Raw genomic sequence first — 72089 nt, forward strand, 5'->3', positions numbered from 1 at the left:
CATGTTTCCCTTTCTGCTTTTTCAATCCTCCATTATATGTTTAATTCCTTAAATTCTTGAATTCTCTATAAAAATAACTGCTATAACCTCTAAGAGATCCAGAAATACTTTCTGAACTTGTATATATTTATGATGGATTATAAATTATTGTGATAATTAAGAATAAGTGGATTATATCCATAGGATATATGCCACATTCAACTGACAAAAAAGATATATTCTAAAAGTTAATTTATAAATTCACTGTCTGGATCTTGAAATGAATTTTCCTAACAAAAGAATACTACATTAAGTCAGATGATCAATTCATCAATGTTTACAATACAGCTGAACAAACTATACAAATTGTGTTAGGCAACAGAACTAGGGTTGCTTGACAATATATATTCAAAGTTGCAACTGTAATGCTAGTGAAACCAAGCCCCCTAAAAATGAGTTCGCTTGTCAAGTTTATCACTAACCTCTCTATTCAAAACTTTATGCTCTTTCTTGTCATGCCCCTGTTTCCCTCAAGATCAAAGAGTATCGAGCAAAGAGGGGATTGAAACAGATCACCACCCTGTGGGACCTTCCCAGGTACAGAACCCCTCCATGTTGCTTGTTTCTCGTTTGTAGAAAGGGCTTTAGTCCTGTATGCCAAAGGGCAGACTCAAGCAGTTATCAATTAGGAAAGTGAGGGAATGCAGAAACAGAGGAAAAGCAGGCAAAAAACAACAGGGAACACTAAAACATGCAACAATAAAACAAAGTCCCAGTTCCTCCTCCAGGGATACAAAGAACGACCTAACACATATCTTTGAGTTGTTGTCAAGAACCTAAGGCCCCCCACCACCACCCAGGTGCAGGATGCTTCCGACAAGCTGACCAGAAACAGTAGACCCCAGACTGGTGGGAACCAGAATGTTGATGATAAAGATTCTGGAAACAGCACCACAGACCAATCAGAAAAAAGTCCACGAGCTGCAACCCTCACCCAAAATGGTTTCTTTAAAAGCCCCGCCCTGAAGGCCGTCAGGGTGTCTCAGAGGGTAAAGAATCCTCCTGCAATACAGGAGACCTGGGTTCAATCCCTGGGTTGGGAAGTTCTCCTGGAGACGTGAATGGCAACCCACTCCAGTATTCTGGCCTGGAGAAGCCCATGGACAGAGGAACCTGCTGGGCTACAGTCCATGGGGTTGCAAAGACTTGGACATGACTGAGCAACTTCCACACTACCTCTTCCTTGTACAGGGAGAGAGACACCCTTACAAAGTTGTCATATATGATTTCTCTTATATATAAAAATATCTTCACACAAGAGTAACTTTAACTTGGTTTCAGAGCTTTTCTTGTGTTTAAAATTTCTTAAAAATAACGAGTTTAAAATGACTCTTATGACAAAGGGACATGTTTTGGGGTGGCATAGTCTGCTCCCCTAAATAGGAATACTAAGTATTGATAATTTAAAAAAACCAAAAAACTGAAAATATTCTTGCTGAAAGCACAGTAAGAAAAAAACTGGTCAAGTGAGGAGGAGGAAACATGTTTAATATAGTGGAAGTGACAGGCTTAGTTTCAAACACCGAATTAATAAAATTTATGAATTTAATTTCATAATGCCGTATTAGAGTTTTAGTATAATTGATTTCACAATGGCTTGACTTAAGGAATTTAAAATTATCACTTTGTCTTTTAGTAAAAAAAGGCCATCTGGATTAGCAATAGATTGAAAAAAAAGTTGCAATTACTTTTTCTCTAATTCTGACCAATATGTACATGCCGTGTATATCTACAGAAGATATTTTGGGTTCAGACATTTGTTTCCATGATAAAAATATAAACCATGGCTTAGAGGTTCATGAACAAGGAGCTCCCTTTCCTTGTTCTAGGTCTTGCACATAATGCATTTTAAGAAGATTCCTAAATAAAATTAAAGCAAGATGTTCCAAGATTACTGGAGGAGGAGGAATATCCTCAGGCAAGATCTACCTCCCCCCAGGAATATCTCACTAGTGATCCTACCATTGTCAGGATGGCTGGCCTGCTTGTTGCTGCTTCGCCCAGCAATGCTCTGGCACAGGGGTGGGGAGGAGGAGAGTCCAGAGCAGTCCTCTCAGAATGTTCCAATGTCTAGAAGAGAAAAGGCCAGGTCTCCATAAAAGAGACAGGTGGGTTGGCTTGAAACCTGTGTGCGCTTGCCGAGCGCCTGATTTATGTTCCCCTTACCTGGCACTGTCATCTTCTGCTCTGTGTGGACATATCTATACAAACACCCCTGTCCCGAGGGCATCTAACCCCATCAAGTCCAAAGCCTAAGAAGGTGAGCCTCAGAGAGTCAGTGGGTACCAGCCCTTCTCTTTGTGTTCACGCGTCTCCCCTGAGCAATGACCCCCTTTGATTAGAATGATGAACACTAGGCAAACTTCCTGTTACAGGGAAACCCACCCACTCACAGCACCTCAGCTTTACCCTACAGCCCCCACAGGAACTGGTGGGTAGGGAAATGACTGTATTCAGTTAGTTCCTTCATTTCTTTCAATGCATATGTGTTGGATGAATTAAGTGATATGAAGATAAATAACCTGCACTCCAGGAGTTAAAAAACCAACGGAATAAAAAATAGACAATATTCCTTTTGCTACAAAGGAGATTGTGCCAACTTTTATAATTGACACAATGCTATCTGCAGTGAGGGCAGGAGGGGGGTTTTCCACTTTGCATAGCACTGAGGATTGTTCCACAGCTTAGTTTTAGTTTTTGGTAAAGACCCCAAAGCAGGAGACATAAGACACGCGAGTTCGATCCCTGGGTTGGGAAGATCCCCTGGAGGATGGCATGGCACCCCAACCCAGTATTCTTGCCTAGAAAATCCCATGGATAGAGGAGCCTGGTGGTCTACAATCCATGGGGTCGCAAAGAGTCAGACATGACTTGGCACGCGTGCACACACACTCACGCACGAATGTAATGAGTTTTTAAAAATACTAAATTTTTTAGTAAGTAAATCTCATGATGCCAAAAGTTCAGCTTCTCTGTACACTGTTGCCTAATTGAATCTTGGAGACAGAGTTTTGGGTGAAGCAGAAAGTTCAGTTCAGTTCAGTTGCTCAGTCGTGTCCGACTCTTTGCGACCCATGAATCGCAGCACGCCAGGCCTTCCTGTCCATCACCATCTCCCAGAGTTCACTCAGACCTACGTCCACTGAGTCCGTGATGCCATCCAGCCATCTCATCCTCGGTCGTCCCCCTCTCCTCCTGCCCCCAATCCCTCCCAGCATCAGGGTCTTTTCCAGTGAGTCAACTCTTCGCATGAGGTGGCCAAAGTACTGGAGCTACAGCTTTAGCATCATTCCTTCTAAAGAAATCCCAGGGTTGATCTCCTTCATAATGGATTGGTTGGATCTCCTTGCAGTCCAAGGGACTCTCAAGAGTCTTCTCCAACACCACAGTTCAAAAGCATCAATTCTTCGGCTCTCAGCCTTATTCACAGTACAACTCTCACATCCATACATGACCACAGGAAAAACCATAGCCTTGACTAGACGGACCTTTGTTGGCAAAGTAATGTCTCTGCTTTTGAATATACTATCTAGGTTGGTCATAACTTTTCTTCCAAGGAGTAAGCATCTTTTAATTTCATGGCTGCAGTCACCATCTGCAGTGATTTTGGAGCCCCCAAAATAAAGTCTGACACTGTTTCTACTGTTTCCCCATCTATTTCCCATGAAGTGACGGAAGGATCGCTTTATTATTTTTCCAGGCAAAGTGGGACACAGTGGACTAACTGCCCTCAAAACTGTATGTCCCAACTTGGGGAGGATAGTGAGAAGTTTTGCATTAACTGTTCAAAGACTGTGTGATCAGCTCGCAGGCATTTTTCTGATGGGTTGGTTGTGAAATAAGTCAGCATCATCAACCTTCAGGTCTAACGGCTCTGGGATCTAAATGCTCCTGGGCAGTATACCATGTTTCAGTATTTATGGAACAGTTCAAAGATATTGTGTGTGTATTTGTTGATGAGGAAAAGGGACCTTGCCCCAGGGCTGCTCTTGATGGTTTCTCCCTGGTCTTAATAACTGCTTGAATCTGCTCAGTGGAACTCAGGGAAGGTCATGGAGGCTGAATGGAGGCTGTTTCCTATAATCAAAGAACTGGGGGACACGAAAGGCCTTGTGTTCAGGAGACCCACAGGACCCTGTAGACATCTCTCATCACGGAAAACAAACAAACCCAATGGTTACATCTAATTTTAACACAATATAAAGACCTCTGGAATTTTTTTTTTTTTTCCCTTTGGTTATAAACCCTATTTTTAAAATCAGAAAAGACAGCGCTTCCCCGCAGTTCCTGCCTCCCAGGAAGGGGGTATAAAGTTCTGAAGACCCCACTCAAGTGCTCAGTCCCTAATAGGTTCTCCCAACCAAGAACCCAAGTCAACCTAAGGAAGGAGAAAGAGGAAGCACGCAGAGTCAAGCACTTCCACCAGACAACGAAATGCCCAGAGGGCGCGCTGACTTGGGCCAGAAGGCCCACGGCAGCAGAGGTCTGCGAAGCAGGGATGCGCTGGGCGGGGCCTAGAGGGGCGGGCCCAGGGGCGTGGCGCACGGGCGCGAGGGTGGGCGGCCCGAGACCCGGCCGCGCGGTCCTCCGGCGCCAAGAGCTCAGTCAGCCTAGCGCGGAGCAGCGCCGGGCGAGAGCGTCCCCGTGCTGCCCAGCACCCTCCAGCGTCTTCCGGGCCAGGCGCTCGCTGCAGGTAACCAACGCCCCACCAGGTCTCCTGCTCGGCTGCCTGGCTGGAGGGGAGGAAATGGGAAGGATAGGCGGGAAGGACGAAGCCGCCACTTAGCCAGGGCCCGGCTGCAGCGAGTGGGGTCAGCTCCTCCGGGGAAAGAGGACGCGAAGCCGGGGCAGGAGAAAGAGGATGCGCGGTGGGAATCCGCTTCCAGCTTGTGCGTCCGGGACCCGGGGTGGTGTAGAGCGCCCTGCCTCGACCCAACTCTTCCGTCCGGTTCGGGGAGCCTGGGGCTAGGACTTTGGTGCCCAGTATCACCTGGAAGCCGCTTGTTTCTTCTGTCTTACCCCCTGGTTCACGTAGCGAGTAGTAGCTTAGGAATCGTTGGCGGCTGCGGGCCATGGAGAGGCCGGGCGCGAACAGTTACTCACTGTTGTGCTTTGGGGGCAGAGGCTTTAACTTAGCATAATCCTAACCGTGGCCCTGCGGAGAGGTATTTATTACCCCCATTTTACTGATAAAGAAGCCTGCGCCGGGATGTTAAATGACCCACCCTAGGGTCTAACCACTGGAAAAGAGACGCTGCTCTAGGGGCTCCAGAGCCCTCACGCGTTTCCTCACCTTCCTGTTTGCTCTGCATGCTTCACGCCACGTCTAGAACGCGCGCTGCTGCTGCTGGCTCTGTGGTGAAACAGGTGATTGTTCTTGAATGCATTATATTCCCTTCCTAGGTTCTTTTTGGTTTTGTGTTGTTAGCGCCCAATTTCTGATTCAAATGTTTCCAATTTTTGTTGATTAGCTTTTTGGAGTGGAAGAAGCTCTCCCTCACAGCTCTTTTCCGCCCTGCCTTGCAGCTCTGTTCCTGGATGCCGAGCAAAACACAGGCACCCCAGCCTGCTACACACTTCTCATCTTTCTCCGTGGATGATAGGTTGCCCGTGCATCCAGGCTGGGCCTTGCGGGCTGCCCGGTTGGAGGTGAGTCTTGTCACCTGGCATCCTACATACTCGTTGGCTTTGTTATTTCGTTCTAGGGGGAAGAGAGTCTTCATTTTACAAGTAGTAGGACAGGAGGCAAATTGAGGGGATATACAGTGTTCAGAGAAAGCATGGTGCCTGGAGATGAGAATAAGGCCACAGCTTTTTGTGGTCTGCATTTGGTGAGGGCTAGGTGAGCATCCGTCCAGACACTTGTAAGCTTCTCTGGGCATCCTGCCCCCCTTTTAGAGCTGTTCTGAAGGGCAGATTTGTTTTACAGAGGGGAGGAAGAGGGCTAAATGGTTTTTAAAGATCAGTGTAAATTACCTGCTAGGAACCCAGGCAGTTCCAACCCCGCTGCCCCGGATTAAGGAAAATGGCTTTCTGCTGTGGCTTAATCATTAAGCCTTTACGGATTTTTAGCAGGCCTTCAAGATGGTCCTTCAGGGAAACTTTGGAGTTCTCAGACACTGTTCCATGTTTAAAAATAAGGTAACACACGGTGAATTTACTTTTACAGAGTTTATTGGTAGATAAAAGAAGTTGATTTTTTTCCCCCTTCCATCTCATGGTGAGGGTTGGAAGGTTCCAGTCAGCGCCTCTCTGCCTTTCCTTCAGCCTGATGTTGGAAAGGAACTTCTCAGCCTTGGCCCTAAACACGTATTGGATTTCATTCTTCGTTAAATATAGTTCATCCTCGATTAACTGTAGGACAGCTTCCAGTCACTAGTTACTTCTTATTTATTGCTGTTTGGCCATGGTGGGCCTCTGTTGCTGCAGGGACCTCCTCTAGTTGGCACCAGCAGGGGCTTCTCATTGGTTGCAGTGTGTGAGCTTCTCTTTGGGGGCTTCTCTTGCTGAGGAGCATTTGCTTCAGTGGTTGCGGCATGTGGGCTCAGCAGTTGTGGCACAACGGGTTTAGTTGCTCTGAGGCACGTGGGATCTTCTGGACCAGGAGGCCGACCCGTGTCCCCTGCATTGGCAGGCGGATTCTTAACCACTGGACCACCAGAGAAGTCCTCTAGTTCTTTTCCATTTGCAATTTTGTTGCTTAACACTAAGAACTGTTTCTCTTGATAACTATGAACTATCTCCCAGTGAACTACAGTCCAGATTGGCGAAGCAGAGGTGAGTTAGTGACTGAGCACAAGCAGGATCAACTCTGTACAAAATGAAATTTAGGGACTTCCCTGGTGGTCCAGTGGTTATGTCTCTGTGAGTTTCCATTGCAGGGGCCACTGGTTCAATCCCTGATATGGAAACAAAGATCCCCACATGTTGCTTGGTTTGGCCGGTGGCGGGGGGGGGGGGGGAATCACTACAGATCTACAGGAACTAAATAGGTAATTCATGGGGAGAGCTAAATGGACTGTAATTGGTTCCAGGTGACCTGCCAACACCTGGGCAGGTATCAGCCATTCTCTCCCTCTAATCGTACAGGAATTCTAGCCCAGTGTGACCAGAGCTTCCCTACCCAATAATTGAACAAACTTTATTAAAAAAAAAATGTAAAAAGTGATTTTAAATATTGGCTTTTTTCCTTTCTTAAAACACAAGAAATCAAATCAAATTTGGTTTATTCATTGTGTTTTCAAATCTCTTATAAACTGCTACACCTGGTGATCACATTCTCAACTGAATGAACAATTCTGACCTATGATATATATGTTGTACATTTTTCTGAAATGAGATGGCAGGAAACAAATTAATACTATTGAAAGTGATCTCTTCTCAGTCTCAACTTCTGTTTTCTGTGACGTGTAGATTAGGTCACGTGCACGGACAAAAGTAGTCTTTTTATGGGCCAACCAAGGAATTGTGTTACTGTTTATTTATAGTTCTAGTTCAAGCTGTCAGCTGCCTTACTCCCTGTCTTAAAAAGAGAGTTCCCAAATGACTGTTCTTATAAATCTGGTGTTTCTCCTCGGGTCTGTCTGTATTTTTAAACACACTGGCTTTGACACAGGAGACATGGTTTAAGGTTGTCGTATGTCCTTGTTGCCTATATGTGGCAAATACATGTATGCTTAGACCAGAGTTGCTTCACTATGGCACTTCTGACATTTTGGGCCAGATAATTTCCTGTTGGGAATGTCCTGTGCATTGTAAGCTGTGTAGCAGTGTTCCTGGCTCAACCCACTGGATGCCACTGGTCCCCTCTGTCTAGTTATAACAACTAAAAATGTCTCCAGACATTGTTAGATGTCCCCTGGGGAGCATAGTCACCTAGTTGACCAAAAAAAAAAAAAAAAAGAGCGAATATTTAAAATGCTTTAGACATTTATTAACTAAACTGTATATTGAACATAATTAACTTTAAACTTTTAATGACTAGAGAAGCTATCTAACACTTTAAATATTTTTATAATAAAGATGACTGAATCAGTGTTCTTTCTGAATGGCCATGTATAGCTTGCAAGACTTTGCCTCCAAAGAAATTTTAAGTGTTTGATGTGGCTGTCAAATTTCTAAAGTTTAAAATGTGGAAGCTAAAAAGGAATCCTACAGCAGTTTTCATTTTTCTCATTTTAATTGCTTGATGTCTTTCCGTTGTTTTTTAAGGTGATGGAGTATCAGTGGGTGATGGTTGTTGATTTGAAAAATCAACACAGTCTCTCATATAAGAACGTCAAACAAAAGTCTAAGCAAAAATTTAATAATGAGACTTGGTGTAAATTATGTTTAAAGTAGAATTTAGTTTTAAAAGAAATTAAATTTTTTTTTGCCTAACATCAATAACTAGGAAAACTATGTGTGTTTTTGTAGTCTGAGAAATACTAATTTTATGGAAGAGAATTATAAGTAATATATGATTTTGCTTACCAGAAGAAAAAATGTCCTGCAAATATAATCCTCATGTATAATCCTGCAAGTATAACATAGACCTTATGGAGGTTGAAAACATTGCCTTGGTTGTAAAAGATGCATCCTTAGCTAGGGACTGGCTATTCGTTGGGCCCCTTGCAGAAATCAGACTAATTTATAAGGCTCTAGGCTGGCTACAGAGTTTGTGGGGCCCCTTCTTTAAATATTATGAATTTTAAGATGGCAGCAGACAACTGAGCATTAAGCAGAGCATAGGGTCCTGGTAGCTTAAAAGAGGATTACAATCACAAATACAAATTCAGAGAACTGCTCCTGCTACCATTAAGCACCCAGAATTTCTGATTCATTGATTGTACTAATATTTCCAATCAGGAGTCTATGTGTATTGATAATCAGTGCAGTAAATTTACTAAGAACTTCCTCCCATGATGAATTTTTCTTTTGTTAAAGAGGGAGCCAGATTGTTTGGGAGGGTCCTGTGAACTTGAATGACCTATTTACTCATTGAACCACTATTTACTGAGCACCTGTTTGAATCTAGGCATTGTCAGCTCTGGCCTACAACTGTGAATGTGATAGGAGTTCTCCACCTTTACGAACCATTTAGTGTCTCAAGGACAGGGGGACAGACAAGCACATAGGCAATTACAGTCATAAGTAAAGCACAAGTGTCTGGAGACTGTTTAACCTGGAGACCTAACCCAGATTAGGGGAGGGGATTTCTCAGGATAGGTCTTTCTGAAAAGAGGTACTTAAAATGAGGCCTTAAAAATGGGTAGAAGTCAGGTGGATTAGGGTTTAGTGTTCCAGGCTGGAATGGTTGAGACCAAAGAAGGAATGTAGCTATTTTGCACATTAATGAAAAGGTAAAGGGAACTCACTGAAAACTTTTAAATAAGAGATAAGATGATTAGATTTGGATTTTAAAAATGATCATCCTCACTGCTGTGTTTGGAGGGGTAGGCCCTATTGGCATATATGGTGTCTGTGCAAACCAGGAAAAGACTCCCTTCTGGGTGGACCAATTGGAAAAGATGTACTGCTTGTCCCACTAGGTCAGCTCAGAGGCAGTCCCCTGAGCCAGTCACTTAGTGTGGGCACAGCCTGTCCACACACTGGGGAGGGGGAGAATGGGGTGTGGCCCGATAGTGCAAAGGCTTTTGCAGTCACCCAGGGGTAGAGAGGGGAGTAGATGCGGGATGGATGAGAGAGCATGAGAGAGAGAATGAGTTTGTAGTTAGAAATCAGTAAGAAGGTAGTTACTGTTTGGGTATAGTTGTTGGAGAGAAGCTGTCAAAAATGATTTAAAAGTTGAGCATAAATACCTGAGTGGGATAGGATGGTGAAACAATTTTTGGTTGAAGGGGACTAGGGGAGGAGTGGGTTTGGCACAGGTCGGGGAGGGAAAGTAATTCTACTTTCTGTTTGCTTTTGAGGCATTCCAGGTGGAGTCAGGGAGCAGGCAGAGGGAACTCCTGAAAGAGATCTGGGATGGAAATACATATTTCAGGGCCGTTGCAAATAAATAGTCCTTGCATATCCCTGGTGGCTCAGGCAGTAAAGAATTTGCCTGCAGTGCGGGAGACAAGGGTTCGATCCCTTGGTTGAGAAGATCCTCTGGTGGAGGGCATGGCAACCCACTCCAGTATTCTGGCCTGGAGAATCCCGTGGACAGAGGAACCTGCTGGGCTACAGTCCATGGGGTCACAAAGAGTTGGACACGACTGAATGACTAAGCACAGCACACACCATATGAAAAAGATCTCCAGAACACCGCTAGCTCAGTTCCTAAGAGGAAGAGATGCTTTAAAAAGATCACCCAAAGAGGGGTGTAGAATGAGAAGGGGAGGGGGCTGGCCTTGGAGAGTTTGATCATTGTGCTCAGAGGAAGAAGAGAAGCTAGTTAAGAGTTAGTTCAGTCACTCAGTTGTGTCCAACTCTTTGTGACCCCATGGGCTGCAGTATGCTAGGCTTCCCTGTCCATCACCAGTTTCCGGAGCTTGCTCATGTCCATTGAGTGGGTGATGCCATCCAACCATCTCATCCTCTGTCATCCCCTTCTCCTCCTGCCTTCAGTCTTTCCCAGCATCAGGGTCTTTTCCACTGAGTCCGTTCTTTGCATCAGGTGGCCAAAGTATTGGAGTTTCAGCTTCAGCATCAGTCCTTCCAATGAATATTCAGGGCTGATTTCCTTTAGGATGGACTGGTTGGATCTTCTTGCAGTCCAAGGGACTCTCAAGAGTCTTTTCCAATACCACAGTTCAAAAGCATCAATTCTTTGGTGCTCAGTTTTCTTTATAATCCAACTCTCACATCCATACATGACTACTGGAAAAACCATAGCCTTGACTAGACGGACCTTTGTTGGCAAAGTAATGTCTCTTTAATATACTGTCTAGGTTGGTCATAGTTTTTCTTCCAAGGAGCAAGTGTCTTAATTTCATGGCTGCAGTCACCATGTGCAGTGATTTTGGAGCCCCTCAAAATAAAGTCAGTCACTGTTTCCATTGTTTCCCCATCTGTTTGCCATGAGATGATGGGACCAGATGCCATGATCTTCGTTTTCTGAATGTTGAGTTTTAAGCCAGCTTTTTTACTCTCTTCTTTCATCTTCAAGAAGCTCTTTAGTTCCTCTTCACTTTCTGCCATAAGTGTGGTATTATCTGCATATCTGAGGTTATTGATAAAGTTCTCCTGGCAATCTGATTCCAGCTTGTGCTTCATCCAGCCTGGCATTTTTCATGATGTACTCTGCATATAAGTTAAATAAGCAGGGTAACAATATACAGCCTTGACATACTCCTTTTCCTATTTGGAACCAGTCTGTTGTTCCATGTCTGGTTCTAACTGTTGCTTCTTTACCTGCATACAGGTTTTGCAGGAGGCAGGTTAGGTGGTCTGGTATTCCCATCTCTCTCAGAATTTTCCACAGTTTGTTGTGTTCCACACAGTCAAAAGCTTTAGCATAATCAATAAAGCAGAAGTAGATGTTTTTCTGGAATTCTCTTGCTTTTTCTGTGATCCAGTAGATGTTGGCAATTTGATCTCTGTTTCCTCTGCCTTTTCTAAAACCAGCTGGAACATCTGGAAGTTCACGGTTCACCTATTGTTGAAACCTGGCTTGGAGGTTTTTGAGCATTACTTTGCTAGCGTGTGACATGAGTGCAATTTTGTGGTAGTTTGAACATTCTTTGGCATTGCCCTTCTTTGGGACTGGAATGAAAACTGACCTTTTCCAGCAGTCCTGTGGCCACTGCTGAGTTTTCCTAATTTGCTGGCATATTGAGCGCAGCACTTTCGCAGCATTATCTTTCTGGATTTGAAATAGCTCATCTGGAATTCCATCACCTCCACTATCTTTGTTCGTAGTGATGCTTTCTAAGGTCTACTGGACTTCGCATTCCAGGATGTCTGGCTCTAGGTGAGTGATCACACCATCGTGGTATTCTGGGTCATGAAGATCTTTTTTGTATAGTTCTTCTGTGTATTCTTGCCACTTCTTAATATCTTCTGCTTACGTTAGGTCCCTACCATTTCTGTCCTTTATTGAGCCCATCTTTGCATGAAATATTCCCTTGGTATCTTTAATTTTCTTGAAGTGATCTCTAGTCTTTCCCATTCTGTTGTTTTCCTGTTTCTTCCTTTGATCACTGAGGAAGGATTAGTGATATCTCTCCTTGCTGTTCTTTGAAACTCTGCATTCAAATGGGTAGATCTTTCCTTTTCTCCTTTGCCTTTCACTTCTTTTCTCAGCTATTTGTAAGGCCTCCTCAGACAACCATTTTGCCTTTTTGCATTTCTTTTTCTTGGGGATGGCCTTGATCACTGCCTCCTGTACAGTGTTGTGAACCTCTGACCATAGTTTTCAGGCACTCTGTCTATCAGATCTAGTCCCTTGATCTATTTGTCACTTCCACTGTATAATCAAGGGTCACCAGAAAGACCAAGTAATTAGAAGGGTGGGACTTTTCAGCCCCACAGGCTGACCTCTTGGAAGGGAAAGAGGTGCTAGGGATTGAGTTACACAGACACTTGAAGGAGCTGTTGGGAGACCTTCTGGGTTGATGGGCACATCAAGGTGCTAATAGAGGCAGCCTGTCCAGAGAAGAAGCCAGGAAGCTTGGCACCCCTCCCCCATACCTTACCCTCTGTGTCTCTTCCATCTGACTGTTCATAAGTCGTATTCTTTCTAATAAACTGTAGTAGTAAGTAGAATGTTTTCTGGAATCTTAGCTGCGCAAGCAAATTTTCACACCTTGGGATTCATGAGAAGCCCTGAATTCACAGAACCCCCAAATTTATAATTTGTCTGGGCACCTCATTGCAGCTGATGCCTACAGAAGGCATTCTTGTGGGACTAAGCCCTTATATATGGGATCTGGGCTAACTCCAGCTAGTTTATGACAGAATTGAACTGAATATTTGGGTACCCATTTGGTGTCAGAATTGGCTGGTGTCTGGAGGAACAAAAAAATCCCCATGTTTGGTGTCAGAAGTGTTTTAAAAACAGCTCAGCCTTATACACCTGAAATAGCCTCTCACTGTCTTTTCTTGAAATCACCTTTGACCTTATACTTGATGACTGAAGGCATCACTTGAGAGCTTACTTTTGATGAACATCAAGACCCCTGGGTGGGTGCTGGGTAGGCTTCTGGAGGGGAAGGGTATTCCCTATTCCTTTGTCAGTTTGCAGGTTTGTGTCTAGGTCTCAGTGTTGACTGTACAATAGGAACACCTGGCAGCTTTAAAAATTCCTGGCACTCAAGTCAAACTCCTGACTAATTCTATGGAATCTCTCTGGTAAGGGAATTGGTATTCTTTGAAAGCTCCCAGTGGTTCTAATGTGTGTACAGCCAAGGCTGAGAGCCGCTCACTGGGATACCAGACCAGTTAAAGCCATTTGCCCCATTGAGCTCTAGCCCATTGCCTGGAATTTGCCTGTTGTGTATGAACAGTTAGGTCCAGACCCTTATGAATAAAATATGTTAGCGCCCAAAGAAGGAGGCAAATAACAATTCTATGGGATGTTGAAGGAACATATGAAACCTTCTATTAATAATTTTGTAAACATTTAAGAAAGAAGTCAAGCTATGTTTTCTCTAGTCTCTGTAGTGTGGTGCCTTCTAGATTTGGTGTCTTGTATGGGGAGTGTGATTTTTCTCAGGAGAAAGAGGTAAGGAATCCTCACCGGACCCCTAAGCGTACTGGAAAGTGTTGCAATTTGCCAGTGACAATATCATGGAGTTATGAGGTTTTATGAACACAAAGGCTTTAAATCATGGCATCTCCCAAACGGTGAATGGAGACTTACCTGTGAGTGGGTTACAGGTATCCTGAGATTCATTTTCTGTCACCTATCTCCCTCAGCCAGGGGGCTGAAGTTGAACAGTCACCTTCTTGGATATGTGACCTAAAAGCATCACAGCTTCAGATGGCAGGTGCTTTATCATCCATTGTAATGCTCTGGGCAGGGGGTGTGACCATCTTTCCACCACTTATCTTCCCTGGTTCTCTTGCAGGCACACATCTAAGAGTAATTGAGTTTACCTATGTCTGCATTTTTCTTTAGCAAAAGACAAGGTTTCCAAATTGCCCCTTCCCAGTTTTGCTGTGCCTATCAGTAGTTGCGATTGTCTTCCCAGGTGACTCAGTGGTAAAGAATCTGCCTGCCGGTGCAGGAGCCACAGGAGACTCTTTCCCTGGGTTGGAAAGATCCCCTGGACAAGGAAATGGCAACCCACTCCAGTATTCTTGCCTGGAGAACCACATGGACAGAGGAGCCTGTTGGGCTATGGTCCATAGAATCACAAAAGAATGGGTTGTGACTGAGCATGCGCGCGCGTGTGTGTGCGCGCGCATGCGCACCCGTACCCACACCCCCACCCACACCCCCACCCACACACCCACACGCACACCCCCGCCCCCATGCATCAGTAGTAGTTGTTACTTTGTAGAGCAGGAACAATCCAAGATAAACGTGAAGTTCACTCAAGGAGAGGGAGAGTGACCACATTTCAAAAGTAATTTATGCTACAGTGGCATTTGGAAATAACCATTTGGAAATGTTTGCATTGAATGTGAACATGTTGCCAAGAAATATGGTAGATTTATAAGTCATCGAAACTTCGGAGTTTGGAGGAAAATGGCACATGTATATGTAAGTCCCTTTGCTGTCTACCTGAAACTATCACAGTGTTGTTAATTGGCTATAATATAAAATAAAAAGTTTTTAAAAAACCAAAACTCTCCCCCTCCACAAAGAAAAAGATCGGAAGCAAAATTGTCTACCTGTTAAAGTGTTTTAGGTGAAGAGTGTCAGTAAGTTTTGAATCTATTTGTTGAATTTATAAAAATGTGACACCTGACTAATTTGTAAGAACAGTTGATTGACACTTGCCAGCTAAATCTCATCCAGGACCTTTGTGTAACTGGTGGATAGACAGAGAAGTAAGTATCAAGATTTAGGAAGGAGAGCTAAGAGTGTTCTTCTGTTTTTCCAATGTACCCTTGTCACCCTAGACGGCCATTAGAGCAAAATGTTACAGGACACTGAGCTTGGAAGCAGTCATTCAGGCGCTTGATGGCAAAGTAATTAACTGGGGTTTTCAAAGATAATGAACCATATTTAATTTTTTGCTTCCATTACAAATATTAGTTACAAGAAGTTTTTTGCCTTAATTAAGCTGAACTAAACTGAATTAACTCTGTTTCATCTTTTTACTTTGTAATGCACATCATTTAAAGATGTGTACAGATAAAGATGTGTACATTTAAAGATATGTGCAATAGTACTTATAATTTTGAAAGAAATATGCATATATTGAATGTACTGAATTGAATATATTTGAAAGCTTTTACTCTTAGTAGTTCATAGTAAAAATTTTGCAAGCTTATCATTAAAAACTTTGAGCCAAATTGCTGTCTCCCCCACCCTCTGCCCCACAGTAGTCTGGAAACTTGCTTCCTTGTAAACTTTAATCTAAAACTTCCTCTTCCCCATGCTCCTATAGTTCATTCAGTGGGAAATGAAATTGTTATAAGATTAAAAATAAATGTTCACACTCTGGAAAGTACTGAATACTGTCTTCTCTTGAAATGTGTACATAAACTTCCTTTCAACAAGCCAGTTTGAACACTTTAAGATACAAACACAAAAACCATGGAATTTGCAGAAATCTTGTCATCAGTTCTTTGCACTGGGACAGGTAAATGCTTTCAGTCATGTGGCTGTCCATCCTTTTATTCACTAACCATGTCAGTGCTGTTGTCCATGAACCCGCACAAGCCAGTCTGGGTAGTTTTGGCAAGCAGAGATTGGTGGAGGGCTGCAGATCTTCAGGCAGGTGAAGGTTAAAAAGCCAGTCTCAGATCAGCTATGTCCTGTGTTGGGGCTCTGATTGCCCCTCCCAGGAAACTTTGACTTGAGGCACAGGGAATCAAACATTCCAGGAGTCAGCTGACAGTTAGATTCAGCTGACAAACATGTTGGAGTCAAGGAATCACGAATTTTGTGGAATCAGCAGCTGGACTCAGGAATGCGCCCTAGGCACAGTCCCAGGCTACTTGACTTGTCAGGCTTATGTGTCCTTTTGGTGTAAGCACAGGACATGCCTCTAGACTATCCCAATCCATTCACATAGATGGAGCACCCTGATCTCACCTGGTTAAGATTGTTAAGATTCCAAGTTCTGATTGCAGAGGGCACAGGTTCTAGCCCCAGTGGGGGAACTAAGACGGGGCACACTGCACAGCCTGGCCAACCAAAAACAAAAAGCCAAGATTTTCAGACACATGCACAAATCAAAATGAGTGCCTTTGAGTATCCATGAAACGAAGCAGGGCCCTGTGGGGCCCTCCCAAGGACAGAGCATTTGAGTGCCCCTTGCAGAAACCAGTACTCGAGAAACCAAGCACCCCACTTGGAGAGTTGGAGAACTCAGGTTTATTATGCCAGCGGGCCCAGAAGAGTTAATACTCCAAGCTCTGATCCCCGAACAGAGTTTTTATACATGGACAGGCGTGATTAAGCAGGTTTGTGGGTTTGCAGGGGCAGGACGCTTGCAAAGAGCAGGACAAGGGTGAGTGAAGTAAGCTCCAGTGCCTAGTATTGAGAGTCCCCAGCTTCTGAGACCTATGTGATCCAGACTTTGCAAGGAGCAAGCTGAGTTACAGAGGCAGAAGGAGCAGGAGGTTATTCAAAATTTTAACTTTTCCTCTTCATTCCCCTTTCTTGATGCTTCTATCACTTGTTGTAGAAAGCATTATCTCATGTTTTGGTAGGACATTCAGAGCTCCCCATCATTTGGGGGGCTATATTGAGCTATTACCATTTGTAACTTTATGGATTTAATCCAAGAGGTCATGAACTGGGTATTCATATTAAGACTACAAGGGCCAAACAAGAGCGCCACAAAGAGCATGAAGAGAGGACCTGTTAAAGGGAGAAGCCATGAAGCCCAGCTCCAGATATTGCTCCAGTTACCCCAGGAATTAGCTAGTTTCTCTCTCCTTTTTATGATTTGTTCCCTTAGCTATTGGGCCATGTCCCTGACTATTTCTGAATGGTCTACATAAAAGCAGCATTTTTCATTCAAGAAGAGGCAGAGTCCTCTCTTTTCAGCTGTAAGTAGGTGTGCTGCTGCTAAGTCACTTCAGTCGTGTCTCACTCTCTGCGACCACATAGACGGCAGCCCACCAGGCTCCCCTGTCCCTGGGATTCTCCAGGCAAGAACACTGGAGTGGGTTGCCATTTCCTTCTCCAATGCATGAAAGTGAAAAGTGAAAGGGAAGTTGCTCAGTCGTGTCTGACCGTTAGCATGGACTGCAGCCCACCAGGCTCCTCCATCCATGGGATTTTCCAGGCAAGAGTTCTGGAGTGGGGTGCCACTGCCTTCTCCGGTAAGTAGGCCACTAGCCCTCTCCTATTCTGTAAAACCACCTCAGCCAGAGAGTCTAGTTGGTCCTGTAATGAAGAGCAGCAATAATACTGATCAGGGATAGAGGCCAGGGTTGATAATGAAAATCCATTAATATTTCGATAGCTGGATCCTCATGCTTCCGCCATGCATTGACCAGTCAGTTGCCAGAGTGTAGCTGGAGCAAGGCTGAAGAATCCTCAAGTTTCTACTGTGCGTTGACTAGTCAGCTTCCAGAGTGACTAGAACAGGGCTCAGCGTCCTTCGTGGGTGAGTGTTGTTGTCTTCAGAACCAGACCTTGAAGTTTTTGGGGTCCTGAACTGCTTTCCAGGTGTTATCACAGGAAGCCATTGCCTTCTTGACTCTGGTATGGTGGATCCAAAGGATGACACCTATAACTTTAACAGCAGTAGAGTTTGCCAGGATGACCGTGTGAGGGCCTGTCCAAACTGGCTGAAGCGTCTGTTTCGTTTTGTTTGTAATCTAACCCATACCTCTTCTCCTGGCTGATAGGGATGAACCCAATTGCCCAAAGGAATGGGTGTCCTTTCTAAGGTTTCTTGGATGATATGGCAGAAGACTTTTCCAGGGCCTGGAGGTGTCAGGACATCTCCAGGTCAGTTAGTTGTTGGTGGTCTCCCTTGAGATTTTTTTTTTTTTTATCACTGGGGATGGTCTCCCATATAAGATTTCAAAGGGAGAGTAGCCTGAGGACCTTGGGATGCATTTATGGAGGGCGATGAGTCCACAGAATGATAAGGCAGCTTGTTCCAGCATTGTCTGGGTGTTGGCTGGGGGATATTTTTGTTGTACTACTACTAGGAGAAACAAGCTTAAGAAAGTTAAAGATATATGACCCAAAGATTAATAGAAGTAGGAAAGCTGTGGTGGGGCTATCCAGGAGAACCAGGTCCAGACATTGGTTCATGACATTAGTGTTTCTCTAGGTATGAGAAGATGCAAGAATTTGGACTCGTAAAAAATGTCTCCCTGAAAACATTTGAGTATCTGAAGGCCTGTTTTTCTGGGTTTTTCCCAGAGCACAGAGTGCCTTATTTTTTGTCTCCACCCTGAACACCTTTCAAGGGGGTGTTGAAGATCAGCATCTTGTGGTCATGATTTAATCTTTGTAGAGGCAGCTGGCAAGGGCCACCTTCCAGTCAGCAGGGCCCCTTCATAGCCACATATTTGACCATGTTCTGGGACATTTACTGGTCATTGTGTCCCACAGTGCTGGGAAGGCTCATTCCCAGGTCTAACAAAGATTCCATTGACAGGCCACTCAATGTGTTGTCACTAGACCAGGCCTTGTAAGTAGCCAAAGTCTCTGAACCATACCTGTCTTACTAGCCTTTTGGTCCAGGAAAATATTTCCTCTTGTTGCTTCTTCCTATATCTAGAGTTACATTATTACAACTACTGCTCTCATATGGAACTGTGTATCAGCATTTTATCACAGGCTCAGTCACACATTTGGTATCATAAGAAACAATCTTCTGAAAGAAGCTACATAGAAAATAATATAGCTAGCAGTTATTAGTAAGGTCACAAGCAAGAATTTAAGTCAAGAACTTTCATTGGGTGTAGCCCGGTATACCCCAGGTCATCTGACTCAGTTAAATGATTATAGCCAAGTGTTCATCTTCTGGTTGTACATCATGGAGCATCTGACCTTTATCCAAAGATTGGTTACTGAGATAAGCTTTAAAAACAATCTTAGAGTGTCCTTTTTAATAACTTAATTAAACCTTTTAGCAATATAACATAACAAGAAACTATCTCAGAAGTAAGTCTTAGTAAGCATAGACCTTAATTAACAAAACTAGAACTTAATATTCAGTGAAATATATATATATATAGTTTTGAGAGCTCATTTTGAAGGCCTTAACACTGTAGCCAGGGAAGGCTTTAACCCGTCAAATAAAAATGAGGTCTGTCAGGGAGCTGGGAAAAGCCAAGCAGCTGTCTTGGATTTCCCATAGCCCTGGCTCTTTGATTTTTAGCTGTTTATCCATTTTTAATTTCTTGACTTAGGAGCAGACTATAGCCATGTTTTAAGGACATCAGGATAGCAAAATTCTTACTGTGAGGGGTTATTTTTTTGTAGAAGCAGAATGAACTTTGTCTACATGTACCATAATCTTGAATAATTTTATTTACTTTACCAAAGTAACAAAAAGTTTTTTAAAACAAATATAAATCACTTAAAGGCAAAGAAATTCATAATCTTTTATCAAAATCTGCATTCTAAGTAAACTTTGTTCTCCGAACAGAGGACCAAATTCCAGTCTGGTACCAGCTTACTGTTATTAACAAAATTTGTTTATCTGTTTAATCTTAGAAAGTCTTTTCCATATATCTTGAAGAACTAGCAGTATTCTTTTAAAGGCATGAGAGTCAAACCATAGAAGACATGTTTAAAATCTTATTCTATTGTAATTGGCAAAGAAATCTGGTCATTGTTGTGATATGTAATGCTTTAATATGATAACTAGAATTATAATTGACCATATTTTATCAGGGCATATCAGATCTATATGAATTTCACACAATTTTAGGATATTTATGTTAGTAACATCAACCGTGCAGTATAACCTAAAAAGACTTTTCACCCCTTTAACAGTACTTCCCATGTAATTTAACATGTCCAATGAATCCAGGCAGCTTAATAGCTCTTTGGGATGTCTCAGAGGCCCTCTGAAGCATCTCAAAGTTAGCTGGAAGTCAAGTTATTTAGGAAGTTTTGTCAATAAATATCACAAGGGTTTATAACAGTCAGACAGGATCATATAAATCACTGTGAAATAAAAGTTATTTACTTAGCCAAAGTTAACAGAAGATTTCAAAGGTAAATATAGAACAGATCAATTAAGAGGTAAAGAAAGTTAAATCTATAATTAAAAGCAGTTCAATATCTGAAGAAAGTATGTCCTCTTAACAGAGAGAAAGGCTGAATTTAAGTTTTTACACCAGCTTACTTTAAACTCATTTAGGTAAATTTAATTAAATTTATTTTAAACTTAATTCTAACCATGCACAATTTTCCACAAACTTTTTAATCACTTTCTGTAACAGCCACCTATAAATCAGACCTATTTTCTTTTCCCTTTATAAAATGTAATTTTTTAATATCTTCTTTTATCTTATTAAAAACATACATCTACTTTCTTATTAGATTAGCAAACAAACATTAATACTAGATATTTAATATTGAATATTTCCCAGTTTACATGAACCTGAATTTTATTTAGGTTAATTTTTCTTGTATTTAGAATTGTTTGATTTCTAAGCACTTTTCTTTAGGCCAATTTAATTAGAACTCATTTACAACTACAACAATATTATCAGAGAAAAACAAAAGACATACACTGAGACATACATAAATATAGACAGACAGAGATCTTATAGTTTTCTGTTTGAGATTTAAAATACCTCTTTGACTCCCCCTTTTTTTTTCCTTTCTTTGCTTGAAGTTCTAATTTGCCCAAGACTGAGGTGTCGGGCAAAGCTGGCTGTGTGTTTCGAGTACATGGAAAGGGTTAACTTCAAGCTTTTCCCTGGGCAGGCCTTTCAACAAGCTAGTTGTTTTTAATTGCATATACAAGAAGAATTGGTTTTGCAGTTTCCAAAAAGAAGAAAAAGTTTCTCTCACTCCATTCAATCAGCAGTTACGCACTCACAATCATTCAGAGTCTGTCACAATGCCTCCCTCTCCCAAGTCCCCAGGTTTCCTTAACTGCTGCTCCCTTCCTGGGAGCTCCCAGGAGGTGATCAGTCTCCTCTTCCACCCACTGGGGTAGGCCTGACTGGGGAGGGGCCCCGGGGCCTTAGCTGATCCTGTGGCCATTCCTGGTGAGTTAGTCCGTCCCTCCAATGAGCTCAGTCAGGGCTCGATTGTCCAGAGAGTCGGAACACCAGTCCGAAAGGGAACTAGAATACTGTCCGGTGGTGTCCTGCTCGTTCACCTCAGGGTTCCTTCGCTCCAGCCTGGCGGAGCCACCAGTCCAACGGCTCAAGGGGCTGGCGTGATTGGAATCTCGCTGGGGCCTCCAGAAATGTTGCAGAAACCAGTATTCAAGAAACCAAGTACCGCACTTGGAGAGTTGGAGAACTCAGGTTTATTATGCTGGTGGACCCAGAGGAGTTAACACTCCAAGCTCTGAGCTCTGAAAGAGTTTTTATACATGGACAGGTGTGATTAAGTCGGTTTGTGGGTTTGCATGGGCTGGGGGATTGCAAAGAGCAGGACAGGGGCGAGTGAGATAAGCTCCGGTTCCTAGTATTGTGAGTCCCCACTTTCTGAGACCTACATGATCCGGACTTTGCAAGGAGCAAGCTGAGTTACAGAGGCAGAAGGAATAGGAGGTTATGTAAAATTCTAACTTTTCCTCTTCACCCCCACTTGTTGCTTGTAGGAAAATGATTTTAGCCTCCCAGACCTTCCCTGAGTTCCAAAGGGCAGATTCAAACAGTTACTCATTAGAGGAGTGAGGGTGAGCAGAAACAAAGCGGGAGCAGTCGAGAGACAATGGTGCAGCCATCCCAGTTCCTCGAGGGGATTTCTGAGCTCTTCAGTAACACGGCCTCACAGGCGGGCGAAGGGTGATAAACTTCAGGCTGAGAACAGGTCTGTGGGCCCCAGACTGGTTAGAGCCAGGAGGCTGATGATTGAGACTGTTGGAACAGCACCCCGTTTCTTCCTCATCCCCAGCCGATTGGAGGAAGGTTACATACCCTGCAGACCTATCCCCAAATTTTGCCTATAAAAATTTCCCTCCAAACCATTGAGGAGTTCAGGGTTTTTTGAGCGTTGGCAGCCCCAGACTTACAATAAGGATGCATTTTCCTTCACCATAGCCCAGTGTCAGTAGATTGGCAGAGATGCGTGGACCCGAATTTGGTTCTATAACATCCTTAGATGTTTCTGGTCACTTTGAGGATTGTCCTCTGGGCTAAATTGGACCCATTAGCAAAGGGCCCAGTGTTTGATGGTAGATGTGATTTTGGAACTTGGTAAAAGTCAGCCTTACAAGGAAGCTTGACCATGCTCCTTATTAATACTATTGAGGGTGAGGTGGGATGGGGAGGTTAAAAATATAGTGTAATGTAAGAAACATACACTAGATTTCTTGTTGGACTCATGCAAAGATTTTTTTTTTTCCTGTTTTTGGTTGTGAAATTTGACCTGTATTGAAAGCAGATGGGAAAAAAAAGAAAGACATTCAATGGCCATTGACCACATAGGAATCAGATTTCCCTTCTGAACCTCTGTGGATAGCCCCCTCCTATTCCCCAACTCTCCTCTCCCACCAAACTGGGTTGAAGGAAAGCAGTAGAGTGTGAAAAGGCACATTCTGACACGGTGAAGTTCAGAGCGAACACTCAGCTTTCCTCTCATTGTTGACCCTTAGAAAAGTCACTTGTTTCCCTGTGGCCCAGCTTGTTTAGTTAAAGAGGAGGGTGGGACTTGGAACTAGCTGAATTTTTTCCTTATGGGCTGGTAATCTGTGGCTCTAAAGTTTGTTCTTGGTCAAATAAGTTTTGGAAATGCTGAATACTCTTGTCCCTTGTCCCTGTCTTTAAACATTCATGGTAAGCATTGCCATCTTAAGAACTATAAGGAGGAAGAAGCCCAGGCATGCAGTATTTTGTCTAACTTTGTTTCTGACCACATTTCTCAATTTTTGGACCACAGAATCTACCCCACCTTCACAGCATAGTAACTGCCCCCAGAGCTGGTGTTTCTAGCAGGAATAGATGGAATCTCAAGTTTTTCTCAGCTTTACAATGGATGCATTGTTTCCAAAATAGTTTTTTACTATATATATTTTTTTTTTGCCAGGCCTATAATTTCCCCCAGAAGGCTCAGCAAATAACCTTTGTGTGAATTCTTTGAGATTAGGGAGATGCATTTTCCTCAGAACCTGTATAATAGGTTTTGTGTAATAGCTTTTTGTGTAATATAGTGTTTTATATAATAGTTCCTGTGGAGTTAAATTAAGTGTATTTAGGTATTTGTTAATAAACATCAAATACAGTTTCTTATTTGGGGGCCTCTGAAAAAAGTTACAAGTTTCCCTGATGGGCCAGCAGATCAAGAATCCACTAGCAACGCAGGAGACACAGGCAACGCAGATTCAATCCCTGGGTTAGATTTGACTTAAAGATTTGAACAGTGTTCAGGTGAGGAAATATAAACAATAATAATAAACTGCTAATGTTCATTGAAGGTTCATTATATATCAAGTATCAGTTCAGTTCAGTTGCTCAGTTGTGTCCGACTCTTTGCAACCCCATGGACTGCAGCACACCAGGCCTCCCTGTCCATCACCAATTCCCAGAGTTTACTCAAATTCATGTCCATTGAGTCCGTGATGCCATCCAACCATCTCATCCTCTGTTGTCCCCTTCTCCTCTCCTAGCATCAGGGTCTTTTCAAATGAGTCAGTTCTTTGCATCAGGTGGCCAAAGTATTGGAATTTCAGCTTCAACATCAGTCCTTCCAATGAATATTCAGGACTGAATTCCTTTAAGTTGGACTGGTTGGATCTCCTTGCACTCCAAGGGACTCTCAAGAGTCTTCTCCAACACCACAGTTCAAAAGCATCAATTCTTTGGTGCTCAGCTTTCTTCATAGTCCAACTCTCACATCCACATATGACTACTGGAAAAACCATAGCCTTGACTAGACGGACCTTTGTAGGTAAAATAACGTTTGCTTTTTAATATGCTGTCTAGGTTTGTCATAACTTTTCTTCCATGGATTAAGTGTCTTTTAATTTCATGGCTGCAGTCACCATGTGCAGTGATTTTGGAGCTCCCCAAAATAAAGTCTGTCATTGTTTCCACTGTTTCCCCATCTATTTGCCATGAAGTGATGGGACCGGATGCCATGATCTTCGTCAAGAGGCTTTTTAGTTCTTTTTCACTTTCTATCATAAGGGTGGTGTCATCTGCATATCTGAGGTTATTGATATTTCTCCTGGCAATCTTGATTCCAGCTTGTGCTTTATCCAGCCCAGTGTTTCTCGTGATGTACTCTGCATATAAGTTAAATAAGCAGGGTGACAATATACAGCCTTGACGTACTCCTTTTCCTATTTGAAACCAGTCTGTTGTTGCATGTCCAGTTCTAACTGTTGCTTCCTGACCTGCATACAGATTTCTCAATAGGCAGGTCAGGTGGTCTGGTATTCCCAGCTCTTAAAGAATTTTCCACAGTTTGTGGTGATCCATACCATCAAAGATTTTGGCATAGTCAATAAAGCAGAAATGTTTTTCTTGAACTCTCTTGCTTTTTCCATGATCCAGTGGATGTTGGCAATTTGATCTCTGGTTCCTCTACCTTTTCTAAAACCAGCTTGAACATCTGGAAGTTCATGGTTCACGTATTGTTGAAGCCTGGCTTGGAGAATTACTCGTATCAAATATAGTGTAAGCATATTACCAGTTGGCTCACTTTCTTTAAAAACTAATGTATGTAGGATCCTTAACCCAATTAAATTGCTTAAAATTATTATTATTTTAACCAGTGAAGGAGCTGAAACTTGGAGCAGTTAAGGGCTTAAAGTCCGAGTTGGTAGATGATTGTGTCGTTTTTGAACTGGATAGTCTGGCTCTAGAGTAGAAATCGTTGCTACCAGACTCCTTTCTCTCACATGTAGACAGACTCATATAGAGCCACTAGCAACGAAAGAAATACAAAATGAAGCCTCTCTGCTGTATCATTTTACAGTTGGAATAGGTCAAAAATAATTACACAGTATATGAATATGTACTACATAATTAGGATAATTATAGAGTTAATATAGAGAAAATGATACTCAGATATTAGGGTACTCAGTTTAAGTAAATACTATAGTCTATTTGAAAGAGCATCAAGAGCCATAGAAATTGATAAATTTTGATCTAAGAGGCCTGGAATTCCAAGGAAAAGCTAAGAGAAAACAAAGATATAAGTATATTCATACATGTCTGTAGCTCATCTCTGAATGCCAGTTCATCTCAAACACCATTTTTTCTGTCATTACATAAAGACTTCCTTTACTCTTGGGCAATAATTTCAAATTCAACAACTGGACCTAAATGTCATTTAGATAAAATGATAGATAAAGGTTGCCCCTCAAGTTTATGAAGCTTCTTAAAGGGAACATTGGCTCAGCTCACATATGTGTGTCTGAGGGTTGAAGAAGTTGTTCTGCTGTACCTTTGGTGTGAAGTCTTAGGAGGAGATTGTGTCATAGTTACTCTTGAGGGACGACTTGGAAGGTTCTGGGGCTCCTTGTAAGGTGAGGAGGTAGGGCAAGGTATAATTCAAAGCTGTTAATAACTGGATCCATTGTGGTTCTTGGCTAGAAAGTCAGACTGTTCCGCTCCATCTTCTCTCTCCCCAGAGTCAGTTGTGGGCTGAGCCCCACCTCACCTCTTTGCTGCTGATTAGCTGCAGCAGATCACCAGTAGATGGTCATCAGAGCAGTGAATGCCTCAGTTTCCTTAACCGTTAAAGAGAAAACATGTGTAAAAAGAACTTGCCTAACATTTCCTTAAAATTTTTAAAATGTCCTTAATTCTGCAATAACTTCATTTGTATGAGCACCATCAACTTAGTATCAGTCTTTAAGGAAATTACTGCAATCCCTGGGATTGCAAAGAGGCAGACATGACTTGGTCACTGAGCAACAACAACAAAGGAAATTACAAACAAGAAGCCACCATAGTAATGAACACATAGTGTGTAAATGCATCAAATGCCTGTCATTTTCAAAGCTGTCCATGTGGGAAGAAAAGTAAGATCTCACACTTGTGGAAATACATCCTAATTAAGATTTTGTCTTGCAGTGGGACTTCCCTCCCATTCTGTGCTCTCTTGACCCTCAACTCAGTCAAAACTCAGCCTTCTCACACCTGGTCCTGTCCATCATCCATCTGCTGAAGAACAGCAGAATGCTTTATCACTCAGGTGTAGGTTCCCCTCACTGAACTCATCTGCTCTTGTGCACAGGTGAGGAGACTGAAGTGCAGAAAGGTTAAGAAAGGTAGGTCAATCCTGAAGATAGGATGGGAGTCACCCAGCATGAGGCCAGTCCTTTGGGGTTTGTTTGTACATGTTCATTTTGTGAGATCCAACACAGAGTGCTTTGAATTCATGTTACACTCACTGACAGACTATAATTTGGAGCATTTAAGTCCTGTACTTTAGTCTTATCTGGAAAAGACAGGTAGAAGGCCCAGTTAACAAGAAGCATCCAAGATACCACCCTACCTTTTTTGGAGTGGAAGGGAGTAGATTTTTCAATATTTAGACTTGTTTGTTTTGTTCATTCTTTGAGTCCTTACTGGTTTCATAAGCCTGTGCAAGGCCCACGAGGCAGTGTGGGTAGGGTGGGAGAGGGATGGTGGTGTGGTGGTGGAGGGTGGGAATGAAGGGTGAAGCTAGATTACTGATTACTAGGAGCTGACCAAGCAGGTGCCTGGATCAGTTCAGAGATGGGGATCTGTGGAAATAAGTGACCAATGATGGTGATAACCCTTGTTTATTGACAAACTGATGCATACTAATTACCATGTTAGTTGCTTTATAGGTTGTTTTTGTTTTTTTGAATCACCACCAACCAAATAGGGAATTATAAGCTTCATTTTTCAGATGAGGAAACTAAGGCTCAGAGAAGTTAGGTAGCTTACTGAAGCTACTCCTTAGGACTTGGCATAGAGTTAGCATTTATTCTCAATTGTGTTTGACTTCACACCACTGTTTTCCTCTGTGGCTTCCTATAGTGAATGATATTGGATTTCAAAGAAGGGGGCAATCACTGTGGTTCAGAAAAGGGACCGTGTGCAAGAGGTGGAGTTGGGTTTATTTTAACATGTTGAAGGAAACTGGGCAAAGAGAGCACTTCTCATCCCTTCTGATGGTTAATTGTTTATTTTTCTGTATGGACTGAGAATATTTGCTCTGACGATTTTGCTTAGCAAGCCGAAAATCCAGACAGGTGGTATGATCTGGAAATTTGGGAATTCTTCTAAAAGCAAGATAGAATCTAGTATTTTAGAATTAGAATTTTTGGAACCCAGGAAGCGTTTAAACCCGAGAGTATTTAAAATTGAGATTTCAAAAAATTCGGGACCTGTGGGCTTCATGATGATTGGGTGGGACAGAAACCAGAGCTACTGGTAAGATGTTTCTGCTTAAGAATTGTTCTTGCTGGGTGACCTTGCCAGCCATGTGCACTCTGTGTGCTGATTTTTTCATCTTTAAAATTATTTAGTAAGAGTGGGGAAAATGAACCTTAAGATATCTTTGAAATCTAAAATTTTATTTCTGTGAAACTATGCTTTATTCAGTGCTCTCTTCAGTATTATAAACCACCCACTATTCATTTTTTTAAAAAGGAAAGAAAAAGTTTATTACTCTTCAGTCTGGAATTTTGAAGTGAACAATGAGACCTTTTATACTTATTTTGGCATGTAGTGGTGAGGAGGTTGAAGATTCCTTCAAAAAACAAACTATGTGTGTGTATGTCTGTGCATAAATAGATATATCTCTATTCAACTCTGATGAGGTCCACCTCTGTGAATGAACTTAGTACCATAGAGGATAGGTTTTTTGCATTTCACGTTTAGCTGTTACTTGTACTTGAAGGAAATTGGGATAATACTCTAGCCTCGTATGCAATAAGAAACACACTGGTCTTTGAGAGACAGCCAGACAGATGATCTTTGTTCTTTATCTCCAAGTTTTCGTGGCATGAGACTTGGAAAGGTCTGTCTTTGTGTGTTCGAACCACCTGGGGTCACTCCTGCCTACACTCCTAACATTTCTCTTACTTTAAAAAGCCTCTTCTAAGTAACATTTTTGCCTAAATGTACACACCTACTGTAAAAGGTGTCAAGGTACAAGCCAATGGCATCTTTTTAAAAATCATAACAGAGCTTAAAAAAAAAAACCCTCAAGTATAAAACTGTGTCACGAATGGAGTCAGGGAAAATTCAGTGGCGTTAAGTATATTCAGAGTGTTGTACACCCATCTGCATTGTCCGTTTCTAGAACTTCTCATCATCCCGAACAGAAACTCTGTACTTACTAAACAATAACTTCTCCTTTCCTCCTCCCACTGCTGTCGTAACCTCTATTTTACTTTCCACCTCTATGAATTTAATTACTCTAGGTACCCCTTATAAGTGGAAGTATACAGTAATGTGTTTTTGTGACTGGCTTATTCATTTAACAAAGATGAATGTGGCATGTGTCAGATTTTGATTCCTTCTGAAGGCTGAAGAATATTCCACTCTGTGTGTGCGTGTATATATATATATGCACACATATACACACACACCCCTCGTTTTATCATTTGCTTTTCCTAATTGCTAATATAATGCACTAACTTTGATATTTTAATACAGTCATGGACATTCTTTTGACTTTTAAGGAAATGGATACAACTTGTATGGGTAAACTCATATATACTTCTACCACTAAATTGTAAATTTGAAGAGAAGTTGAGTGAAGGATATTGAGAAACCATTGGTACCAACTGTGGTGGGATTAATGGGACTTTTTTTTTGCTGTGGAAAACACATAGTAGGCCTCAAGGGACACGTAATTGTAGAATCCTGTCTGAGTTGACCAGCTGTATTTCCCTGCACTCATTTCCTCATGAGCTGGAGCCAGTGTCTTCAAGCTCTGTTTCTTTAGCCACAGGCCCCACTCTGGCGACCACAGGACTCAGACAACAGAGTGGGAGGGGCCTCAGCTCATTCATTTTGATTCACTGTGTCTGGTGCTCTGTCCCCTCCCCACCTTTCTTTTTTGACTCCATGAATGTGTAACTCTAGGTTCTTAGAGAAAAGGACAAACCCAGGCATTTATTAAGTTTTATTTCACTCTTTCAAGCTGTCATTGAGTATGTAAAGAGAGATCCAGGTGAAGAACATTCAGGGGGGGTGTGTGTGTATAATAAAGGATGTATGAGGAAAAGAAAGCGTTCAGAGAACACACCGATTAAGTCTACCCTGTGACCTCTGTGTACTTATTGTTTGCCATATATTCACAAAGGATATTTTCAGAACACTGTCTTGGCTCTTCCCAGGTTTCCTTCCTTTCTGGGGTTGAGCATTTTCATTATTACTAAGCAAAGCTCATTTGATGGATGGGATGGGAAGCCAGTCCAGGGAGGACAGAGCTGTGTTCCTAGAGCCAGGCTACCACCACTGCTCCTTCTGTGCTGGGCTTCTCCACAGCCTTCTGGCCTGCTTCTCAGAAGGACTTTTTATTGTGAGTGAGAATTTTAAGCATTTGGGGTGGGTATGTGTCCCCCGTTTATCATCGCTCTTCTGATTTCTTCACTGAAACCTGGCCTTTAGTTTCCACGAATGTGCTTAAACATCTATTCATTGTTGTGGTTCACTATAACTGAGAAACAGACTTCGTGTCTTAATAGAATTTAAAAGAAGGTCCCTAGGGTTAAGGACGGAGAAGGCAATGGCACCCCACTCCAGTACTCTTGCCTGGAAAATCCCATGGATGGAGGAGCCTGGTAGGCTGCAGTCCATGGGGTCGCTAAGAGTCGGACACGACTGAGCGACTTCACTTTCACTTTTCACTTCAATGCATTGGAGAAGGAAATGGCAACCCACTCCAGTGTTCTTGCCTGGAGCATCCCAGGGACGGGGGAGCCTGGTGGGCTGCCGTCTATGGGGTCACACAGAGTCAGACACGGCTGGAGCGACTTAGCAGCAGCAGCAGCAGGGTTAAGGAACCTGAGTGGTAAACAGCTATTATTTCTTACCTTCCTCTTCTTGTGAAAGCTGCTTCTGTTACACATCACTATCTCATCTTCCTTTCCGGCTTCCTTTGCTTCAGGCTTTCACTCCGTCAGCAAAATATTCTCTCTTATTTCCTAGTATCTAAATCCTACCCATTTTCAGGATTCAGGTGGGTTGCAATCGAGGAAGACTCTATGGATCCTTTCTTTTCCTCTAGATGGACTTAAAGCTTTCCCCTCTGAAATAGTGCAGACTGGGGTGTATTTCATGGGTCCTGCCAAGCCTGTGTGCAGAAATGGTAGGTTTTAGTTATTGTTTTAGGCCATCAGCTGCCTAGCCTCAGGGGAGAAAATGATGGCAATTGAGAAGAATGAATACTATTTCCAGGCATGAATGAAATGCAAGAGTTAGTTATTTAAATGACATTTTGTCATATAGTGGTGTAATGAGTAAATGGAAAACATTTTCTGTATAACTTTTCATGTCATTAATTCAGGCAGGCACGCTCTGTTACTCAGTTGTGTCCAGCACTTTTGTGACCCTATGGACTGTAGCCTGCCAGGCTCCTCTGTCCATGTAAGTTTCCAGGCAAGAATACTGGAGTGGGTTGCCGTTTCATACTTCTAATTCAGGCATGGAGAACCTTTTATTGATTTTTCTTCTGTAAATGACCACATGGATGAAACCTAGTTTTACTTAGTTTCATCTCATTTAAAATTAGGGACAGGTCTTTGAGACTTCCATTAATTATACTTACTATATACTTTAAAATTTTATATAATTATTAAATATGTTTTGGTGTGATTGAACAGTTAATGAAGATATAAAAAGAAGGCAAAAATGGAAGAAAAGGTTTAATGTTCTATTTACCAAGACTTGAGAATATTAATTTATACTAGTTATCTTTAAAAACTCATTGACTATCATCATAGCTCTTAATTTTATCACCACCTTTAAGACTAGAAAAATGTAGCTTTTATGTTAATCAAAGTTTATAAATGCACATTGTTTGAAAAAGCAGATATTTCCCCAAGAGTGTAACATCAAAGCTCTTAAAACTATCAAAGGTCTTAGATTTTTACCCTACTTGAAAGCTAGCAAGTCTTTCAGTTTTCATGGATGCTTGCAGAAGACCTAAGACTCCTGGGCCAAACACAAGGCATAGTTTACTACCTATAGCAATAACAGAGCAGAGTATCAGCATTTTTCATGTAGGTTCCTAAGTCCTAGTTCCCGCAGGGCAGTATGAACACAGCCAGGTGATAATCTGCACAGAGAGTGGCTTGCATTACAGGGAAGGAACCCTGAGCTTAGGGAACCCGCATCTTTTATGGTGGGCCATTGAACATGCTTTCCCTTTGCTCCCAGAGATATTGCATTTATTATCCCGACAGTAAGCACACTGGTCCTTTGCTAGTGAGGGAAGCACTGTCTGTCTTTCAAGGCTGTTCACTGCACAAATAGCCTTAAAAAAACAGTCCAGAATGAAAAGGCAGTTAGTACCGCATTTGCAAGATGTGCAGAAATATGAAGGACCCATGGATAGTTGTCTCTTAACAAAAAGTTATAGTTATGAAAAATAATCCTTTCCCAGTGCCTGCAAAACTTCCTACTCCCTAGAACCCCAGTGTCCAATAAAAATAGGATGTGAGCCACATTTAATTTTTTCTTTCTTTCTGTCTTTTTAATACATAACTCTTTTTTTTTTTCCCTCTTGCCCTCATGGCTTGCAGGATCTTAGTTTCCCAACCAGGGATTGAACCCATGTTCCCTGCAGTGCAGAGTCCTAAACACTGGACTGCCAGAGAATTTCCCCGAATAGTTTTGATTTGAGTTTAGTTGAATTCAGGGATGCAGAACTGACAGATACAGAGTCCATAGATGTGGAGTGCCAGCTGCATAATATAAACTTGGGGGGCTAGATTGTGTAGGTTTGAATGTTAGCTATTCCACTTACTAGCTTTGTGACTGATACTCTGATTTATAATCAATGTATATTTGTTAATCTGGTCCATTTCTGGCACAGAGCTCCTGTGAAACCCTTGGAATGTCCTAAGTGATGAAAGCAACAAAAATTGTCTATTATGTTGATGAGGTGACCCTTGAATCCTACCTGAAGATGGGGGCTGGTTGCAGGAGGACCAACCAAGTGATTAGAGGGTTGGAACTTTCAGTCCGACCCCTTACATCCCTACCTCCCATCTCTAAGGAGGAGAGAGGATCTGGAGGTTGGGTCCCCCGATGGCCAGTGATTTAATCAATCATGTTCATGTAATGAAACTTCCATAGAAACCCAAGACAGCTTGGTGCAAGTGTGGAGATTTGTAGAGTGGGGCTCTCAGAGCGTGGAAGCACTGCATCTTTCCCCCATACCATGCCCTGTGCATCTCTTTCATCTGGATGTTCACCGGTATCCTTTATCATATCTTTTTTATAATAAACCAGTAATCTACTTAGTAAAATGTTTGAGTTCTGTGAGATGCTCTAGCAAATTAATTGAACCTGGAGAAAGGGATTGTGGGAATTTCTGATTTATAGTCTGAAGGTTAGACTTGGCGAGACTGAACTCTTAAACCATGAAATGGACACTGTCTCTGGTTAGATAGTGTCAGAATTCAGCTGACTTGTAAGACACCTGGTTGGTGTCTAGAGAATTGCTTGTTGGTATATTCCCCTCCAGTGGAATTTGGATAAGAACTCCTTTAGTGACCTTGGTAGCTATTTAACCTCTTTATGCCTCAGTTTCCTCATCTGGAAAATAGTGTCTTCTGTTTAGAGTTATCCTAAAGATCCTACGAGTTGTTTAGGTAAATCCTTTAGAAGAGCTCCTTGCACATATTAAGCATTCCAAAATAGTGATACTCTTTTTATAATTACTGATGGGCTTTGTCTTTTGGTGGTGTGCTTGTTGCAATAGCCTGCTGAGAAGTTACATGCAACTTCGCATGTATGAAAATGCCTTTATTCTATGTTACATTGACAAATAGCCTGGCAAGTTATATAGACTTCTAGGTTGAAATGGTGTTGGTTTCTGCCATATATTAACATGAATCAGCCATAGGTATACATGTCACCTCCCTCTGGAACTTCCCTCCCACCTCCCGTTCCTTTTCACCCCTCTTGCCTTCATTTTCTTCTTTCTCAGTGGAATGCCTGTTATTTGAATGTTGGACCTTCTGTATCAATTTTCTCATTTTCCATTTTCCATTTATTTATCTTTCTGCTCTCCTGTCTTGGGGCTTTCCTTAACTTTAATTTCTGATTCTTTAATTGAATTTTTTAATTTTAGCCATCATACTTTTGATTCCAAGAGCTCATTTTTAGTCTCTGTTCCATTTTCATAGTCTCTTGTTCTTGTTTCATGATTGCAATAGTTCTTCTTATGTCTTTGCTGATAAAAACCCTAGGGTTTTTTCATCATTGCAGTTTTCATCTCTTGATCTTAATTTCTCTATGTGACAGAATATTTAATGGGTACAAATTCCTCCCATTGCAGTATCTGTGCCCCCTTGCAATGTGATTTTGCTTCCCTTCCCATCCAGAAGTAAAACCTTATTTCCTCTGGAATCATGGCAGGCCTCGTGACTTTCTCTAATGGAATATAACACATATGATGTTGTGTTTATTCTGCTGCTTAGCCCTTATGAAGCTTTGGAGCTGCTGGGCTCTTTTGGTATGCTGCCCTGAGGTGCCAGGTAAGGAATCTCGTCCAGCCTATACGTGATGAGAGGCACCCCAGCTAACATTGAGTACTGCATGCAGATGTGAACGAGCTGTATGGAACCTTCAGTCTGGACAGTCCTCTATCTGCTTGTAGCTGCCTAGGTGAGCCCAAGTAACACCAGAAGGATTGCCCACCAATTCCAAAAGTAGTGAGAAATAATAAGTTGTTTTTATTTTCTGTCACTAAGGATTGTGGTTGATTATATGGAAATAGTTAACCTGATAACCGCCTCTGTTTTTTTCTGATCTCTTGGATATCAAGTAGTTTTCTATTCTCTGAGGCTGAAGCCTGGGAGGTATGTATGCCGGCCCGCCAGTATTCTGGAAATGAGGACCTTTGACTTAATTCCCTCATTTTCAGGTTGGTACTCCTGCCCTCATCTGTGCCTTGTGCCCTCCAGGTCAGATATTCTATTTCATATTTTCCAAAGTTTTCTGGTGGAGTCAGGAAGGGTGTTCACTGGATTATGAAGAATAGAGGGAGGGGTCTGGGAGTCTTAAGAGTCTTTTAAGTAGATTTTCACTCAGTGGAGTTTTACTCCACTTCGTGCTGCTTCCAGAGGAGTTTGTGTTGCCAACTCTGGAGTGTTTGGAGGGGAGGGATCGATGGCTGGTAGTGGGAGTTGAGGGGGGGACTGTGCTATAGATTGAGTGCCGCTCAGCTTTCTCTGCTGCCTGCTTCAAGGGGTCAGCTTTCTGATATCTCCCAAGTCAGCTATCACTCAGTCCCTCTTGCAAAATTTTGGTGCCATTTCTTCAAGTTTTTTGAGGGCTTCAGTCATTTATTGGGGCTTCCCTGGTGGCTCAGATGATAAAGAATCTGCCTTAATTTTGGAGACCTGGGTTCAACGCCTGGGTTGGGAAGATCCCCGAAAGTAGGAAATGGCAACCCACTCCAGTATTCTCGCCTGGAGAATTCCATGGACAGGGGAGCCTGGTGGGCTACAGTCCGTGGGGTCGCAAACAGTTGGGCACTACTGAGCAACTAACACACAGACACAAGCATTTATTATCATTTCGTCTTTAAACAGCATGTTCTTCAGGCTGTACTCTCTAGGACAGGACAGCCCTTGCTGCAAGTGTAGAGAACTGGAGACAACTCTGCTCTGATATTCCAAAGGGAGAAAGGATAGGTGTTTAATTTCTAGCAGAGGAACTAGCTCACTTGAGAGAGAATTTATTCATTCAACAAACATAACTTAGTGATTCTCTGTGCCACCTTCCGTGCCTGATTCTAGGACATGAGGCTCTGAAGAAGGGAGACTGGGCCCTCTTTCTGCTTCCTCACATCATCTAGCTTTAATTCGTGTAGAAAGCACCCTTTCCCAAGGGGCATAGGAAATGTGGTCCAGTCTTATAGAAGGTCCCCTAGTGCCCTTGTTTCCTTAGCTGGATCCTGAGAAAATTCTAAGATGGATTCTAGGAGGCAGCAGCCTGAACTGTGGAGCTTGGAGCTGAGGTCCAGGGACCCAGAGAGCTTCTCCTGGCCAATTTGGAGGGACAGGCACTGTGGGGTCTCAGGAGTTTGTTTTAACATGAACTTCTCAGAGAAGCTAGGGAGTTCACTGCAGTGAGTCACAGACAACAGCCAGATAGCGGAGACCACCCTCCAGGCAGTGCACAGCTGGCAGGAGACAGAGATCAGGTGCCCCCAGGTGACTCGAGAGCATGGGGGTGCCTGGGGCAAAAACAACAGTTGGCAAGTCCTCTGCCTTGGGGTCTTACCTGCTTCCCACTCCTTCCCTTGGCCATGCTTTGGGGTGGCATTTAGGCACCCTGGCTTGCATCCCAGTCCTCTGAGATCTTACATGACCTTGGCATCAATCACAGTAGTGGGCATTTTGCTCCTGTCACAGCCTCCAGAGACCTCAAGAACAATGGGACTTGGAGCGTCTGCAAAATTGAGCTCCAGAGGAGTATCCAGTGGAGCTCGAGGGTGACTGAGCCGAGACTGAAAGCTTCCTGCTGCAGAAGGATGATGGGTCACGGACCCTGACGTATCCGTCAGCTGTGCGTTTATGCAGACACACAGATGTGTGCACATACTTAGTGTGGACACACATGTGTGTGTGTACTTTTTTTGTGAAATATTTCCACTACTTAAAAAAATGGTACAATAGGCAACAGGCAGAATTATTCTTATCTATAATAGTTTTATTTGGACTTAAACCAGAATTAACTTTGGTGGAAATTGTTGAAAAAGAGTTTACCTTTTAAAATTCTACTCCTTTCTTCCATTATAGTTGACAGTTATGTCTGTCAGCTTTAACTTTCATAAAGGTTAACAAAGCTAACCAATGCAGAGCTCTTATTATCTTTTTATTTTTTCTCACTTTTTTGAACTTAATATTAAAAAAAAAATTTATTTGGCTGCACTGGGTCTTAGTTGTGTCACGCAGGAATCTTTGTTGCGGCACGCAGGATCTTTAGTTGCGGCACGCAGGATCTAGTTCCCTGACCAGCGATTGAATCCCAGTGCCCCCGCCCCGCCCCAGTGTTGAGAGCATGGAGTCATAGCCACTGAACTACCAGGGAAGTCCCTAATTTAATTTTTTAATTGAAATATAGTTGATGTGTGATATTATATAAGTTACAGATGTGCAATATAGTGATCCACAATTTTTAAAGATTATGCTCTGTTTAGAGTTATTATAAGATATTGGCTATATTCCCTGTGTTGTACAGTGTATCCTTGTAGCTTACTTTTTACATAAGCGTTTGTACTTCTTAATCCCTTGGGGCTTCCCAAGTGGCTCAGTAATAAAAAATCTACCTGTCAAGCAGGAGCTGCAGGAATGTGAGTTCAATCCCTAGGTTGGGAAGATACCCTGGAGGAGGAAATGGCAACCCACTCCAGTATTGAGGGGAGAATCCCATGGGCCCCAGGAGCATCGTGGGCTACAGTCCATGGGGTTGCAGAGAGTCAGACATGACTGAATGAGCTTGCATGCATCTCTTAATCCTTACTCCTGTGATGGCTCTCCCCTCTTCCCACTGGTAACCACTTACTTGTTGTCTGTATTTGTGAGTTTCTTTTTTGTTATATTCACTAGCTTGTTGCATTTTTTAGATTCCACATATAAGTGATGTCAGTATTTGTCTGTCTTCAATTTATTTCACTTAGCATGATGCCATCCAAGTCCGTTCATGTTGTTGCTAATGGCAGGGTTTCATTCTTTTATATGGCTGAGAAATACTCAAACACTCCCCCACATCTTTATCTATTATCTGTTGATGGACACCGTCTCTGTCTAGGAGTCATAGGTGTAATTAGAGGCTGAACAAGAAGATTCTGATCATTTATGTATGTGAACTGTCATATAAATATGATAAATCCTTTTGCTTCCAAGTTCTGAATATGTTATGTCATATTGATTTATAGTGAAACATATATTATTCCCCTTTCCCTCCCTCTTCTTGCTTTGCCTTTCTTTTCATTATTAAAAAGAAATTAAGAATATATCCCGAGCCACATTTCGCTCACTCTTTTACACATTTTTTTCATTGTCTTCTTTGTTTTTTAGTGTATACATCTGAACCATGTGTTTATTTTCTTTTTGGCTGTTCTAGGTGATGGACAGGGAGGCCTGGCATGCTGCAATTCATGGGGTCACAAAGAGTCGGACACGACTGAGCAACTGAACTGAACTGAGGTCTTCATTGCTGTGAGCGGGCTTTCTCTAGTTGTGGCAAGGAGAGGCTATGTTTGCTGAGGCGTGAGGGCTTCTCATTGCAGTGGCTTCTCTCGTTGTGGAGCACAGGTTTCAGTAGTTGCGGCATGCAGGCTTAGTTGCCCTGAGGCATGTGGAATTTTCCCGGACCGGGGCACTGAGCACCCATGTCCCCTACATTGGCAGGTGGGTTCTTATCCATTGCACCGCAAGAGAAGTCCTTGTTGTCTTATTTATATGGTGATAGTTCTCTAAATTAAACTAACGTGTGATTGAGATGAATATCATCTTTTAGAATTGGATTCATTTTAAAAATACAGAGGCACGTGCTAGTGATATCTAGTAGATTTTAATTTTTAAATGCCCTTATAGCACTTATTTTGTCTTCTACATTGTGAAATCTTCTAATGTTTCTTACTTATTCCAAGCTGAAATGTAGATGTGATGCTCAGTGAGTTTTGGACTTCTCTTACATGCCTCTCCTTATCTGTTTATCACTGTGTAAACAAGCCTGCACTGAGTGGTACCCTTTGCCTCTACTTCATGTTTTTGATTAGCTCCTTACCATTTTGAGATGTTGAAGACAAAGAGCCCTTGGGAGAAGAATAAAATTAGAAGGAGGCCTTTGCTTGGAACAGCAGTGTAATTCTAAACACCCAGCTGTGGCCAGTTATGTGATGCTGGGCAAAGTACACAACCCCTATGTTTCAGCACCCATTTCTCCCATTGCTCTGTGCTCCTAATATTCTATTGAATCTCAAGTGAAAAACAGTGTTTACATTATTAAGACTGGTGCTTTTCTGAGCCAACCCATGAACTGCATTGTGATAATTTTTTTCATCATTGTGTGATTCTAATTTCTTTGGGGTCAATAATAATTATCTCCCTAACCCCCTTTGCTTGCTTTCTTTTCAAAATAGTTATTACAGATTCACCCCCCAAACTCTGCCAGTTGTTTAAATGGGCTTTCAGTACGCTTATTCCCATCAGTTATTCCATCCATTTCATTTTCTTTCCATTCAGCATCTCTCCCACGGCCGTATGCCATGTTTGTCTGTTGGCCTGTTACACACACAGCCTAAGGTGTTCCTTTACTATCATCCTGGTATTTCCTTTCTTTCCTTCTGGTGTTGTGATACAGTTTCTGATTCTTATGTTGTCCTCCTCCTCGGCTTACAACATAGTTCTGATGGAGCTCATCAAAGTTCACATAGTTTTGATGGAGCTCATCAAAGTTCATTTCAGCTTCCTGAAAAAGGATGCAGAAGGATAAATATTTTGAAGCTTTTCCTCTCTTAATATGTAAAATGTTTTTATTTTCCCCTTAATTTACATGGTAGTTCATCTAGTTCTAAGAATTCTCATCTGGAATTTAATTTCTTTTAGCACTTCGGAGGCATTGCTCCATTATCATCTGGCTTCTTTGTTTGGCTTTTATGAAATATGAAGACATTCTGCTTCTGAATCTTTTTCACGTGGTTTATCTCCACTCCCCCACCCTAGAAACCTACTTGATACTCTTTTTCCCCAGTGTTCTGACATTTAGTGTTTAATAAGTATGTCTTGAAAGTGAAAGTCACTCAGTCATGTCTGACTCTTTGTGACTCCATGGACTATTCAGAATTCTCTAGGTCAGAATACTGGAGTGGGTAGCCTTTCCCTTCTCCAGGGCATCTTTCCAACACAGGGATAGAACCCAGGTCTCCTGCATTGCAGGTGGATTCTTTACCAGCTGAGCCATAAGGGAAGCCCAAGAATACTAGAGTGAATAGCCCCTTTCTCCAGTGGATCTTCCCGACCCAGGAATCGAACTGGGGTCTCCTGCATTGCAGGTGGATTCTTTACCAATGAGCTGTCAGGGAAGCCCTGAACTATGAGTTCAGTTCAGTTGCTCAGTCGTGTCTGACTCTTTGTGACCCCATGGATTGCAGCATGCCAGGCTTCCCTGTCCATCACCAACTCCTGGAGCTTACTCAGACTCATGTCCATCGAGTCAGTGATGCCATCTAACCATCTCATCCTCTGTTGTCCCCTTCACCCTCTATCTTTCCCAGTATCAGGGTCTTTTCCGGTGAGTTAGTTCTTCACATCAGGTGGCCAGAGTAATGGAGCTTCAGCATCAGTCCTTCCAGTGAAGACTGCAGCCATGAAATTAAAAGATGCTTACTCCTTGGAAGAAAAGTTATGACCAACCTAGATAGTCTGTTCAAAAGCAGAGACATTACTTTGCCGACTAAGGTCCGTCTAGTCAAGGCTATGGTTTTTCCTGTGGTCATGTATGGATATGAGAGTTGGACTGTGAAGAAGGCTGAGCACCGAAGAATTGACGCTTTTGAACTGCGGTGTTGGAGAAGACTCTTGAGAGTCTCTTGGACTGCAAGGAGATCCAACCAGTCCGTTCTGAAGGAGATCAGCCCTGGGTGTTCTTTGGAAGGAATGATGCTAAAGCTGAAGCTCCAGTACTTTGGCCACCTCATGCGAAGAGTTGACTCATTGGAAAAGACTCTGATGCTGGGAGGGATTGGGGGCAGGAGAAGAAGGGGACGACCGAGGATGAGATGGCTGGATGGCATCACGGACTCAATAGACGTGAGTCTGAGTGAACTCCGGGAGTTGGTGATGGACAGGGAGGCCTGGAAGGCTGCAATTCATGGGGTTGCAAAGAGTTGGACATGACTGAGCGACTGAACTAAACTGAACTTCCTTTAGGATTGACTGGTTTGATCTCCTTACAGTACTCTCAAGAGTCTTCTCCAACACCATAATTTGCATCAGTTCTTCAGCTCTGCCTTCTTTATGGTCCAGCTCTTACATCTGTACATGACTGCTGGAAAAACCATAGCCTTGACTAGACGGACCTTTGTTGGCAAAGTAATATCTCTGCTTTTTAACATGCTGTCTAGGTTGGTCATAGCTTTTCTTTAATGAGCAAGCGTCTTTTAATTTCATGGCTGCAGTCACTATCTGCAGTGATTTTGGAGCCCAAGAAAATAGTCTCTCACTGTTTTCATTGTTTTCCCATCTATTTGCCATGAAGTGATAGGACTGGATGCCATGATCTTAGTTTTTTGAATGCTGTTTTAAGCCAGCTTTTTCACTGTCCTACTTCACCTTCATCAAGAGGTTCTTTAGTTCTTCTTCACTTTCTGCCATAAGGGTGGTGTCATCTGCACATCTGCGGTTATTTGATATTTCTGCTGGCAGTCTTGATTCCAGCTTGTGCTTCATCCAGCCCAACATTTCTCATGATGTACTCTGCATAGAAGTTAACTAAGCAGGGTGACCATATACAGCCTTGAGGTAATAGTAGAAACGTCAGTTGCTCATTACTGACCGACTCTTTGCAACCCCATGGACTCTAGCCCACCAGGCTCCTCTCTCCATGGGATTCTCCAGGCAAGATGCTTTCTAAGGCCCACTGGACTTCGCACTCCAGAATGTCTGGCTCTAGGCAAGTGATCACACCATCATGGTTATCCAGGTCATTAAGATCTCTTTTTGTATAGTTGTTCTGTGTATTCTTGCCGCATCTTCTTAATATCTTCTGCTTCTGTTAGGTCCATACTGTTTCTGCCCTTTATCGAGCCCATCTTTGCGTGAAATGTTTCCTTGGTATCTCTAATTTTCTTGAAGAGATCTCTAGTCTTTCCCATTCTATTGTTTTCCTTTATTTCTTTGCATTGTTCACTTAGGAAGGTTTTCTTAAGTTTCCTTACTTTGTGATTTTTGGAACTCTGCCTTCAGATGGGTGTATCTTTCCATTTTTCCTTTGCCTTTCACTTCTCTTCTTAGCTATTTGTAAGGCCTCCTCAGACAACCATTTTGCCTTTTTTGCATTTCTTTTTCTTGTGGATAGTTTTGATCACTACCTCCTGTACAGTGTCATGAACCTCCATCCATAATTCTTCAGGCTATCAGATCTAATCCCTTGAATCTCTTTGTCACTTCCACTCTATAATCATAAGGGATTTGATTTAAGTCATATCTGAATGGCCTAGTGGTTTTCTCTACTTTCTTCAATGTAAAGTCTGAGTTTTACAATAAGGAGTTCATGATCTGAGCCATAGGCCACTCCTGGTCTTGTTTTTGCTGACCGTAGAGAGCTTCTCTATCTTCGATTACAAGGAATATGATCAGTCTGATTTCAGTATTGACCATCTGGTGATGCCCATGTGTAGAGTCTTCTCTTGTGTTGTTGTAAGAGGGTGTTTGCTATGACCACTGCATTCTCTGGGCAAAATTCTCTTAGTCTTTGTCCTGCTTCATTTTGTACTCCAAGTCCAAACTTCCCTGTTACTCCAGGTATCTCTTGACTTCTTTTGCATTCCAGTCCCCTATGATGAAAAGGACATCATTTTTTGGTGTTAGTTCTAGAAGGTCTTGTAGGTCATCATAGAACCGTTTAGCTTCTTCAGCATTAGTGGTTGGGGCATAATAGTTGGGGATGTCTTAATGGTTAAGATGCTTAAGTATTTTAACAGTATCTCTCAATGTTTGCTTTCCATTAAAGATTTGGAGTGGGGTAATAGACAAGACTGTTGAAAGAAGATGAGATAAGCAGCTAATTCAGCTGTAGGATTGTCTTCAGTGGGCCAGTGAGCACTGGAAATTCTCCCAGCAGGCATAGAGTATGTTGACTTTTCCAGTCATATAGGACTATTAAGCTGTTCCTTGGCATACATTTTGGGAAATGCTACCAGAGTTTTCTTTTAAAAAGTTCAACCTAAATTGCAGGATGTCTTCAAACCTTTAAAATGTTTATCCACAAATACAGACTTAAAAAAAAAAGACTGGAGAAGAAAATTTTAAGAGAGAGACATCAAGTAGCCATCATTTTGAAGAAAAAAGTGAATATGTAGAATTAGTAGACCAGTATGCTTTATGAGTGTATATGTATACTTACATGGGCGTATGTATCTCTTCAAAAATTTTTCTTTTTGTTTCACATTTTTTTTTTTTTTTTAAAAAGACTTATGGGACATAACACCACTACTGGATGCCTGGTACATTTAAGAAACCTGACTGCATAAGAAGCACTGTACATGGGCACAGAATGTTACCTGGAATCCGAGAACTAAATGATCCTGACTTTTCTTGATTTTAAATGGTAAAGTCTAAGTACATTTTGTAATATTATTCTGTACTAATAATGGTCGATTATTTTTATTTGTATTATCAATATTCACAAATTATTTCCTAATTAAGCATTTAAAAATTCTAGTGCTAATTCTGGTGTTAAAAAGTTTTCGAATCTGTATAAATCTGGTTTTGAGAGAGTTGATAGTATTTGACTTTCTTTGTTAGAACCAGTTGCCAAGTAATAAAATTGACTTTTGCGAATGAAACAGCATCTGTATGTTTGTAAACATTTTCCATAATAAAAGTGGGTTGGGCTCCTGGAATTTGAATACAGACAAAGAGTCTTTCATAAGTTACAATTTGCATACGAGTGTTGTTTTTCAGCAAGGCTTAATTATTATAACCTGTTATAACCAGTGCAGGAAATACAAAGCTGTTTCTCTATTTTGGGTCATGTATATTTTCTCTTCTTGTGGTACCTGGTATGGAACTGAACAAAGTGAGATCAACCCAAAACAGTTCCAAATCTGACCTGGTTTCACCTGAACTTTTCTGTTCCACTTTGAAAATCCAGTTGACCTGCTTTTCCTTCAGAGATTCTTAGCATCCACAGTCATTTCTGAACGTCTCCTTCAGTGGACCCCACTCCTAAGTTGATGAAGAGTGGAATGGATCTGATCTCTTCAAATATTTGGGGCTGCTGATGCCAACTGATGGACACTAATGGAAGTGTCTGGAGAAACCCTGATTAGTAACAATTTCAAGGCAAGGGGTGCTAATTACCACTGGCCCAGGATCAAAAACTCACCAACTGAGACTTCCCTGGTGGGCCAATGGTTAAGACTTCGTGCTTCCACTCAGGGGGTGCAGTTCAATCTAAGATACCACATGCTGTGCAATATAGCCAAAGAAAACAAAGAGCAACAATAACCCCTCCCTCCCCTGCAGAGTAAACACCAAAACTCACCCTATGGAGAATTTAATAATTACAGCTTAGGTCTTCAACTGTACTTTGCACCTCAATATACCTGAGAGGCAGAGTGTTGATTATAGGATATTCTAGCATATCCTTGTACTCAACTTTTTACAAAAGATAATCTGGCATTAATACCAGAGATTATGGGTATCCTTTAACAGTTTTCTAGGATTGACCCACTTTGTTTTTGTCTTCTGACCTCGTAGCAAAGAGGACAGTTTTTGAACCTGATGAGATGTCATAAAAGATTCTATTTATATATGTGTGTGTACCCTTTCTATTTTTCTCTTAGTGCTATCATCCATTTCAAGATGCCTTTGCACTTTTGATAAATGCAAACTGACGAATCTCCAGACCACGACAGAGAGGAAATCAGTACTGCTTGAAGCCTGAAAGACTACTCTTAATAAAGCCAAGTCCCCAGTTGTTGAAATGCTGAGGAAGTTGTGGAGGAGGAAACTTTTTTCTTATCCCACTAAATACTACTTCTTATTTCTTGCTTTTTCTGTGGTCACATTCACTGTTTTAAAAATTCATCAAAAGCCTGAATTTGTAAATTTTGGACATTTGGAGCTGTTTGAAGAGAATCCTAGTAGTAATGTTAATTGCACCAAAATTCTACAGGGTGATGTAGATGAAATCCAAAAGGTAAAGCTTGAGAGTCTAACAGTGAAATTTAAAAAGCGCACTCGATGGACAAACAATGACTATATAAACGTGACTGGTGATTGTGTTTCTTTCATCAAGAAGCGCAAATATATTATAGAACCACTTAGTAAAGAAGAGGCGGAATTTCCAATAGCATATTCTATAGTGGTTCATCACAAAATTGAAATGCTTGACAGGCTCCTGAGGGCCATCTATATGCCTCAGAATTTCTATTGTATTCACGTGGATAAAAAATCAGAGGAATCCTTTTTGGCTGCAGCTGTTGGCATCGCATCCTGCTTCAGTAATGTCTTTGTCGCCAGTCAGCTGGAGAGCGTGGTGTATGCGTCCTGGAGCCGGGTTCAGGCTGACCTTAACTGCATGCAGGACCTCTACCGGATGAACGCAGGCTGGAAGTACTTGATAAATCTCTGCGGTATGGATTTTCCTATTAAAACCAACCTGGAAATTGTCAGGAAGCTCAAGCTGTTGATGGGCGAGAACAACCTAGAAACGGAGAGAATGCCATCCCATAAGAAAGAAAGGTGGAAAAAGCATTATGAAGTCGTGAATGGAAAGCTGACAAACATGGGGACTGACAAAATACATCCACCTCTTGAAACACCTCTGTTTTCAGGCAGTGCCTATTTCGTGGTCAGTAGGGAGTATGTGGAGTACGTGCTCCAGAACCAAAATATCCAAAAGTTTATGGAGTGGGCAAAAGACACATACAGCCCAGACGAGTATCTCTGGGCCACTATTCAGAGGATCCCCGAAGTCCCAGGGTCATTGTCCTTAAGCCATAAGTATGATATGTCTGACATGCAAGCGATTGCCAGGTTTGTTAAATGGCAGTACTTTGAAGGAGACGTTTCCAAGGGCGCCCCCTACCCGCCGTGCAGCGGCGTCCACGTGCGCTCTGTGTGCGTTTTCGGAGCTGGTGATTTGAACTGGCTGTTGCACGTGCACCACTTGTTTGCCAACAAATTCGACACGGACATCGACCTCTTTGCCATCCAGTGTTTGGATGAGCATCTGAGGCATAAAGCCCTGGAGACGTTAAAACCCTAAATGTTGTAGGCAGTTTTAGAAATATTAATAAGGAGGCAGGAGATCTACCCCCATTTGATTCTTGTGCCTCCAGAATCCAACTGGATTCTTCAAGCCAGAGAAGCTACATGGTTTCTGCAGAGCAGGGTCGGCTAGAAAGGCTGTATCCTTAAGCCTAGACTTACAGTTAATGAGACACTCGGGCAGGTTGCAAGGCATTGTAGGGGAAGGTAGCTGGGGAAGAGGCCGAAGGCAAGCTAGCCTTTTAAAGAGCTCAGGGACTTTAAACTCTTTTAAGATTTGACTTGTGCCAAAATTACTTGGAGAGCTTTAAATATGAGGGATTTTCCTGATTTGAATAGGTTTATAGCAATAACCCAATTGGGATATAATTTATCTTGTAGATTGTGTTTGTTGAAAAAGAAATTTGACTTTATTCTAAATGATCTTGTAAATGACTGACTTTCTGCTGTTACTTTGAGCTATGTTGTGTATCTATATATGCCATCTCAGGGAACTTGAAAAAACGGGCTTGACTGAATGTGAATATTTCTCATTTTTGCTTTTAACAATGTATATGTGTTTTTAAAAGACGAAAAGAAACAGTTTCTAGTTGATTCTGTGAATCATCTTAGGTTACTTAAGAAGTTAAGGTATCTTGGGTTGTTACAGTGTCTACAGAGTAACACCCAATTTTTTTCAAATATGTCTCTCCCCTCCTCCTCCAGTCTCCCCACACTCTGCTATCCAGATGTATATAAACTAGTTTTCATAGTGACCCATATTACAGCCTCAGTTCTCTTATGTTTGGTAGTAATTGGCCTGTAGAACTAAGAAAGGGTGAAGAGTCATATGAGTGTTAAAAAGCAGCAATCTGTACTATCCCCAGAAATTAAGGATATTGCTCTTTGGATCAGCTTGTGTCCATGCTCCAGAATCTTGCATCCAGCTGCCACTTCTGTCACCCTTTGAAAGGAACTGGCTTCCCCACTTCTTATTTCTTCAAGTTACCGGCCCACTGGTTAGTCCTTAGCTCTTGCGTTGTAAGTTCCCTTCTCTCTCAGAACCTATGAGGAGGGGAAAGGTGTGCTGTTGTATCACCTAGTGTGCTTGAAGGCCTGGGAATCCTAAAGAGGAACATTAGGTTTGAGACAGATTGTCTCAGTATTGATATTATTTTTAGCATATAGTTTTTACTCTTTTAGCATATGCTTTCACCAAAAGACAGATTTGTGGTTGCTATTGCTATCTCATATCTAAAAGTAAATGAAGATTTTTAAAAAAGCACCAACTTGCACTTTTTCTAAGGTGATAGCAGTCAGCCAAAGATCTAATAGGACATAGGAAGTTTTTTTTTATCATTACTTGAGTTGTCAAAAAAGAATTAAATTCATGAACTTTATTGTTAAAACTTAGCCAACTTAAATAGTATATGGGAAGTTCATAATATCACACAATGTTCAGGCATTCAGCTGAGGAAACATTTTATTCCATAGAGTTAGGAAACAGTTTTATCTTACGGAGAGATTTGTTATACCAACCCTCCTGAATGAAAGTTTCACACTTTGGGAGACTGTCATTTGTAAAACGTGCAACGTGGATTGCTGTGGTTTGCATGATTTAACATGGCAGCCAATGTTGGACCAAGAAAAATATACCCACATTGAAAATTCAAGACGTGATATCAATGAGGGCATTATATGCATAGTGTTCTGTCTCTGTTGACTTCTAAACCAACTTGTTCTTTTAATGCATGTCGCGTGTCTCTCATGCTCTCTTTTAGAATAAAAGTTTCACCTGTAAGTTAGGCCTTTAAAAAAAAAACAACCAGCTCTAAAACTCGTGATTTTTGCTGACATACTTCATGTCTGTGTCTTGTGTTTTCTTAACTTCTTTCGTGGTGTCTTCACTGCTATACGATAGACGTTTTCACTTTTTTTTTTTTTTTAATATTTGCAAAGTTATAGGAAAGTTAAAAGTAATGGTACAGTGAACATTATATAACCTTCACCTGGAGTCATTGGTTGTTAGCTTCGTGCCTATGTGCTTTCAATTGTATGGATTTTTAAATTTAACAAAATTGAAAGTTAAAGTTTATAAATATCTAAAGTTATCATTCATAGCACTGCTCTTCTTGTAGTGTGACTAAATCTTATTAACGTTTAAATTGGCAGCTTTGAGGGATTTTTTTTCTCCCCATAGACATAAAAGCAATGATTTTAGAATCCATTTCCCCAAGCCCCACACTAAAACTGTGGACCCACCATCTTTTACGAAACTGTGGTACCTTTTCTTTCTAGAAAGTTTACTTACTTATATGTGTCTGAATATTACCCTATTGCTAATAGCTTTACAGGGATTATATAGCCATTAGGACTCTTAATTTTATGCTTTTCAACATAAATGAAATTCATACTAGTGGGACAAAGAAGATGGTTTTGAAAGGAAACCCATACTACATTCAGGAGGAGCAGAAATGTAAGTTCTTTGGGAAAGATAAATTACTTAAATTCCTATATTTCAGTTATTAAACACTCATTTCTTTTACTGTCATTTAAGGTCTTTTATAGGGAATTATTAGAAATTGTGTTCCCAAGTCCTTAAACGTACAGAAACTGCAGTTTTTTTATGGAAGTATTCTAGTTAATGAAGTGCTGATCAAGATTCATGTTAAGAATAAGAGTTAACAAAAATGGTTCTTCCTTGACAGGCGATTACCTAGGCTTTTCTCAGACTGTGGTAAGCCACCACTCAGCCCTGAAAATCAACTACTATTGTCTCTAAACATGTGTTGATATTTGTGTCATTCAAGTACAGTTTACTTAAAGAACATACATGGATGTTTTTGTAGTCATTTAAGGGAGGAAAAGCCATGTTTTACTTAATTTCACCAGCAGAGTAAACTGACCTGAATTTTTTTAGTTGGCTTAGACAAGTAAAAATCATTTCTCATTATGGTGAAAATAAATCAGTAAATGCAAGACTTTCATGACACGTGTGGTTACTGTGGGTTTTACTCTTTTGAATATGAATGAATGCATTTGGAAGCAGTCATATCACCATTAAAATCAGCTATTCGGAAACTGGTGCCTTATCTCCACAGTTCAGTTCAGTTCAGTCGCTCAGTCGTGTCCGACTCTTTGTGACCCCATGAATCGCAGCACTCCAGGCCTCCCTGTCCATCACCAACTCCCAGAGTTCACTTAGACTCACGTCCATCAAGTCAGTGATGCCATCCAGCCACCTCATCCTCTGCCGTCCCCTTCTCCTCCTGCCCCCAATCCCTCCCAGCAAGTTAGTCTTATTTTGTTAGCTACATAAGTTACTGTCTTTTTGGTTAGCTACAAGCACCCCAATATTAAATTTAGTAGTTGGATCTGATAGTTTGTAACCAACAAGTGTTTTGTGTGAGTAGTTATTCAAAACATAAAAATTTATTCTTTAGACAGAAATGTCTGAGAGAAGAGGGTATTGTCATGGTAAAAAGTGTAACACAGTTTATGCCAAAAGAGCTAGACAGGGAACTTTAGAAGAATGCAGTTTAATAGCCAGTGTTGCTTTCTGGGCCTCACTAGCTTCAGCTTATATCTGCTGAGAAAGAGTGACCATGAATACTAACAGATTGTTACTTGCGGTCTGAATGTGGAGAGCACACCAGAGGGAAAAGGGAAGTGCCCCCCCTTCCCGAGTATTGAGTGCCAGCTCCAGATGTCTCCTCAACTGATCTGGTAAACCCTTCTGTGTGCTCTTCATGAGTGTCCCTCAGTCATGTCTGACTCTTGGTGACCCCATGAACTGTAGCCCACCAGGCTTCTCTGCCCATGGGATTCTCCAGGCCAGAATACTGGAGTGGGTTGTCATTGCCTTCTCCAGGGGATCTTCCTGACACCAGAATCGAACTCGGAGTCTTCCTGCATTGTACGCAGATTCTTCACTGTCTGAGCCACCAGGCTGACTCTGGGTGCTCTTTAGCCCCACTTTTATTTATTTATTTAATTGGAGTGTAATTTCTTTACAATGGTTGTGTTTCTGCTGTACAATGAAGTGAATCGGCTATATGTATACATAATCTTTAGCCTTGTTTTAGATGAAACAGACTCTACAGTGTGGCACAGTTGATTAACCTCAGCTCTTTCTTGAAAGCTTGAGAGCTTTATGTATCCTTTTTAAGTCTGCTTGTCAAGGATTTAATTTTAATATATGCTTAAAGTTCTCAGAGCTTGTCATCAGAATATTGATTTACTATTTTTCAGTGTAATAAAAGCCAAACTAGAAATGAGTTATAAGTATTGGGAAAGAAAAGGCTGTTTTCATTAGTGCAGATGATAGTCCAAGTTGAATGCTCAGGAATCTGGACTTGAAATTAATAAGACATTAGCAAATACTGCCACACATGCAAAAACCAGTTTTTCCATATTCAAGCAAAAAAAAAAAGTTGGTTTAAGATGTAAGGGGAATAGGTTATCTTTGATCATGGCAAGAAGCTCTGTAAAATGTATAGACAAACTTAAGATATGTGTGGGACCTGATGAATAAAATACTTCAGTAGATTAAAAAATTTTTTGTTCCTAGCTGGTAAATATTTTAAATATGTCCCTTCTGCCCAGATTAATCCATCATTCAAATATAAGTGCAGTGTCATATTCTCAAAGGGTTGGTAAAATTGTTCTAAATTTCATCCAGAAGGAAAAAATGTGCAAGAATAGCTAAGAATGTTTTGAAAGGGATTAATGAAGTCAACTAATACTATATATAAAGCCATATTTTAAAGATAAATGTTAAAAGTATTATAAGTTATAATTAAACTTTCAGACTGAAAACAGTAATAGCCCAGAAATAGATGCTGGTACATATAAACCATTGCATAACAACCATCGGAACATGGTGAGGAAGAGGGGACAGGGATAAACTTACTCAATAAGTACCTATTTGGAAAACATTAAATTATAACTTTGTAATGTGCACCAAAATCCAGATGGATTAAGGATGAAAATAAATTGGAAGAACTTGTTGGTGACTGTCTTTGCTTGTAAGGGAATTTTCCAGATAAAAACAATGAGATTCATTAAGGAACAGATAATAGATTTAATTCAAAGTGTGTATTTCCCAAATATAAGAAGGCAAAAAACAATCAGACTCGGAAAATTTGCCAACAAATTTTGAAAGAGGGAAATATGGAAGTTATTTTTGCTAGTATTATTTTATTTTATTTATTTTTTATTTTACTTTACAATTCTGTATTGGTTTTGCCTTACATTGACATGAATCCACCACAGGTGTACATGCGTTCCCAAATGCTAGTATTATTTTAAAAACAGCTTTTTGAGATATAATTCATGTACCATACAATTCACCCATTTAAAGTTTTCAGTTTAGTGGGTTTTAGTATAACATCAGTCAATTTTAGAACATTTCCATCACTCCAAAAAGAAACTCTGTACCCTTTAGTTGTTACTCACCATTACCTCTCAACCCCTTATATTAATATGTATTTTAAAAGTATTAAGATGCCAAGAGTAAAATGAACGAGTGCTAGTGCTAAGTCACTTCGGTCATGTTCGACTCTTTGCAACCCCATGGACTATAGCTCGCCAGTCTCCTCTGTCCATGGATTCACCAGGCAAGAATACTGGAGTGGATTGTTATTTCCTTCTCTAGTGGAACTTCCTGACTCAGGGATTGAACCCAGGTCTCCTGCATTGCATGCAGATTCTTTACCATCTAAACTACAGGGAAGTATTCACAGAAGATGAAATAAGAATACAAATTGCTAATATGAAAACCTGAAATTCAATAAGCTGAAACCAATTCCTGTGCATCAGTTTTGGTTTTTATTTTATGAGACTATATTGAGGAACGCATGCACTTACTGCAGGAAGAGTGTTAAAACCTGTCATTCAGTGTCTTTAAAAACACTCAAATTCTTTGATCAATAATTCACTTCTTGGAAAATATCCTAGGCTAAAAACCAGAGATCTGGATCCACATTTAAACCCAGTTTTTATCAGCTCTTTATTTATGGTGAAATGTAAAAATACATAAATCTCCAGTGATAGAGGAAAAATGTGTACTTTACAAAAAGTGTGTTGGGAATATGAAATATAGTATACCTATGCCATGGAAAATTACTGTAGGTTAAATGAAGTAAACAAACTGAACAGGACCTATAATGTGATCTCAATTATGTTAAAAAATGATGCTGAATGGAAAGGAGCATTCAAAATTTCCCTGAAATATCACATCTTGATATTTTGAGAACTATTCCTTCCAGCTGTATAAAATTGATGCTTGCCAAATATTTATTTGGAGCATTTTCCACATATGCTTTGCCTTAGGGAGTCTTACTGAGACTCCTTACCCCTGGCCTTTACTTGCTGTACTGGGGGAAAGGAGCCCTGATTTCCTGGAGCAATCCTCTTTTACCTACAGAAATGTTTTCAGATTTAAGCTTTGGTGATTTTCAGTGTGTCCTGAGTCCTTATACTCTACGCAACCCTGTAAGATACTTCAGTTGTATATCCTGGGTGGAGAGAACTTTTTCCAGAAGAGTCATTGAACCAGTCTCAAAGGACTGTCAACCTGACCAAGATCCCAGGTGCTCTATAGATGGAATTTCATTTTCTGATCCCAGATGTTAATTGTTTACTAGGAGAGGATAGTTTGCTTCCTTTAGCTGCATACCAATGGCAAAACAAATGTTCTTCAGCAGGAGGACAGGAAAAAATTCAGATGGGTAGCGTGGGAGTCACTTGGATGAGCAATCTTGGTACAGAAGGAGGATCTTGTTTAACTCCATAGTTTTCTTCCATTTCATGTGAAGGCTTCACTACCTTTAAGATTAGCTAAGAAACAAAACCCAATGCTTTTTTAAAAAACATGCCTTTTTTTTTTTTTTTTTTAAGATTTACTTCTGCAGCGCTAATCAAGAGCTTAAACATTACTTACTGGCTATTTACAGTTTACTTTCTTTGTCAGACTTACTAGTAAACTCTCACTGGCCCAGTCAGAGTTCCTTCATTTAACTTTATTCAAAGGAGACAGGTTTCCCTTGGGGAAATTATCCCTACCTCTCTTTCTAAAGGAAAATGCCCCTTCAAATATGTTCCCTGAAACCCGTTGAGAGAATAATGACAACAGCTAATATTTGTTGAGCATTTCCTTTCTCCATGTTCTAGGCACTTTTTAATACTTCTCACTTCGCAACAACCTTGGGAGCTACTCTTGGCCTAATTTAGAAAGAGGGTAAAGAAGTATGTGAATCTGTAACAAATGGCACATCTTTAAAAAAAAAAAAAAAGATTTTCTTTTGATTTGTTCATCTCCTTTCTATCTCAACTATCCTATCCATTCCCCAGACTCTGTGCTGCTCTGAGTGTAGCACTTAAAGAAATGCAAAGGATGGAAACAAAAAGAACCATTGACTCTTGGCTGAAATTATTCCCAAAAGACTGTGTGGGAGTGAGGCAGGAGGTAGTTGCCCCCCTCTCCACACCCCCTCCCCCTACCCAGGGTAAAGTAATTGGAGAGTCATTCCCTATTGATTGAAACTGAGTCAAGAATAGCAGGACAATTGAGGGAGGAGTTTGGGCCCTGCCAAAACCACATATTTCTTGTTCAGGAGACCGACTCGACCACACATGCACAGAACAGGTTCCTTGCAGCCCAAAGGGGGAGCGATGTCAAGGGATGCTCTACCCAGATGCCTTTGCAGTAGCATCCATCTTGGCTAAGAGATGTGTGCACACACATGGGAGGATCCTGAGGTATATCAAATATGGACTGTGAACCAGGCAAATCAAAATGATTGGCCAAATGAAACCCAGAAGAAATACTCCATAAAAGTAATTCAAACTGCCACAAGGGTGTGACTCAAGGACTCTTCCTCTGAGTCAGCTCATGTACCTATCTACACATACTGTCCTCTGTCGTCTTAATAACTGCTTTACTACCTTCACTACTTTCTGTCTTTGTGGGAATTCTTTTCTGCAAAGCTGAAGGGTCAGGGCCCTTGTGACTGACCACTAGTCTAGTGGCTAGGATCTGGTGCTTTCACTGCTGTGACCCAGCCCAGCCTCTGGCTGGGAACCCAAGCCCTGCTCCAAACTGTTGCAGACCAAGGCTACCTGAGATCAGGAGCAGAGGAGTGTGGTGAACTTCATTTTGATGAGGGCGACTGAAAGGGAGAGATGGGCCAGAAATCCTGAGCCCTCACAGTCTTCAAGGTAGAAGAAAGGGTGGGGGAGAGGAGTCTTGAAGCTGCAAAGGGGAGTAGTTTTAACAAGTGCCATCAGTCTTCACACTTGAAGGTATGGGAGGTTGGACAGGGAAATATTTGGGCATAAAATATATGACAAGTGCCAACTTCCAGTTTCCACAGGCTAGTCTTCATTTAAGTATACTTTTCCTGTAGTCAGCGTTGCTTCTCTAACTAATAAGTATACCTTCAGACAAAGAAAGAAGGGTGGCCTGGGGAAGGTGAGAATTTTTGTTTGGCTTAGCCCTATTTGCTTGCTTTTGCGTTGCTGAGGGAATTATGTAACTGCATGGATTTTGCTAAGGAATGTGAGGGGAGGAGTTTTCAGCTGGAAAGACCAGAAAGGACTATTGAGGGGCATTGTAGTGGGTCAGCCTGCTGAGAGGAACTTGAGGGCAGAGTGAGATTGTGAAGGGAGCCGTCACCTTTTCCTTGATGGTCAGGTAATCCGTCATCCTGCTCTGCCCAGGTAGGGAGTGGTGGGGGAGGAGGAGGTTCTTGGGACCTCAGACCTCCATTGCTAACACCAGGAGGAGGTGTTCACCTTTTGTCTTTCCACCCAAATCTTCAGGAAAATCTCCATCAGTGAAAATGGATTTTATGCTTTCTGAGCATTAGCAATTTAGAAATTGGCCTTTGTTGTTCAGTTGTTTAGTCAAGTCCAACTCTTTGTGATCCCATGGACTGTAGCACACCACGCTTACCTATCCCTCACCAATACCTGGAGTTTGCCCAAGTTCATGTCCATTGAATTGGTGATGCCATCCAACCATCTCATCCTCTGTTGCCTTCTTCTCCTTCTGACTTCAATCTTTCCCAGCCTCAGGGTCTTTTCACATCAGGTGGCCAAATTATTAGAGCTTCAGCTTCAGCATCAGTCCTTCCAATGAATATTCAGGGTTGATTTCCTTTAAGATTGACTTTGCTGTTTGATTAGTTGATAAGTTTGATCATCTTGCTGTCCAAGGGACTCTCAAGAGTCTTCTCCAACACTGAAACTCGAAAGCATCAATTCCTCGGCACTCTGCCTTCTTTATGGTCCAGCTGTCACATCCGCACATGAGAGGGCCTGTAGGCAGGCACAAGAAAGAACAGAGGGCCCACAAGCAGGCCCAGCCACATACAGGTGGAGTTTCTCATTGAGGAGAGAATTCTATCCAAGCAGAGCTTGGAGATGATGTTCATTTATGGAACCTGAGAAGCCTCAGCTGAACTGTTTGCATCCAGGCATTCCCACCTCTGATGGGGCCTTTGGGGTTACATCTTGTTGAATGGGTAGAAATCAGAATAAGCCCAACAAAACTGATTCTGATAGGTATCAATGCACACCAAACTGCAGGCTCTACTTGAGGAAACCCTTCTATGACCTACCCAGTTACTCAATTTTCATCCTAAAGTGTCCTCTCTCCCCACAGCCTATCCCTAGGGTTTCTCAATAATGCTTCACTCAGTCGCTTCTCTCTTGCCATCTTCAGTCTGTCTTCCTCTCTCACCTACCGCATCACTGCTTGCCAGGCCGCCTGTTCTTGAATGCTGGCTTCCTGAAAATGTCACCAACAATCTGGTCATAAGACAGAGCAGAGCCTCTTGCTGATGGCCAGTGAACGAAGGCTCCATCTCCAGGCTCCTGGTAGCATCTAGAGGGAGGAGGCTTAGCCCAGCTATTTCAGAGGTTTTGAATTCTGCTTGGTGGGTCTGATGATGTGGGGTCTTGGATAATGACAGTGAAGAGTAGTGTAGGATTGGAGGAGGCAGCGAAGGTGACGATTTTGAGGGAAAGGGTTCAAACAGACCTGGGGTATAAACCGTCATTTGATGCTTTTTATTTATTGCAAAATTCACTGGTCTTAGAGGATGTTCCTGCAGTGAAGAATGAAGCTATTTGCCACTTCTACCTTTCAGGACAAGTGTTTTCTGGAATAATAATGTTGTGTTGATGAAGACCCTGTGGGAGCAGATGAATTTGCTTCTCACCACCATCGCTCTGACCTCTCACTCTTCTGATAACAGCAGCAATAACAACAACAACAATAACGAAATATATTAGCACATTTAATCCTCACAACAGTCTTATGGTATGCACACAATTGTCCACATTCTACAAATGTAGGAATAAAGTAGCTCAGAGAAGTCAAGTTACTTGACCAAGTCACACATCACCTCCACCATCAGAGTGATTTGTCAGAAGTGAAAATTTGGTAATTTCACATTCTTTCTTAAACTTTTCAATGACTACCTGTTGCCTAAAAGATAAGTCCTGATTTCTTCAAATAGTGCAAAGGCCCTTCCTGATCTGGCCTCTGTGTACCTCTCCAGTCCTCCTCTTTGTACATGATGATCTTGTTTGGATCACATGTGGTTTCTGAACACGCCTGTGTGCTCAGTCAGTCAGCTGTGTTTGACTTTGTGACCCCACGGACTGTAGCCTGCCAGACTCCTCTCCGTGGAATTTTCCAGGCAGGAATACTGGAATGAGTTGCCATCTCCTACTTCAGGGGACCTTCCTGACCCAGGGATCGAACCCGTATCTCTTGCCTCTCCTTCATTGGTAGGCAGATTCTTTACCACTGCACCACCTGGGAAGCCTTGGTTTTCTGAACACATGATACTATTTTATGTCTCTTCGAATAGGTCTCATCTGGGTTTTTTTGTCCCCCCCGCAATTTCCAAGTGAAACCAATCTGAAAAGGTTATATATCCTGAATGATTAAGCAAAACTATGGAGACCGTCCAACCAGTCCATTCTGAAGATCAGCCCTGGGATTTCTTTGGAAGGAATGATGCTAAAGCTGAAACTCCAGTACTTTGGCCACCTCATGCGAAGAGTTGACTCGTTGGAAAAGACTCTGATGCTGGGAGGAATGGGGGCAGGAGGAGAAGGGGATGACAAAGGGTGAGATGGCTGGATGGCATCACCGACTCGATGGACATGAGTTTGAATGAACTCCAGGAGTTGGTGATAAACGGGGAGGCCTGGCGTGCCGCGATTCATGGGATCGCAAAGAGTCGGTCACGACTGAGCAACAGAACTGAACTGATGGAAACCATAAAAAAAAAATTCAGTGGTTGTTACGGATGGGGAGGGGAGGAATAAACATAGCACAGAGGATTGTTAGAGCAGTGAAACTATTTTCTGCATGATACTGAAATGGTGGATACCTGTCATTATATACTTGTCAAAATCCACACAATGGACAATACTAAAAGGGAACCCTAATACAAACTATGGAATTTGGGTGAAGGTGATATGTCAAGTTATGTTCATCTCTTATAACAAATCAACCACTCTGTTTTGGGGTGTTGATAGTAGGGAAGGATAGGGGTGTAACGAGGGGACAGGAAACATAGGAAAACTCTGCCCTTTCCACTCAATTTTGCCGTGAACTTAAAATTTACTCTAAAAAAAATAGTCTATTTGGGGGCTTCTCTGATGGCTCAGTAGTAAAGTATTTGCCTGCCAGTGCAGGAGATACTGGTTCGATGCCTGGTCCAGGAAGATCCCATATTCATTGTGAAACAAAACCTTACTGAAAATGAAATGCTGCACCTGAGTTCAAGTATTCTGCCCTGCCCGCAAATATTTCTGTTCTGGGAATATGATCTTTAGTAATCTGTTGTTCTTTGCTCACTGCCTGAGCAGGTCTGATCTCGTGTGCTATCACAGAATTTGCATCTTGGGCAGGTCAAGGTTCCCTTCATTCCCAGGAGGAAGAAGAGGGAGGTGGAGGCACAGGGCATGGTCATGGGCCCCTGGATGTACTTCCCCTCACCCCAGACCCTCTATGGAAACTCACAAACAGGGTCAGGGTACATCTGTTTCCTATGATGCTGGACTGCACTTTGTATGATATGCAAAGAAGGAAATAGGGATGGGTAATGCAAATAGGAAAGATAGATGTCTGAAAACTTGCAGAGAAAAATACACATGGCTTCTTGGCTTAGGATGAGTAACAATAAATCAGTAAGACAGAAGAGAGAAATGCCTTGCCCAGGCATCTTTCCACACAACTACTCCATAGTGGGGACTCAGATGGTAAAGAATCTGCCTGCAGTGCAGGAGACCCAGGTTTGATCCCTGGGTTGGGAAGATCCCCTGGAGAAGGCAATGGCACCCCACTCCAGTATTCTTGCCTGGAGAATTCCATGGTCAGAGGAGCCTAGTGGGCTATATATAGCCCATGGCCTCACAGAGAGTCAGACCTGATTGAGCACGGTAGGCATGCAGTTGGAGGGTAATGTGACTCAAAACTGCTGGGTCATTTCAACAGTAAAATATGGTGGGAGTGCAGTGTCCAAGGGTGAAAAATTGCCTACTGTGATTATTACGTCCATGCTGGTAAGCAGATTTGCCTCACCCTGGGCGCGATTGACATTTGGGGCCAGGTCATTCTTTATTCAGGAGTGGAGTCTGTTCTGTGCATTGAATGATGTTTAGCAGCATCCCTGTCCCCTATGCTCTAGATGCCAGTAGCAACTGAAATGGCTTTAGATTTGCCAAATATCCCCTGGACATTTGGGAGGCAAAATCGCCATTGTTTTGAGAACCACTGATTTATAGGAAGAATTCAGTTCCCCTCACAGCTTGGAAAGAGTGACTATTATGTGAAAAATCACTGAGTAGTTATTAGAGTCACTCTAGTGGACAAATATTCATGGATGCTGCCCGTTTGATGCTTACATTTGGTGGATGAGAAGGTGGATAGATGGGTGGAGGGTGTCTCAATAGGTACTCCATTTATAGTTATTATAAAATTGGCTCCATTTCCCGTGTTGTACAATATATCCTTGTATCTTATTTATTTTTGTAGGGTTTAGAATTTCTTGACTCTGGGTAACATGACCACAAATTTCTTTGGCTTTCGCCCTCACAGCAATGCCACCCACTCTGCTTAAACAAAACAACTATCATTGTCTCATGAACCTACAAATTTAGCTACTTCTCCATCTTTCCCATAGCTTCATTATGCACTGCAGGTGTTACTTTAGCACTTTCCCGAGTGGCCTTACACAGAGATCAGCACATTTTCTCTTCCTGTTTTGGATGTTGATTCATTAATATTGAATTCGTGGCCAACAGCACTTGCATCTGAACCGAGCTCCTGTCACCCATGCTTCTCTGTAAGGCACATACAGCTTTCTGGTGCTAAGGAATGCTAGACAACATTTCAGCTCTGCTGGAGGAACTGCGTGGGTTGAGGGAAGGGAGGTGGTGCTGAACAAAAAGCACAAAAATGCAAAAATCAGGCCACTAATTAGACTGCAAAAAGGACTATCTAATTTTTTCAGAGAGTCTGTGGAAAAAGTATGAAAGCCTAAACGAGAAAACAGAGCCTTGCCTTTTTCTCTCTCAGCCAGGAAGGTGCATATGGGATGACTGAGATTTTTTACCTCTTTGTATTTGTTGGCGAGTGATCATAAAAGTGTCATGAGTGATGCTTTGGGGATCATTAATGCATTTTAGTTAGTATATGAATTTGCAAATGCAGAATCCACAAATAATGAGAATTGGCGGTATCTATATTTTTAACAAGTTCTCTGTGGTACTGTGATACATAGCCAAATTGAGGAACCTCTGAATTACATAATTTGTGAATGTGAGGTAGTGCTTTTATTTGTGACAGTACAAAACTTATAAAAATTTAGAAATACATTTAGATTTAATGTCCTGCCCTAATTTAAAAAAGTGTTAAAAGCTATGCCTATGCCTTGTGATACAACTGTGGCTGTTACCATTGGTTGAACTTCCCTTGAGGAAATCATTTTTATTCTTTTAACCATAGATAAGCAGAGAGATTTTTAAAAAATCGATGTGATGGAAGTATACAAAAATTTAAGTTACCACTGCAGAATTAAGATAGGAAAGTACAACTGGAATAATCTTTCACTTTTTAAAATCAGCTGAGCCTAAAGGAGCAAAGATCAGTGTATGGTGAACGTTTCTCTTTATATTTGATGCTCAGGAGAAATGAGATAGGCATTTAGAGGAAGGCATTCTTTGATTTTTTTCCCCCCTAAATTGAAAAGAAAGTATCAAAAGATTCCTTGAACATGACATCTCCCTCTACTTCTTTTAGCATTACCATGATCACAATCACTTCTCTTACCAATTGCTGTGTTTTGTCTCTCCTGCAGAATGTAAATACACTAGGGACTGTGTTTGTCTTATTTACAACCATGTCCCTGATACCTAGTGCATAGTAAATGTTCAAAAAAGTGTGGTTGAATGCATGTATTTTGATTGAGAAGGCAAAGGGGAAAGTGAATACTTACTGAGAACTTACCATATGTTAAGCAAATTACTGTTCCATTTGTTCCTCACAAACCTTTATCATAAATATTTTGCATCCCATTCTATAGATGAGAAAATCAAGGCTCAGAGAGGCTTTGGAGGAAACCTGTGTCACTCCATCAGACATTATTAGTTGCTAGCTTAGCTTGCATCTCCCCTTCTTCCTTGCTGGTAGAGCCTGAATTATGTTGAGTATATTGCACACTGCCTTACCCCTAACCCTCACATGCTTTAGAGGAAGGCATTCCTAGCCCACATTCCAAGTGTACGTCCTGACTAAGACAATCAGGGTGAAGTTGTTCCTTTTTTAAGTGATTAATTTGGGGTTTGACATGTGACTCAGTTCAAACTAATGCTGGGGTTTGGATGTCCTGAAAAAGATTTAGAATTCCTAAGGGGACATTAAAAAATGTAGAATCTCTGGATTTGATGTTTCCTGGGTATGACGCCTGGAATAAATACAGTCATCTTGTGAACTGAAATAGCAAAGTAGAGAAGCTGAAGAACCAGGGTCTATGATGACATGAATAAGCCTTTGAGTTAACTAACCTCAACGTCACTCCACCCCTGGACTTGTCAGATTGGAAAAATCCATTTCTGTATTGTTTCAGGCATTTTGAGTCAAGGTGGTGTTTTCAGATGAAGACATCCAGATTGACATGAATAGGTAGCTGGGAGTGGCAGGTCCAGATTTTTCCCTACATCTCACTCAGATGTCTGTGTACTTTCCACTCCACTGTCTTTCAGAAAGTGAAATTGTTTAAAACAAAGGCCAGAAATTTCTGAGTCCCAAGGGGAGCTGAATAATGGGCATTGTTGTAAACCACTCAGCTTGTCCACTCTAGCGCATTCTTCATACATTTGATAATAGAATTATTCACTGTACAGGTCTATGTGAAGTAAGTGCTATGTGATGCTTAAGTATATGTGTGTATTTTTAATTTGTTTTTGGCTCTGCTTCGTCTTTTCTCTAGTGACAGTAAGCAGGGGCTACTCTCAGTTATGCTGCGCGGCTTCTCATTCCAGCGGATTCTCTAGTTGAGGAGCGTGGACTCGAGGGCACATGGGTTTCAGCAGTTGCAGCGTGCGGGCTCAGTATTGTGGCTCCCAGGCTCTAGAGCACAGGCTCAGTAGTTGTGATGCACGGGTTTAGTTGCTCTGTGGTACGTGGGATCTTCCCAGACCAGGGATTGAGTGCATGTCTCCTGCAGGTGGAATCTTTACCACTGGGCCACCGCGGAAGCCCTTCAGTATATTTCACTTTTATTTTCTTCTGTAATTGCCCCTATCTCTTCATATGAACCCTGAGTTCTCTGAGGGCAGCATCTGTGCCTTGTTTTTCCATAAGTGTGTACTTGTTGGTTCCTTTTTTCATTCTGATGGGTAGATATGCAAAGTGAATTAACTGAACCAGTAAAGGATGAAATTCTAGCTCTCATAAACAAACCTCAAGAAGGGTGGAAGGGGCCTCATGCATGAGTGAACCCCAGAGTGATCTGTAACTCATACACAGATCAGGGCTCGACAGCCCAGAAGGCTTTGCTTGGAACTTGATGCCTCCAGGTTCCCTTACTTGGCCATTTCCACATCAGAGGCGCACAGCTCCCGACACACGAGAAAGGTGAGACTGTTTTGGCTTCTAAAGAAGCCCCCTGGAGAAGGTCTTGTGCCACATGCGCCTTCCTGGACCAGTCACTGGGGCTGGGTACCATGATTGGCCCACCCTGAGCTCTGTGTCCACACCTGGGTTCAGAGGGGCTGGATATCTTAAAGGAAAGTATTTAGGACAGAAAGGAAAAGAGCTACCTCATCCTCCCTGGGCTTCTTTCCAGGCTGCTAGGTTAGTGTTGGGTAAATAGTGGTCAGTATAAATACCTAGGGAACTTGTGAACACAAACTTGTCTCTTACTGGTCCCAAATGAAGACACAGACACACACAGTGCCCCCTTACAAGCTTTTTCCCAGTTTCAGAACTCCATGCAGACACTATGGGAAGGGTTTCTGCACCCATATTTTAGAGTTGAGACCCTTTTACTCCCAAGTCTTGATGGTGACTTTTAATGACTGCCAGATAGCATGAACCTTTCTCCGTGCCCCTCCTTCCCACTGCCACCGCCCCCCCCCCCCGCCCCCACCTCTCGAAGGAATGTAGCAGAGAGAGAATTCAACTCACACACATCAGCCTTCTCAAAAGCACACAGCCTCGGCTCCAGTAACATGCCTTTACCTGCCTGCTTTGGGATTGAGGATTCTCACTTTTAAGGCATTTAGCCCCCAACTTTCCCTCTCAGCTCATGCATGCTCAGTCGCTTCAGTCATGTCCAACTCTTTGCGACCCTATGGACTGTAGCCTGTGAGGCTCCTCTGTCCATGGGATTCTCCAGGCAAGAATACTGGAGTGGATTGCCATTTCCTTCTCCACGGATCTTCCTAACCCAGGGATTGACCCTTGTCTCTTACATCTCTGGCACTGGTAAGCTGGCTCTTTACCACTAGTGCCACCTGGGAAGTGCCACTCCCCTCGTAGGCCACTCAAACCTATTCAGTCTCCAGCATGGAGAAGGGAGCACGGTGATCACTGAGCAACTTGGATCCCCCAGGGACCCAGGCTGAACAGGATGATTTCCCAGGGGGCATTGCTCTTCCAGCTGACCTGTCCTCATGCCAAATGCAGGCGAGCCAGGGAAAGGAGGAAACCATCCTGCCTTCCTTTTCTTGTTCACAAACTATTAATACTGTGAATAGTGACATGTTGGAAACTGAACGTGCTTAGTCCAGTTTCCATGTGGGTCTGTTAGCCCAGATAATGATGTGAGAATGCTCAGGGCAGCCCAGAGAGTTTTGATTCTGAGCTGATAAAGGAGAGTTTTGGTTTCTTTATCTAGTTTATGCAAGGATCATGTGGAAGTTTTATAGCTGAAAAAATGCTTAGTATTAATTTAAAATATGTTAGTGTTGATTTCTTCACTGAAATGCCTGCATTGTTTAAGCAGGAGAGAATAGTACCTTTATTGATATGGAAATCATCTTTGACATAAAAAGTGACTCAGCAAATGGATTTTCTGCATCTCTCAATGAAAAACCAAAGAATTCAAAAGAGTAAGAGTATTTGCACCCTACCCTTTTTCCCCTCTGTATTAGCTTCCCCTTTGTATTGTATTGCTGTTGTAACAAATAATCACAAACTTAGTGGCTTAAAATAACACAAGCGTATTCCCTTATGGTTCTGGAAGCCAAAAATCTGCAACCAGTTTCATTAAGCTGAAGTCAAGGTGTCAACGGGGCTGTTTTCTGCGGAGTCTCGAGAGGGGAGTTTGGCTCCCATCACGTTTCTGCCTGGGCTGTGTTCCCTACATTCTTTGGTTCCCAACCATCTTCACAACCAGCAAAGTAGCATCCTCAGATCTGCTTCTCTGATGATTTCCTCTGCGTCCTTCTAGGAAGGGCCTTATGAGCACATCAAGCCCACCCAGGGTAATCTGAGACAATCCCCCACACCAAGGCCTTTAATTTACTCACATCTGCAGTGTCATTTGCTGTGAAGATAGCACATTTGCGGGATCAGGAGATGAGAATGAGGACATCTTTGAGAGCTGTTATTCATGATTCATCCTAGTACACCCTTTTTACTAAATTAACAGTATAAAGGGAGAAATGATGAATCAAGGGGCTATTTATTTTAGATTAGTGAAAAATTACTGGAAACATGTAACACATCAGATGCTCCTTGTTGAGCTCCAAAAATTTTTCTTTAAAAAATTTTGTTGCCTCAACACATATTAAAGAGTTAAAAACATTTTTTTGAAGTATTGATAACAATGTATAATAAAATAAACATACCTTCGTATCTTTACCTATGTGTGTGTGTTTGTAAAACCATACCCGGATCAGTATATCAAGCAAGTCTAGCACCTCTGAAGTCTCCCTCACACCCTTGCCAGTCAGTAATGTCCCCCCAACCTTAGTAGCCTCTGTTCTGATGGCAGCCACTGCAGATTTGTTTTTACCTGTTCTTCAACATGCAAACGTATGAATTCTTTTGTATTTTACTTCTTTTGCTCAATACAGTGTCTTTGGAATATATGCATGTTGATGCAGCCGTAGTTTATTCTTTAAAAAAAAAATTTGCTGTGAATGCCATAGTATTTGTGTATCCTTTGAATGAATACCCAACTCTTTATGCATTCTCCCTTTAGTGGACATTTGGCTTGTTTCCATTTGGGCACCATAATGAATAAATCTGCTATAAGCATATTTGTAAACGTGAGAAGTTTTTAATGGTTAAAAAAAAACCCATGTCCTCAGGCACTATGGAAGACTTTGAAATTTGGCTCATCTGTTAAGATTTGGATCAAATATGTCCCCTGAACCAAGAAGTTTTCTTCCACCCCAGTGAGTATCAGTGATTTTGACCTCTGCCCACCCATGTCCATATTTGGTATTCCTCCATTATCTCATCTGGAAAAGGAAATGACAATGAACAATTTTGGAGGTTCCCTTTGAGAAAAAATTGTTGCATATATACTTCTCTATAAACATATATGCTTATGTTTGTTTATGCAAAAGGAATTATACTCTACAAAGTGTTCTACGTACTTTGTTTCACTTATCAACAACTTTGTTTATAGTTGGATATCAGTATAAAGTATCATTGTTTTTGTTTTTTAGAAGTTTCTTCCTTTATTTATTTTTGGCTGTACTGGGTCTCTGTTGCTGCATGCAACAGAGTTGTGGCAAATGCCGGCTACTCTTTGTTGCTGTGCACGGGCTTCTGATTGCGGTGGCTTATCTTCTTGTGGGGCACAGGCTCTAGGCGCACAGACTTCAGTAGGTGTAGCATGCAGGCTCGGTAGTTGTGGCGCACAGGCTTAGTTGTTCCAAGGCATGTGGAATCTTCCTGGAGCAGGGATCGAACCCATGTCCTCTGCATTGGCAGGCAGATTCCTATCTACCATAACACTAGGGAAGGCCCAGCATTGTTGTTTTTAAAGATTATAAAGCACAGATGAAGTATGATTTATTTAAAGACTCTCCATTTAAAGGACATTTAGATTGTTTTCAGTCTTTTTCTGTAATAGATGATGTTTCAGTGAGTATATGTTTTCGGAAGCAGTTTAAAGCATCTCCATAGGATTCCTGGCAATAATATTATAGGCTTAATAATACCTACTTCTTAAATCTTAAAAATGCCACATTATTTTCCAAAGATTTGTACTGTTTTGACCTCTTAACAGAAATATTTGAAAATACCTGTTTCTGGTATTCTAGCCAGCCTTGAGCATCATCATACTTTTAAATATTTGCTATGTGCTAGAGGAGAAACTAATGATGCTTTAATTTGCATTTTTGGAGGATAATAGGTAAAAAAATTTTTCTTTCGGTTTTACTGAGATATAATTGACCCAGAGCCCTGTGTAAGTAGGGCTTCCCAGGTGGTATAGTGGTAAAAAATCTGCCTGCAATGCAGGAGACACAGGAGACATGGGTTCAATCCCTGGGTTGGGAGGGTCCCCTGGAGTAGGAAATGGCAATCCACTCCAGTATTCTTGCCTGGGAAATTCCATAGACAGAGGAGCCTGGAGGGCTACAAACCATGGGATTGCAACGAGTTGGACACTGACTGAACAACTGAACACGCATGCATGCACTGTGTAAATGGAAGGCGTATAGCATAGTGATTTGACTTACATCCTTCATGGAGTGATTATTACAATAAGGAACACTCATCATCTTATATAGATACAAAATAAAAGAAAAATGTGATACACACATATTCATATACAAACATACACAAATAATGAAATATTACTTAGCCATAAAAAGAAAATCTTGCCCCTTATAACAACATGGATGAACCTAGAGGGTATTTATGCTGAGTGAAGTAAGTCAGAGAAAAATACCATATTATTTCACTTATATGTAAAATCTAACAAACAAACATAACAAAACAGAAATAGAATCATAGATACAGAGAACATTAAGTGGTTGCCAGAGGGGAGGGGTTGGGAGAATGAGCCAAATACATGAGGCAGATTGAGAGATACACGCTTTCAGTTCTAAAATAAATGAGTCATGGGATGAAATATACAACGTGGGGAATATAGTCAATAAAAGTGTAACATCTTTGTATGGTGACAGGTGGTAACTACACTCATCATGGTGATCATTTTGTAATTATCAATAGTAATAGTATAATATCTTTGTGTGGTGACAGATGGTACCTAAATTTATCTGGTCATCTTTTTGTAATATATGAAAATGTCAAATCATTATGTTGTACACCAGAAGTTAACATCATGTTGAGTTGTATTTCTTTATGAAGTATGACTTAGGTTTCTTTTACTTTATATTACTTCTATAAACTCCACTCTTAACTTCTCACCCTTTAAAAAAGTTTTTGGCTGTGCTGGGTCTGTGTTGCTAGGCGGGCTTTTCCCCAGCTGCGGCGAGCGGGGGCTGCTCTCTCGTTGTGGTGCGTGGGCTTCTCACTGCAGTGGCTTCTCTTGACGTGGAGCGTGGGCTCTAGGGCCCATGGGCTTCAGCCTGCAGTGTGCGGGCTCAGTAGTTGGGGCTCCTGGGCTCTGGAGCACAGGTTCAGTAGTTGTGGCACATCAGTTTAGTTGTTATGAGTTTAGGTTATAAGTTTGATTGTCAGGTGGATTCTTTACCACTGAACCACTAGGGAAGTCCCACTTCTGATCTTTTTAAAATCAGATTGCTTCATATACATTTTATTTTATTTTATTTATGAGATCTAGCTTTGAAATGTACTAAAATCGCTATTTATTGAAGCGGTGACTCATTGGAAAAGACCCTGATGCTGGGAAAGATTAAGGGCAGGAGACAGGGACGACAGAGGATGGGACGGTTGGATGGCATCACTGACTCAATGGACATGGTTTGGGTGAACTCCGGGAGTTGGTGATGGACAGGGAGGCCTAGTGTGCTGCGGTTCATGGGGTCACAAAGAGTCGGACACGACTGAGCGACTGAACTGAACTGATAGAATTGAAACTTGCTCAGAATTTGAAAAGCCTCAAAGCAATACATTTTGAGTCACTTTTCCTTTTTTTTTTTTAAAGCTTTAATGTAATTGAAACCTCTCAGTCATATGAAGGTCATTAAATTTTTTGACACACATTCATTTTGTTGTAATTGCTGTCAAAATCACTTTTCATCTTTCTTCTCTTTTCTGGCTTTAAAAATTTTTTATTCATTAACTCATGCCATCTCATACAGCAGTGTTCTACTTGTAACAGGGCTGTCAGGAATGGACTGAAGTTAGCCAAAGGGTTTCTCTATCTGCAGTTTCGTTAATCCTGTAACCACTGTAAATTTGACCTTCTGTAGTGGGCTCTAAATAATTGTAAACCAGGAGCCTTTTACTCTTTCTTCCTCTCTCACTTCATGGTAGTGAGAATTCTTCCCAGTATTTTACCTTTTTTGGATCTCAGTGTTAAGGAAACTGATTTTTCGTAAAAACAAGCACAGGTTTCACTATAAGGATGTTGCTCTCAGCATCATTTGGATTTGAAGTAATCTAAATATTCAAATAAAGGGCAACAGCTAAATAAATTCATTCATCCATATAATGAAATGTTAAATAGTCATTAATGTGATGATGTAGACCACAGTCTTCAAATTGTACTTCCCAGAACAGTAGCATCAGCAATTGTTAGACATGCAAATTCTTGTCCCCTCTCCCCAGCTACTAAAGTGGAGACTAGGTGATTGCATGGGTGAAGACCAAACAGCTTGTATTGTATGGCTCTCTTTAAGAGTATGCTCCAGTATGAGAAACACTGGATTTGTAAAGATGTCCAGATTGTAAAGTGTTGACAATGGTTATCACTGAGTAGGGAGATTCCAAGTGACTTGATCTTTTAAAAACATTTTATTTGTGCTTTCAAACATTTCTTCAGTGAATACAAATTACTTACATAATTTTAAGATAGAGTAAAATAAATATTCTCCATTCAGATAGATTTGGCAGACAAGAACAACCAATCTGTACCCCCAAGTTTCACTGTCTACTTGGGAAATGTCTTTATTCTTGCTGCCATCAGCAGACTGGTAACTGGAGACCAGCGTTTCCTTCCAAATCTCTCAAGCAGACAGCAACAAAATTGCTTTGACTTCCTTAGTATGGCTGGAATTTTAAAAAACATCTTGCCAAACATACTCAAAGATAACCAAAGATGAATAAGCCAGAAAATATGAGAAACACAAACTGCAGATCCTAGCACAGTTACCTGCTCCTTTTCCTGTTTCATATTTGGCATGAGATGTTTCTGTATTCTGGCTGTGAGGGCAGGTTATCCCCATAAACACTTCCTCATCCAGGGTTCTTCTGAAGCTACAGACCCAGCTTCACATCTGAAGGCTACATTCCCTTCCACGTGTCTGGTGGGACTCATGTCAGCCGTGATGGATAAGCCTGTGCCTCATGCACGACTCTGAGTTATTATTTGTGTGTAGGGTGTGGACTCTACACACGTGAATACGCAATTGCTCTGTAACAGGTGTAACTTCACAGTCACATCAGCCCACAAAATTCAGAGGCACAAGAATATAACTTTAATTTGAAGTAAGTCAGCTGTATGTAGAAGATCATGGCTCCATTTTCTATCTGGAAGAAACATTTAATTTTGTTAATGTTGTGAATTAATTTCTTCATTCTATTAACAGCTTAGGTTCTTAGCTTTTTGGATTCTTCAAAGGTAAACAACTCTCCCATTAGGGGGAATGCTCTTTTCCCAGGGTTTTTCTTCCTCATTGCCTTCCCTCTCAATTAGTTCTAAATTCCTGGGTTTTTAAGCCACTGCCAATAATTGAGAGTGAGGAAGGAGTCATCTTGCTTCTGAGTCTTTCTCTCTCTTGGTCCTCTGCTTTCCTTATGCCCCCAGTGTTTACTTGGCATTTATGTGATACCCAGGGTGTCCAAAGTCATGGCAGATCTGTATGTGTGGATCATAGCATTGGAACCCATGGGGATGCCACAGCCTTACAGAGGTTATACTTTGTTTAAAAGTACTCAGCATAAACATTGTGATATTTCTGTATCTGTTTTTAGGTTAAGCCCAAACCCAAGAAGTAGTACAGCATGCATAGTCAGAGTGATTAGCTAGGATTAAATACAAAGAGGCTACAGTCCAGAAATGGTGGTTCTGTCAAAACAATACTTTGCTAATCAGCATCGTGAATGTTAGAAATGGGATTTTATTGGAGAAACTAGTAGCTTAATTTATTAATAAACTTAATTACTTAGCATGATGATTCTTAGAAATAAAGTCTCAGTGGTGACATTAAAGGTATTCAAAATATGACAGCTGGTTAAAAATACCTTAGAGAGGCTCCATAGTCTTGTATGAACAGAGTGTAACATTTAGGGAAACGTAAAATCTGGCTTGATCCCTGCTTGGTCCTTTGCCCAGCTTTTGGTGTAGGAGGATTTCTGAATGATGCCAATTAGGAGGCGTAGACTCCTGATTCTGAAGCATCTGCTACCTGTGAACATTTCCTACAGTGCGGTTGGATCACTGAAAGGGTACAGAGCTAGAATATTATTAACAGGAAAGTGTCAACTCTTTGATGACCTCTGATGAATATGCATGTAACAGACAGCTCTATGGGTGGCAGAATTTGAGTTGTGGTTGCTTTCTCTGTAACCTGATAGATGATGAGGATATGGATAAATCCCACTTCCTCAAACTTCTAGTATTTTCTAATAAAAACAAACTAAAACATTTATGGATGCAGGAGTCTCCCTGTTCTGGGTGGACACAGCATAGTTTTAATACAGTATCAGGATCAGTTCAGTTCAGTTCAGTCACTCAGTCGTGTCTGACTCTTTGTGACCCCATGAATTGCAGCACGCCAGGCCTCCCTGTCCATCACCAACTCCTGGAGTCCACCCAGACTCAAGTCCATCAAGTCAGTGATGCCATCCAGCCATCTCATCCTCTGTTGTCTCCTTCTCCTCCTGCCCCCAATCCCACCCAGCATCAGGGTATTTTCCAATGAGTCAACCTTCACACGAGGTGGCCAAAGTACTGGAGATTCAGCTTTAGCATCATTCCTTCCAAAGAAATCCCAGGGCTGATCTCCTTCAGAATGGACTGGTTGGCTCTCCTTGCAGTCCAAAGGACTCTCAAGAGTTCTCCAACACCACAGTTCAAAAGCATCAATTCTTAGGTGCTCAGCCTTCTTCACAGTCCAACTTTCGCATCCATACATGACTACTGGAAAAACCATAGCCTTGACTAGACAGACCTTTGTTGGCAAAGTAGTGTCTCTGCTTTTTTTTTTTTTTTTTTACTTTACAATTCTGATTGGTTTTGCCATACATTGACATGAATCCACCACGGGTGCTGTCTAGGTTGGTCATAACTTTTCTTCCAAGGAGTAAGTGTCTTTTAATTTCATGGCTGCAGTCACCATCTGCAGTGATTTTGGAGCCCCCCAAAATAAAGTCTGACACTGTTTCCACTGTTTCCCCATCTATTTGCCATGAAGTGATGGGACTGGATGCCATGATCTTTGTTTTCTGAATGTTGAGCTTTAAGCCAACTTTTTCACTCTCCTCTTTCACATTCATCAAGAGGCTTTTTAGTTCCTCTTCACTTTCTGCCATAAGGGTGGTGTCATCTGCACATCTGAGGTTATTGATATTTCTCCCGGCAATCTTGATTCCTGCTTGTGTTTCTTCCAGCCCAGCATTTCTCATGATGTACTCTGCATATAAGTTAAATAAGCAGGGTGACAATATACAGCCTTGACACACTCCTTTTCCTATTTGGCATTATAGTGCTGTTGGGCACAGAACGGGTTGAGGTTTTGGAAACAGGACCTAGAAAGAAAAGCTGAAGGAGGTGCCCAATAAAGGAACATTGTTGGGATATCTCCTGGGTGGCTTCCTGCAGTGAAAGTTAATAAAGGGGCTGCACAAGCACTATTCACAATAGCAGGACATGGAAGCAACCTAAATGTCCATCAGTAGAGGAATGGAAAAAGATGTGGTACATATATACAATGGAATATTACTCTGCCATAAAAAGGAATGAAATATTGCCATTTGCAGCGATATGGATGGACCTAGAGAGTGTCATACTGAGTGAAGTAAGTCAAAGACAAATATATGATGTCGCTTATATGTGGATTCTAAAATAATGGTACAAATGGACTTATTTATAAAACAGAAATAGAGTCACAGATGTAGAGAACAAACTTTGGGTTACCAGGTAGGGGGCTAGGAGGAGAGGGTTCGATTGGGAGACTGGATTGACATATACACACTATATATAAAGTAGACAACAAATAAGGCCTTACCATATAGCTCAGGGAGCTCTATTCCATACTCTGTAGTGGCCTATATGGGAAAAGAATATAAAAATGAGTGGATATATGTATACATATAACTGATTCATTTAGTTGTACACCTGAAACTAATACGACATTGTAAAACTATAACCCAAGAAAAATTTTAAAAAGGGGCGGGCAGCACAAAGGGATCTAGGCTTTTCCCTGAGCAAGTGGAAGGGGTCTCTCGAAAGAGGGAAACTTGAGTATGTGTGGCTCTCTGGATGGGGCCCACCCAGCCGGCAAAATGTGAGCATGATCAGTGTTAATGCAATGGAAGACATTAGGGTTATGTTTTCTTAGGCCTTTGAGCCAACATGTTAGTAACCGCCAGCACTGTTATTAAGACTGCCATGGCCCCTCAGCACATTTGCCTTTGTGGGTTCCTTCCTCCATGAAAAACGTTTTTTAAACAATTACACTTTACAGCTGCATTAGTATAAAGATGAATATAACCCAAGCTGGGTTTACTGTAATATATGTTTATTTTTGTTTTGATTTTGAAATAAAAGTTAAATCACTTTTGTGGGTCTCTAAAAGCATCGTGTGCCCTGGGCACTTTGCCGACTGTGACTAATGGATATGTTGTTCCTGGTAACCACTTCCCTCTGTTTTTTTCCAGCAGTTTTCTCCTCTCCTCTCACTTACGGCCCCTTCTGACTACTTCGTTGATCTCTATCCAAATCAGACTTTTCACTGACACTGGAAAGTTGCCCTGTAAGTGGGCTATGTTTAATCATTTGCCAGCTATTTCAATTAAAAAAAAAAAAAGCACTCATTAAGTTATTAACTTGTTGTTTTCTAAAATGGATTTGCTATTTTGGAAAAAATTTTATCAACTATATACTC

General features: G+C 41.6%; 1 protein-coding gene across 1 annotated transcript; it reads left to right on the forward strand.

The window, feature by feature from the left end:
- Positions 1-4633: 4633 nt before the first annotated feature.
- GCNT1 (glucosaminyl (N-acetyl) transferase 1) lies at positions 4634-48417 on the forward strand. The gene is made up of 4 exons (XM_040256800.1): positions 4634-4732; positions 5566-5688; positions 42556-42693; positions 43934-48417. The coding sequence occupies exon 4, from the start codon at positions 44074-44076 to the stop codon at positions 45358-45360; it is 1287 nt and encodes a 428-aa protein (XP_040112734.1). The 5' UTR covers positions 4634-4732; positions 5566-5688; positions 42556-42693; positions 43934-44073; the 3' UTR covers positions 45361-48417.
- The last annotated feature ends 23672 nt before the right edge of the window (positions 48418-72089 follow it).

Source organism: Oryx dammah, unplaced genomic scaffold (assembly GCF_014754425.2).
Source record: "Oryx dammah isolate SB20612 unplaced genomic scaffold, SCBI_Odam_1.1 HiC_scaffold_1, whole genome shotgun sequence".
NCBI classification, from domain to species: domain Eukaryota; kingdom Metazoa; phylum Chordata; class Mammalia; order Artiodactyla; family Bovidae; genus Oryx; species Oryx dammah.

Bases quoted from the DNA above. Each gene is read 5' to 3' on its own strand.
- GCNT1 (XM_040256800.1), top strand. From the start codon at position 44,074: ATGCTGAGGAAGTTGTGGAGGAGGAAACTTTTTTCTTATCCCACTAAA.